Below are 72,089 nucleotides of genomic sequence, written 5' to 3'. Positions count from 1 at the left end.
TGACGATGCTGAAATGACGGTCGAGTGGAGGATGATTAAACTGTTCTATCAGGACACAAGTGACTGCCCTTTTCCACAACTATAGACATATTCGTAAGGTACAAAGAAATAAATACAACAGGACTGACACGTCAAAAAGAGTGAGAGGTAAACTATTTAGTGCTCGTTCCACAGGATCGAACGTGAAAAAGTGCTCATAGCTCATAAGGTATGCATTTTAGAACTTCATTTACTGGACCGTTTCTCCCTGATCGCCCTTTATAGAAGTGTCCATTCTTATTCTACTGAACTGGCTAATGCGCTATATTGCAGTATCAGTAGCTTCAGAGACATTTAAGCTTGCCTCTCCATTACTTAGTACTTACGTATTCCACTTTTTTGCGTATTGTTTCTTCCTGACTAATGTTTCAAACTTCAATCTACTCTTCACCACTATTAAATTGTGCTATAACTGCTCCTGGGTATGCGTTACAATCCAATACCTGATTTCGGAACCTCTGCCTGACTATAACGTAATGTAACTGGAATCCTCCTGTATCTCACGGCCAGCATGTTCTCCAGACATAAACCCTATCGAACATGGCTGGGATGGACTGAAAAGGGCTGCTTATGGATGACGTGACCCACCAACCACTCTGAGGGATCTACGCCGAATCGCAGTTGAGGAGTGGGACAATCTGGACCAACAGTGCCTTGATGAACTTGAGGATAGCATGCCACGTTGAATACAGGCATGCGTCATTGCAAGAGGACGTGCTACTGCGTATACCGTTGTGCACAGAAATCTAGACCACCACCTCTGATGGTCACGCTGTATGGTGGAACAATATGCAAAGTGTGGTTTTCATGACCAATATAAAGAGCGGAAATGATGTTTATCTTGATTCTATTCCAGTTTTCTGTACAGGTTCTGGATCTCTCGGAACCGAGGTGATGTAATACATTTTGATGTGTGTATCTACAGGCAGATCAGATTTGCAAACCTTTTTAGCATCAAATGCTAAGCATTGTCCTAACAGAAAGCCTGAAGGTAGTATTATTGGACCTCCATTTACAAAGTCAATACCGTCTTCGGTTGCTCATATATCAGTTTTAAGTATGTGGGTATTTGCAAGTAACTTGAACCCTTTATAAGCTGTTTTAAATGTGTGTTTATATCGTCGAAATTTGTTGACAGTGTACCGTAGTGGCTCTATTCACTCAATGAGTGAATATATTTACTGTATATATGATTGAGGGTTTGCGGAATATTATGACGTGTTTATCATATCTGTGAACATCTTGCATAATATTTGTTTTTCACTGGTGCTCTTACAATCAAAGACAAGTACACATTGTAAATAACTTTGTTTATTTACGTTTTGTACATGCAGCAAATAAAATAATAATTGTTGACACATTTCTTGTTATTCATTCTATCTTATATCCCTACATTATTCTTTAAATAACTGTTCTTTTTACGCTATAAATTCTGCTTCCATTGTGTTCAAACCAACAGGAGCAACGACGTATTTCCGTTCTCTGTCTGTAAACAAGGCTCTACAGTTTCAATATTTATAGGGCATAGGTGCTGCAAGCATACATATATTTACATATTGTTCTAAATCATCTTATATGCAACATTCAGTTACATAACATACAACATCGTTTAATAGCGTTTTCACATATAGTTGCCACCGTATTTGTCTGTTGCACTGCATAGAGCACTGCATAACCAATACAACTTCACGACACTTGATAGTTTTAAATAAACACACAGTGTAGAGTCCTCTGCTGACGATGAGAACTTTAATTAGGAGTTTTATACAGGTCGATGATGGTTACCTTATTGCTACAGATGTTCATGTCAACAGGAAGTTGAAATGGATCGTAGTGTGTTGTCATCAACCTCTCAGTGTGCTTCATCGGCCAACATTGCTCGTCCTAATTCATACCTGTAAATTGTGTTTTACATTACGACGGACATCCTCAGTTTCTACTATAACTTCACTCACAATCTCATGCTAATCCTACATTTACGTGTTTTGAACCATAAGCTAACATGTATGTACTGGCAAATAGTAGCATTCTGAAATGAACTGATAATATCATAGAGATGTATGGTTTATATACCTCTCTGCAGTATAGATGACCTCGAAATCCCAAGACTTAATGCAATAACTTGGAAAAATTATATAGCACGACGACAGGGCAGTTAACACACTTTCTAAGCAGTGAAGACATAGTGAAAATAACACTGTGCAACGACTCTCGTCGGTAAGTACTATTTCAGCATCCACAGTCCAGTTCACATCAGGATACAGAGACCAAGACAATGGGAGAAGCAGAACTGATAAATCATTTGTAATTATTTGATGAAATTATGACATACACCTCAGGATCTAGAAGACAGCCCCTGGGTAATTACATATCCTGATGATTAAGCATGCACATAATCGAATCAGCACGTGTGAGGATAAAGAGATCTCTGGAGTTATCATTAGATTTGATCCTCATGTGACGTCACAGCAGCGGGCAGGGCATGCAGCTGCCTCAGGCGTGTAGCAACATGTGACCCTGTTTCTGTTATGATAATACTGAGACCATTGAAACTGGAATATTTAGAAAGCGACATTGAATTGTCTGCTTAAGATAAACACATCAGCGTGCTCCACTGCTAATCCATTTCAATATCCTCTACTGATGTCTGGGGAGACGTGGGTCCTTGAGACGTGGGTCCTTGACTAGATGCTTATTGACTATTATGAGGGATCCCACTGAATTTTCCGTGAATGGTTGACAATCAAAGAGGACACAACAAGGATTTCTGCTGTGCATGATGAGGGTTTCCTTGATCTCAAGTGTTGATGTTCTGCCTGTGCAGCATCTCGATGACTGGATAGCTGAGGATTCTTCAGAATGTTTTTCCAGACCTTTAGGAGAGCTGGTCTTCTTAGAGCTGGGGGTGGGATGATGCTGAGAACAGGAAGTGTTAGGGTGATTGTACTCTGAATACATGTCGTAAGGCCTGATTCAGTTGGGCATCTATGTTGTTAGTATGAGCACTATTGATCCTGATCGAATAGTAATCTTCAGCGACAGAGCACCTATGATAGGGTTAGAGCTATGGATTTCAAAATACGAGCATTAGCTCTGCATAAGATAGCACCAAATTTTATGAGACTGTGGTTTCTCGTTTTGACTTTAGGTGCTACTTGTAAGTCAAGAGTTTTATCTAGCGCTGTTCCTAGATATTATGGAGTAATGCAGTACAACGAGACATGGTCTCTGAATCTGTCTTCTGGTGTGCACTCTGACTGTCTCTTGCATACACGTAATGTAGATACAATTATTTTCTGTGGATTTAGGTGGAGCCACTATTTCTTGATGTATACATCCAAGAGGTCCATGTCAGTGGATAAAGAGGTTTCAGCATCGGAAACGTTGAAGATATGAGCTACGAAGCAAATGTCATCCGCATAAATCAATTTTTTTGAAGAGGTTTTGGTAAGCTACCAAAGAGGTAGTGGACTCAGAACAGACATTTGAAGTAAACTATCATTTGTTTTAAGTACCCTGCATCTGTCATTGTCAGAATAGATATGAAATGATCTATTGCTTAGCATGTTGTTAAGTAAGTCCTTAAATTTACGACACAATCGTAAATTTCTAAAGAAGTGCTTCTCACCAAGCGGTGTCGTAAAGAGCTGATAGGGCCAAAAAGGCAGCTACACTTATTAATTTCAGTTCATACTCATTTTCGATATAAGTAACTATAGAGAGTGTCTCTTCCTTAAATTACTTTCGCTTCTTAAGCCTTTGTTTTTAACGAACGAGTGTGTTTTGATTGTTGCTATATGTTGTGAGTTGCACTCTGTAACTTCGTTGGTGTAACCAACAGTCTATAGAAAACATGGCTCATTAGTCAGAATGGTATGTTTTCATTGTTTCTATTTGCTTATTTCTTTAATATCTGAAAACAGTTCACTATTCACATTCACCTGATAGGTACTTTCCAATTACTTACACAGCTCCAGGAAATGCTATTAGATGATGGGGCTCAAGCCTACAGAATTCTTAGCCAGGTAGTATTTACCATGATTGGCAAATCATCACGCAATACTAAGTAACTTTATTAAATTTGGTTAAATCTAAGGCAATTCCCTGTTTCTTGTTTCTTTTACAAGCCTGACAATAGTTGATTGGCAACCAAAACGTGTAATGAATGGTAAAGAAATGTGTTTTTGCGATCAAGAAAATGAAAAGGGTTCATAATTTGGTTTTAATCTTTTAGTAATACATAAGATCACTTATCTCCAGCACCTGATAAGTCAGGTCTTAATAACATGTGATTAATGTCAAGATCATTCGTCGCCTGCTTCCGAGTGACTTTGTTAAAAAATGTCTGTGTCTGATTTTCTGATGCCAATTACAGTCACAGTTGACAGGAGAGGTAAAAATGAAAATGTTTAAGTTTAGTAGATGCAGTAATGTGGCTTACTAAACGTGTTACTCTTTGAACGGAAATGTGCTTAATGATGTGGTGACGGTGTTCATCTTTAATCTGAGGCTCTTATTTGGTTTTGACGCAGCGTGTAATCCTGGCGGATTGGAGGACGATGTTATTCTTACAGCTGAGTCCTGGCATTCGCCTTATGAGTGGGTTAAAACCTTCCTTTAAAAAAGCAGCACCTGCGTTTATTTGTCCATCGTTAAGGCATGTTGTGGATTGGCAGGAGCCAACCCACGGAGTTTGGAGGAAGCCGAAAGGCACGCGTTTAAGCTCACGCAGGCTGGCGTGAGGTCTGGAACAGGACAAGGATTTTAGACTTCAGAAAAAAGGTGGTACTTGGTGGAATACTTATCTTTAATCCATTAATGTTGAACGTAGCTCTTGTCTGTACATTATTTACAATATCAATAGTAACTGAATATTGGCGCCTTGCTAGGTCGTAGCAAATGACGTAACTGAAGGCTATGTTAACTATCGTCTCGGCAAATGAGAGGGTATTTTGTCAGTGAACCATCGCTAGCAAAGTCGGTTGTACAACTGGGGCGAGTGCTAGGAAATCTCTCTAGACCTGCCGTGTGGCGGCGCTCGGTCTGCAATCACTGATAGTGGCGACACGCGGGTCCGACGTATACTAACGGACCGCGGCTGATTTACAGGCTACCACCTAGCAAGTGTGGTGTCTGGCGGTGACACCACAAGGCATTTTGTTTCCTGTTACATTGTATTGGTAGTCTTTAAGACAAATGCTTAGGAACTAATCTCTAGTATGATACGAAGGGATTTGTAAGATAACTTTGTAAGTCGGAGGTAAGTGCTGTGTTATGTGGGAGAAAGTGCTGTCTGAATGGTGTAGTGATCTATGTCTTTGTATAGTCAATAGCATAGCTACATCATATTTATAATTTCTGCTGTCATGACATTACATAGGTTTTGTTTTCAGCAAATGTAGTTATGTCAGTTATATCTCACTGAAGGTAATATTACAGATATGGAAGTGGTCATGGATGTAAATGAGGTGGGAGATGTAACAGTGCGAGATCAAATTTGACAGTGTTCTGAACTATCTAAGTCGAAACGAGGCCCAGGGAGTAAACAGTCTTCTGGCAGGATTACAGGCAGTCTCGGGAGAGCCGGCCACGGCGGAGCTCTCCCACCTGTTGTGCCCGGCGTATGAGACAGGCGAAGTACCCACAGACCTTAAGAAGAATGTAATGTTATCAATTCCAAAGAAAGCAGTTGCTGATAGGTGTGAATATTACTGAACTATCGGTTTAATAACTGATCGTTCTAAAATACTAACACAAATTCTTTACAGAAGAATGAAAAACTGGTAGACGCTGACCTCAGGGAAGATAAGTTTGGATTTCGGAGAAACGTGGGAACATGCGAGGCGCTACTTGACCAAATGGAGGGGCGGTTGGTAGGACACGTTCCGAGACGTCGACAGGTAACCAATTTAGTTTTGAAGTGAAGTGTGGGTGAAAATCGTAGACCAGGTGGTGAATACAGTAAGGAGATTGGGATGGATGTGGGCTGCAGTATGTACTTGGAGATGAAGAGGCCTGCAAGTTGTACAGTAGAATGGAGAGCTATTTTTACAACCAGTCTTCACACTGAGGGGCGGAACAACATCTCTCTGTGTTATAACATCTTATTTTCCAGTTGGCGTATTTCTTCATTGTTTATAACTGACTGTCAGAGTAGTTCTGAAGATAACTTGAGGAATGCATATTTATTTAAAGTAGGGGTAGTTGAAAATCACAGGTTGGCGATGAAGGATAGATTTCGTGGACCCACTGTATTTTAATCTACTCGACTTGCTTAGCGATGATTCCTGCTTGTTTGTGAAGGGGCTGACCTGCTCGTTAATTCTGCCGCATGTCGGGCCCTGACTACAGTATGCAGTGTCGTCTGTGTACAGGGCTGTTGTTTCGATCCTCGACCTTCAGCGATGTCAGCCAAGTTGTTGGTGTGTAGCAATGGAGACGTGACTGTCCCACGTGACGTCGCTGCGGCTGGCTTAATACTTGTCCAATGGTGATCACCAAGCAGCGCTTGTACTTACCTGTTTCCAGCATCGTTTTTAGTAAGCTGCACACTTTGGCATGCGAAGTTCAAAAGTAACGTTTCAAAGAGCAGCCCAGCATGCCACAACCAATGGAAGGCGCCTTCGCCGTCCACGAGAAAGCGTGCTGGCGTTGCGCCTGCCGTGTTGCGTTCAGCCTGCGTCGCTCTGCTGCTCAGTCCTGGCACCGGGTCGCCTGTGCTGTGGTTGCCGCTGAACCCGGCTTGTTCTTGTGCCATTATGTTGCTCTATTCCTTGAATATTTTTAGTCTGTCTCGAAAGCTTTCCCTGTCACTGAGAGCACGGTAACCTATGATTTGGTGTTGTTTTTTGGTCTTTCGGGTTGGGAAATCATCTTGATTTTAGCTTGCTTCTATTTTAGAGAGACTATCTTCAGTTTCATGGCCGCGATGAATAAACGTCAGAAGTGTTTGAGGCAGGTGTCTTGTGAAAGGAGTGATTTATTTTGTTATCTTGCAGTGCCTCCAGTCTCTGACCTGCTTTCTTTCCATTTCATATTCGTCAATCTTATAAAGTAGTGGATGTTAAGCGGTTGCATTCGGATTTTCGAGTATTATTTCTTCGTCGGTTGCATCGAATTTTGGATACCATGGATGACCGTGAATGTTTTTGTAGCACTTTGAGGAACTTTCTTGAGGTCGTCAGTAATGAATGACATTCTCATCTGGTATTAAGGATGGCTGTTCGCAAATGGTGTGCTATGACCTGTTGGAACTTTTTTCCAAAAACTACTGCTATTGTGGGACCTAATTCTTGTGATTACCTCGCGCATCATTTGGTGGGTTTCTCTTCTTATTAGGTCATTGAAAACGTTCAAGCCAATCGTAGCATATCCATTTGGTTAGTGCCGTATGGTCTACAGAATTTCCCTACTGTTTATTTTTGTTTCTTATGTACGTCAGGACTCTTTCTCTTTGTTATTTTCTTCTTAGGGTAGTTTTAGGTATAGCAGGTTGTACTGCTTCCACTTGTGTTTGGTGATTACAATGTTATAAGGAGTGGTTTGAATAGTTGATTCGTTAGGTTTTGTGTTAAAACGTATCAATCCGAATTTTTCGACTATCCGATTTCGTGAGTTTATGATCGTTTTAAGTTTTTTCCTAGTTTTTGTGGTTCACAGCATAATAAATGTGAGGTATTCGTTTGCTATGCAGTCGCCAAATTCAGTATAGCTTCAGAATCTGGGTAGCTATGTTGTACGTAGTATATGTTCTAAGATAGAAGTGCCATAGTGATAGATAAAAGGCGGCGAGTCATTTCTGAGTCTTGCGTGATTCAAAATGGCTACAACAAGTTTAATATCTTTCTTGTTCAATTTTTCAGCAAATATCGCAGATATACACTCCTGGAAATTGAAATAAGAACACCGTGAATTCATTGTCCCAGGAAGGGGAAACTTTATTGACACATTCCTGGGGTCAGATACATCACATGATCACACTGACAGAACCACAGGCACATAGACACAGGCAACAGAGCATGCACAATGTCGGCACTAGTACAGTGTATATCCACCTTTCGCAGCAATGCAGGCTGCTATTCTCCCATGGAAACGATCGTAGAGATGCTGGATGTAGTCCTGTGGAACGGCTTGCCATGCCATTTCCACCTGGCGTCTCAGTTGGACCAGCGTTCGTGCTGGACGTGCAGACTGCGTGAGACGACGCTTCATCCAGTCCCAAACATGCTCAATGGGGGACAGATCCGGAGATCTTGCTGGCCAGGGTAGTTGACTTACACCTTCTAGAGCACGTTGGGTGGCACGGGATACATGCGGACGTGCATTGTCCTGTTGGAACGGCAAGTTCCCTTGCCGGTCTAGGAATGGTAGAACGATGGGTTCGATGACGGTTTGGATGTACCGCGCACTATTCAGTGTCCCCTCGACGATCACCAGTGGTGTACGGCCAGTGTAGGAGATCGCTCCCCACACCATGATGCCGGGTGTTGGCCCTGTGTGCCTCGGTCGTATGCAGTCCTGATTGTGGCGCTCACCTGCACGGCGCCAAACACGCATACGACCATCATTGGCACCAAGGCAGAAGCGACACTCATCGCTGAAGACGACACGTCTCCATTCGTCCCTCCATTCACGCCTGTCGCGACACCACTGGAGGCGGGCTGCACGATGTTGGGGCGTGAGCGGAAGACGGCCTAACGGTGTGCGGGACCGTAGCCCAGCTTCATGGAGACGGTTGCGAATGGTCCTCGCCGATACCCCAGGAGCAACAGTGTCCCTAATTTGCTGGGAAGTGGCGGTGCGGTCCCCTACGGCACTGCGTAGGATCCTACGGTCTTGGCGTGCATCCGTGCGTCGCTGTGGTCCGGTCCCAGGTCGACGGGCACGTGCACCTTCCGCCGACCACTGGCGACAACATCGATGTACTGTGGAGGCCTCACGCCCCACGTATTGAGCAATTCGGCGGTACGTCCACCCGGCCTCCCGCATGCCCACTATACGCCCTCGCTCAAAGTCCGTCAACTGCACATACGGTTCACGTCCACGCTGTCGCGGCATGCTACCAGTGTTAAAGACTGCGATGGAGCTCCGTATGCCACGGCAAACTGGCTGACACTGACGGCGGCGGTGCACAAATGCTGCGCAGCTAGCGCCATTCGACGGCCAACACCGCGGTTCCTGGTGTGTCCGCTGTGCCGTGCGTGTGATCATTGCTTGTACAGCCCTCTCGCAGTGTCCGGAGCAAGTATGGTGGGTCTGACACACCGGTGTCAATGTGTTCTTTTTTCCATTTCCAGGAGTGTAGCACTGAATCTCCTGTTCCTTTAGCTGGGCAAAATGAGAGTATATAATTCACGAGATCAATTGGCAGTTCCTCGGCAGGATACATCATTGTGGTGTTTTATATGAAAGACTCTGAAGCATCTATCTCAGATTCTACTACGGTCTGGTTTGAGTTAATCAGGTCGGTGACAGATACAGTTATCTAGATTGATTTCTCTACCTGCTCCTGAGGTATGTGCTGAGACTATAATACCAACTTCTTTCTCTCTTAATATGCCTTTAGGGAGTTTGTTTTTAGAGCAGAAACCCAGTGTGTTGACAATGCAGATAGTGGCAATATCTTTCTTAGGCTTGAATGTGAAGGTTAATTCTTGTTTCCTGGTGTCTCAGGCTAGGTTGGGCATAGGCCTCCTTGTCTATCAATATGGCGATATAGAGGTGGATCCGTGTTCGCCAAAGAACGTAGTAGGAGCTTTTCAGAAGCTGCTGTTATTATTTCCCCTCTTTCAAATATCATGTTGGGAGGGGCGATAGTGAAGACTCAGAGTATGTTTTCCGTTTGATTGTTTTCGTGTCATTCTTGGACGAAGACCGTGATAGTTTGATCAATGCGCTTAATGTTTTCGAGTTTTGTTTGCTGAGATAGGCTGTTTTGGTCTTTCTTTGCGACTCTCATCACTATTAACGTTATCAGTGTTGCAGCTCCTGCATTTTGGTGCTTCTTGTTTCGGGTCTATTTTGCAATTAAAAATTCGATGTGCTCGACTCCGTTCTTCACATTTCAATTTATATCGCAGCTTTTCGTGGCTTATTGGAAAGTGTTGCAGTATGGACGTTGCTGTTATTGAGGAGGTAGTGTTTAAATAGTCCAACCTTGTGAGGTACACAGTGCATTATGAAATGGTGAACAAGTAGCTTGTTAGTTGGTTCTTTGTGACTATAGATGACTGGAAGGAATAGCGGGGAATTTTGATTTAGTTTCCCGGTACCTTTAGGTCCCCTTCAGTTTTTTCGTTTGTTGTATCACGGTCAAAATTGATTATCACAAAGGCGAGCGTGAGTCTGTGTGGTTTCTGTTTTGCTTAGTGTTTGGCGTGTGGTGTGATTTCTGCTACTGTTGCTTCAGATCGGTAAGTAACTCAAACTGTTCTCTCGGGTTTCGATATCTGATGGGTGTGTTGTGATGCTGGCAAATTTTTTCAGATTTTTTTGTGAACGACTTGGTGGCCCAAGCAACTGTTTTAGTGCAGGTTACAACGATTTGGCGGTTTCTTTGCCACCTTATTAGTTTATAGTTTATTGTAGGGTTTGCTAATGTGCCATAAGTTGTGTTAGATGTGCTTTAATTCCATCTGCATCCAACCAGTTGTAAACCTTGTTCTTCGTGAGATGTATTTGGATGAGTGTAAACTTTTTGTAATTGGAGTATCGCGTTTGTGGCGGCTTTGGCTGTTTACTTCGGCTTTCTTGTCCGGGTTTTCGGCTAGTTCGCGTAGCGTTGCGTTTCTGGAGATCTGGTGGAGACAGAGTTCTCTACTTCAGTCTGGTGCGCTGAAAACTGTTGTTGCATATCGGAAACATAGTCCCCACGCCCTGCTTGAGAACGCTCGCAGTCAGCTTTGAGTTCTGTGCCTTTAGCCTCGGCAGATGCGAGTTGGTCGTCCCCGTCTCAAAGTGTGGCGGTTGTGCAGACTGCTGATCCCAAGTCTGAGTCGCTCTGACAATGCTGCATTTGACGGCAGCGGCGCGAGTTACGCATGATGCACTTTGCAGGGGACATCGTCTGAGTAACACGTGTGCTGTCGAACAACTACATACATGTAACAACAGTTCAAGCAGTTTCAGCTGCGAGAATCCTTGTCTCCAGATATATCAGAGGAAAGCCCTTAATAGGTATATCGGTTGCAGAGGTTAATGCTTGATACCCGGCGAGTGAAAGGCTTGTAACAGGTGATTCCCTGACCACCCATATCTGCTCGCTGGTTGGCCTTTTTGAAGACCAGAACGTGACAGCAGCGGCTGTAAGCAGCAGCAGGGAGTGGCCAGTGGTGGGGCTTCCAATCCTCTGCTGCTCCTGATTGGCTGAAAGGCCCACGTGTAGAAGGATTTCGTGGAGAGGCTCGGAGCTCGGGGAACCGAAAGCTGGCCGTCGGCGCCCGTGTGGCCGACGTGGCGGGTCGCGGGCTCTCTGGAGCGGAGTTCTGTGTCGCGACGCACAGTGTTCTCGAGTTTCCAAACGCGTTCTCGTTTGCGCGCATCCATTACCGCTTAAGAACTTTCCTGTCGTTATCTGCGAATGTTGCATAGTAATTAGTGTGGGCGTTTACGGCGAATTGTAGCTCAGGGAAAACTCGGTGATGTTAGCTAAGTGGCAGTGGTGCTCCGACTCAAATGACTGACTTGGCTGGGGGTAATTGGATAGCGATAATCTCAGTTTGTTATCCAAATCTGGGAGTAATGTTTTTTGAGTGACCGTCTTCCTGTTGAGTTTGAACTGTGTATTTCGTACAGCCAGTCGAAAGTAATTTCCTGGACTTGGCTGCGAATATTCCCAGTACTGCGGTCGGAACTCGGGATCTTGCCTGGGGGTAAGTAGGTAGCATGAGGGCCGTTAACTACTGGCTTTCGAGCGATGAGGTTCGATACTTTCCAGCGGGTCGAGGCTCGGCTGGCGACCACTGTGTCGGACTGACTTTACGCGTGTACCGGTGGTGCAGGACGCTTGTGTGGGTGGGACGCTAAGCGCCCCCAGTGCGCCCCGTGTCGGCTCTGGCCACCACCACCTAAAGAGAAGGCCGCGGCGCGCTCTTGTGACGTCACGCAAAGCGGGCCAGGGTTGGCTTGGCGCTGCGCTGACAGAATCGAGGCGCACGGCCTGCAAATCTTCGTCAAACGGTTTTACAGAATGTGTTGAGCTGCGGGCGCCCGCCTGCGGCCAGGCGGGCTGCACTCGGCACCTGCCTCCCTCGTGGCGCTGCGGCCTCTGGTTCCACTGCGTCCAGTACGAAAATCGCGGTTAACACTGCGGGTGCCTGGTAAATGCAAAATTCACGAAAATCACTCCACGTAGTACTATTTATCACAGGGTTTTCAGTTGGGCTGGATACTAAATTCACACAGACACTCCTTTACTTTGCTCACTCAGGTTTTATTTGAACAAATGGGAGATCGTCTATTGATTACGAATCACAACAATTTCGGCGTACTGTGTGCTTCCAGTGAAGCTACTATGGCACATGTTTTCCAAGACTCACAGTACTGGCACAAGTTTATCCTTCCACAGTACTGTGTCTGTAAATACGCCTTTAAGTAATGCTCTTCCTTGCTCAAGAGTGGCACATGGAACATTAACTTTTAACATCTGCCATAGTACCCTTACAAACCTCTAGCTTAACAAATCACCATCTTGTCTCACAAACCCAATAATGCTAATCTCATATAACTCTGCCATTCGACACTTTGCGTTCACTTCAAGCCACATTTCACTCAACAAGTCATGTGTTACTTTATTACTATACCTGTTTGAGCCACTCTGTGTAATCGAACCACTAATAAGCTCAACAAACCCATTTACACTTTCATGCACACACCACTTCAGTCATTGGCCCCTCTCTTTTGATTTAATAAGTATCTGAATGTCTCTTGTCATGATACTTGAATTACAAATCATGTAAAAGTACATCTTTCACACACATATGGAAAATTTCCTTGTTTCAGACATAATGTTATATACTAATATCATACATTATACATTAATAAAACCGACAAACTGCAAAGACAGATCCTCGAAGGAATACGGAGAAAAAACGTCCTACGAACATGTGTCCAGAAATGCACCATCGCCACGGTAGATGACACTGACGAACGGGAATTCCTCCGACAACGTGCTGCGTTTTCCTTGTATACAACAGACCGTGTGATTGACGCAGCCTATTGTATACACAAAGCATTTCCCAACAGTTTGAGTAAGTAGTCTCAGCGCAATAGAATACGTTGACAGAGGCTACCACTCACAAATAAGCACACAGTTATAAATGAAGGAGACGTTAGGAAGGAGAAGTACTGGCTGTACGATATCAGATTTAATGACATTTAATATTGTCATACCAGGTAGAGTCCATTTTTATTGCTGCGTTTAATGCAGTGTAGTGTGGAGACAGTTATTTGCGAAAAATACTGAAGGAGGCTACAGCGAGGATTCTGAAAAGGGAGACTGTTCATTCTTTCTCCTGGCCAGATTCCTCTCAGCTGCCGAACACAGCTCTAGACCTGCAGGGATGTTGGTTGGGTTCCACCAAAGAAGTATCCTGTTCTTCAGTACGGGGAGCGTCGTTCCATTGCAAACGAAACAGACGAAGAGCACTGGTCCTTGCACCATCGTAGCTAGATGTATATAGTACACAAACTGCGCTAAGCCCTGAGCCTGGTGGAACCCAATTCTAATTAGAATACCTATTCCGCTTAAAATAATGGCTTTAACTGACATAAAAAGGCATTGCTTCTTTGTGGCAAACTTCTTGTTATCAACAATTTCGAGTTGCCGCATGGAGCACCGATTACGTAGGTACATGTATCCAAGCAGTCCGAGACAAACCAAATTGAATGCCACAGACACTGAAATCCCTGTAAGGACTACTATGCGACTGTGGATCAGGTGATATTTACTCGTCTTTTCCAAAGCAACAGCTGCCACACATACTATACTCCACGGTATAAACACGTACAGCACCTCACGACAGAATAACTGGCTTAGTTCGGCAGGTAGTAGCTGGTCAGGAAGGCTGAGATGGCGAACACAAGCATACATGTGGTAGCAGAATGAGTTCAGCCAGATACAGCTGAGAAGTGTGAGGGCACTGTCTATCAGCACTGCTGTTGGTAAGTCAGGGACGCCTGCCATACGATACACGACCTCAGAACACAGGATCTGGACTATGCACGTGATCTGAAAGGACAAGAATATCTTTCCAGGAAAGTTACGTAACTGGGGAAGGTACATGTATACTCCGGCAGTCGAAAAACGGAAAATGATATTTACCAGTATAAATGAGATTTCTAAAGGCTTCAAGCTGTCTATTTTGAAATCCTTGTATCTCAAGGTGGCGTTGTTTAAACTATTTTTGTAGTTCAGTGTTTCTTCTGTTAGCTTTTGATACAGTACACTGCTGCTACTACGGAATAATCCAAATGCGAAACTAGTGAACGTACAATTATGGGAAGTCCTGATGGAGGAAAAGTTGCGACACTTTAGCAACAGAATAGCTCTGGAAACAGAGCAGATGGCGTCTGTAGCGTTCGACTGCAGACATGATTGATCATCAGGACTATCGAAATAGCAGCGAGCATCGTGCACGGACTGTGTCATACTAAACGGGACGTCCTGACAAATGCCGTACGAGTTGACCGCCATCCAGGCCAGCAGACAGAGGTTGACGTTTATCCTCTGCGTGTAGGCCAGGTAGCTGGTGACGGGTATGTGGGGCGACCTCTGCACCACGTCGTCCCACAGCTGCTCGCGGCACTGCTCGCGCAGCTTCACGGCTTCCAGTGGCAGGTCTTCCAGCGGACACGTGGGGTGGTCCAGGGCGTTCACCAACAGCTGCACGCAGTCAGTGTTCACGGAGAGCATATCGTGGCTTCTGTCCTCCAGCTGCCACTCCTCGTCTGCAAGAAAACGACAGCAAGTAGGTGGTGGCCGTACACTGCAGGCAGCTGAATCCAAAGTCTTCTCTAGAGCTATGTAAGGCGGCATGTCAACACAAAGTAAGAGTATTAACAAAGACAGGTATCATTGTTAATACGCACGTCTATTTCATCTACAGGGTGTCCAAGAAGTCCCTGTATCGCTCTTGACATAGTAAAAATGAGGAAGTAAATAGGTTTAATTGATAGTCCTGCACTGAAGATGGCAAAAAAACAATGTTATCAGAATTATATTTTTGTTCCAGCACTGCAGTCTTTGAGTTCCGAATCCATCTTGTAAAGGAGAGTTTAGTGGCCGATTTGTGGGTGCATGAACATTCGCAGATAGGAAAAACTATGTAACGCATGATGAGACCATTTGCCTCAGTCCCCCTCATAAAGTAGCCATGCCTGATTGAGATAAATGTCCTGTATTTTCGGGCTGTCTCAAAGACAGGCCACGTATTGGAAGAAATAAAAAGTGACAGGAAACGTGTGTCACCCACTCTTAATCAGATGAGCAGTCTCCAATGAAAATCATTTGCAAAAGAGCAGTTCGACTTCAAGCATCTTGTTCAACAATGCAAGACCATATTGAAAAACTATGATTACGAAAGGATTTAGGCCCATGTGTGTTACAGAATTATCTGACAGTAGTGTGGAGCAACGATTTGTAACCTACCATACTTTGTTGTGGCGACTTCTGCCATGTCTCGCTCAAGAGTGTTGTTTACGTATAAATGTGCCATATACCACTATTTGATCAGGAAAAATTTGTTTTCTTATCTAAGGAAAGTACCCATATTACCAAGAGTTGGAAAGGAACCTACCTCACCTTATGTGGGATATTGTGTGATCAGAATACCTGTTAGGACCACATTCTTTTGAAGCTTACATGAATGGGAACTTCCATTTCTCAGTACAACAGAAGTTTTCAGTACCTCAGCTCCATGACAAGGCAATCACGGATCTTGTGTGGTTATAGAAGGAAGGAGCTTGAGTCTCGTTTTGTTGTTCAGATGTGTGGATTTCTTAATGAACAACTTATTCTCGGATTGTATTTGGTTCTGCAGCATTTAAAGCCACATTAAAATGGTTACCACGAAATCCCAACATTACCACCTCAACAACCTTTTGAAATCGTCATGACAAACTTTTGATCTTACCACGCAAATAACTGAATATGAAGAATAATAAAGCCTCATGTGGCTCAACGTTGAAAGATTAATGGAAAATTGATAAGTGTTGAGGAAGTCTTTCTAAGCAGAATTACTAGGACGATCCGCAATAAAGCAAGGGGGACAGCGAGACACATAGATATCTGAGGAAGGTGTGATCGTCCATACACTGATCCGTTGGATACGTATTTTTTTATATCTAACTACGTCCATATAGAACATACTCTTTTGACATAACTTCATAGGCGTCCTGTACAAAGAAATAGGGTGCAGGCTGAATTCTCGTCTTTGTGATATTTCACTTTCCTCTGTGAACTTAGTGACCCCGTCACGCAGTGTAAAAAAGAGTGATGGAGCATATTTGCCACCAGTTTGTTTCATTAGCACGAGATTGTCGAGAAGAAGCACAACAAAATACAGTAACTGACGATTTTGGAAGTACCTTTGCCACAATGAACGATTTACTGTTAATACTCTGTTTGCATACATTCAAAAACCAGCAGAAAAATGTAATTAATTCGTCTCACTTGTACCTAGTGTAATGATAATAATGCAGCAATAAATGCAATTGGGACATATATGCCTCAGCTGCTGAGTGGATGAATGTGGGATTATAACTCGAGAGATTAGGGATTCAGGCATTGCTACCGAGATTCCTTCTGTCACTTATCTCTTCCTTCACCTCAGACATTGATTTATGGAAATCGAAAATGTTGGAACTGTAGAATTTTCGGAGATCAAATAATTAACTTTGTCCCACAATTATTAACTGGGTAAGTTAGTTCAAAAGTAGGAAGACGGCGAGTGACCACAACCTGCAGTAGGACAATGGCTCGCAAAGCACTGCGGTGACCAAACCAGGCTTCAGCTTGATGACGGCTTTACCTACTGCATTCTCAGAAGTCCTGATGGTCGTTTTCCTCGAGCACTATTCCTGTTCAGAGTACAAATCTAAGGAGAATGATACTGATGTGCTACACATCACCCAATGTATATAGTTCATTGGCGTGTTGAGCGCAAATGTATACCCAGTAAGCCGAATAAGTTCTGAAAGATTCTTATACATAGGCACATTCTGTGAAAGGCCAAATGCACGACTTTGTCGTAAACACTCCATTTTCTTTGTTATTCATTCCACTCCCATCACATTATCGTGTGATGTGCAAGCTTCGGACACTTTGCTGCTCTTCAGCCTATCGGGGTTAGGCCAGTATAGCTTTTATGGGAGAATGAATAAAATGATAGGTTTCAAAAAAATAAAAGCCATAGCGTCTCTACATAAACACATGTATATTGAAGCTGATGATGGTGCTATGATGAAGATAAGGCTCGTGCTTCTGGAAAGTCACTGGCAGTCAGTTCCCAATAACTACTACGAGGGTAATACAGTATGATGCAGGTGCTGGCCAGAAAGGGTGTATTTATTCAAGGTGTTGGAGTGGGCTGAGAAGTATGACAAGTTGATGTGGGTAGAGGGAGGTGTGAGGGAGGGACTACAGTGGTCAGGAGGCTGGAAGCGGGATCATCTACATATTGAAGAGGCATATACGCTAGGATTATAGCTGGTTGTGGGAGTAAGTGTCTACATACTATTCTGGAACAGGAAGAACCAGTCAGCTGAAGTTCCGCTCAAATTGGATACGGAAGGGTGGCAAGTGGAGGGTGGATATGACACGTTGGTATAGGCGCACCAGAAGCCTAGGTGTCCAGAGGATAGGCGGGAAAAATTGCTTTTGTTCTCCACGTTTATGGAACGTCTACAATTTGTGACAAAGTCTGAGGAACTTCGGAAGAGGTTGCGTCTGAGACGGCAAATATGATACAGAGTGCAAGGTGTTCTAAGACTGTAAGGAATGGTAAATTTTTGAGAGTGCTGAGATCCAAGCTATATTGGCGGAAGTAACACTGGGGCCGCTAAGGCTTTTGGAAAGACGAAGGAAGAAACAAAATCAGGGGTTAACGTCCTGTTGGTGAAACAGCTATTAGAGCATAACCCAGAATTGGGAAGAACGGGGAAGCAGGACAGCTGCGTCCATCCATAGGAACCGTCGTGTCATTCACCTTAAGCTGTGTAGGGACATCGCAGAGAAACTAAATATGGTCGAAAATAAAGTTTGGAGCCAACAGCGTACCACATCATCGCCTCGTTCAGTGGGTTTTACCCAAGTACAGAGGATGGCTGAATGATGGAATGCCCACATTGTCGAGTTTCCTGTCTTCTTAATTTGAGTTGTTGTAAGCTGGGGATGCGTGATTATTCCATGATATGAGAAAGTGAGAGTCCTCTGCCCATGTCAGCAGAGAGGAATGGAGCAGCAGGTCCACCGCCTTACTGTAAGCGCTTAGCTTCCTCCACGTAATTGGGCACTGTCCTTGCATTGTGAGAGAACTGTGACTCGGAGTTATCTGTTTGTAATGGATGCGTTAAGAGCTTAACATCCACATCTGACACACATGTTGTTGTGTCATGCTTTTAATAAATTTACAAGTAGATAAATGAAACAGTCAATGATCAGAACGAATTATTGTTTGGAAAGCAACACACGTATCTTTAGCTCCTCGTGGCTGTGGCTGCCTGAGCACGTGTGGTATTATTTGGGGTCCAAATACACAGGATCTGCTGAAAACACAGTGCAAGTCTGCAGATGATGAGCACTGAACGTTTACTACAACTGTGCCAAATATGTGTCTGTTGTTGGCCCTCGACTCTCTGTACGTGCATGCTTGGCCTAGGCTTGACTGAGTGACGTTACGCCGACACTGCACTCTGAAGGCAGAAATTCGTCGCTTCTCTGCAGTCGTCATGGAACTGTTGATACCTTCGTAGACAGAACAGAACTCAGGCTGGACTCTGGCAGAACTCGTACCAGGCACTGGCGGAGCTGGAAATACTTGTCGTGTGTGACGCCTCGAAGCTACAGGAGGAGTGGCTTACTACTTCTTTCTCATAGGCGGTGGCGATGCTGTTTACGTGTGCGGCATCTCTGCGGTGGTCGATTGACGATTTGCTGTAGACGATTATCGTCGACACCACATGTGTCACCTTCAACAGTGTCACAGGCATCAGTGTATCACGATACACTGAGGAGAGGTAATGTAATGTAGAACACTGACACGAGGTCTGGTGATGGGAAACTTTATGCTTCAATTCCCCCTCCCATTACTGGGGAAATACCAGCAATGCAAATTTCTTCCATCACCTGGATTCGAACCAGCTTACTTTTGAAGAGAGTACCACCACACAGTCATGTTTATGTGTGCCATGGTGGAAGTTAGGGAGAGAGAAATGATTGGTGGTATTTATTGTAATAATTCCTTGGGTTTTTAACATAAGTTATTTTGATGGAGCAGAGGTTACACCAAAAGGTGAAGTTATCGAGGCAGATGGAGATATGCTGTTGAGTAAGATTTACAGTAACAAAAGAAGCATGGTGTGCCAGACAAGGAGCTATACAGTAAACATAATTCATTGGGACACCTGGCACTTGCCAGTTACCTCCCAGAGATCCGAATGTGCGACCAGTGCGGAATATTTCGCCAATGGAGGAGTCATCATACCACTTTTCAATTATAGGCCACATGTCCTGCGGACAGACACCAGTGGTTCCCTTTACCTTCTGCATTCTCATGCCTTTGAGCACTGCTGACTCTTCAGGGTTTTAGGAGCAGGGGAAAAAAGTGCCTTGAAGCTCTATCCGCCCATCCATCATTACTGATGATTTTTCTTCTAAATTTAAGTAGTAGCAAGGTTCGAACCTGGGTTCCATGACGTTTTGATTAGTATACAAAAACACTACCTTTAAATCATAGGTGAGCCGTGGGATATAAACTTGCATACAGTATGATATCACACAACTTGACTAGAGCTAGTAGTAAATAAGAGTTTTTTTTTTTTTTTTTTTTTTTTAAGAAGGTCGAAAGTAATGGAGTCATGAGCAGCCTCTCATAAGAATTTCCTGAAATTGTAAGACGTCGTGGTCTCCTTCATTGCTTACATATTCCGCCCTCACAATCATATTCTGCACATCAAGATACTTCATTCGAGCCCAAACTCGATAAGATAAAGTCAGTATCGTATGAATTCATGTAAACGATATGCAAATAACTAATAAATCGCAAGAGCGCACCGTGGTTGAAATACTCGAGGCTGGCGTACACACATACATTCCAGACACGACGGTCACAGGAGCTTTTAGCTCGAGAGAGGCAACTGCACCCCAGGAGGCCAGTCCCGAGCTATCTACGTCGGCCAGTGACCGCCTGTAGAGCAGACAGCACTAGCCTGAGTGAAAGGACGACCCCATGTTCGGCTTAAAAGCAAATTCCGCTACATTGTGTGGGAGCGGTTAGCCTACGCATTCTTTACACATAGCATGCAGTTTCAGAGATTTTCACAGGGAGACAGCAAACGCCAAACAGCGATACTACAGATTTCCGCCGGCCGGATTGGCCGTGCGGTTCTAGGCGCTACAGTCCGGAGCCGAGCGACCGTTCCGGCCGCAGGTTCGAATCCCGCCTCGGGCATGGATGTGTGTGATGTCCTTAGGTTAGTTCGGTTTAATTAGTTCTAAGTTCTAGGCGACTGATGACCTCAGTAGTTAAGTCGCATAGTGCTCACAGACATTTGAACCATTTTACAGATTTCTGGATTGGTCGCCTTAAACAAAACGCTATTCTCCCGTTTTAGAAGAGCAATGTTGATTGGCAGACGATATTTCTGACGCCTTGAGCTGAAGGAGTAATGGAAGAGATCGAAAGATATACCCCTTCACGTCTGGCGTGCAGAGGGGCCGTTCCGTTGTCGCTCTTGGAGCGAGAACACGTAACGAGAGCGTGCGCGCTCGTACATGTACTCAAAGAGCGAGGAACAAGTCTCTCCTCAGTACTTCACTGGGAGAGCACCTCTGTCGAGAGCTAATCGAAGTGCAACTGTATATTGAGTCCTTGCGATTAAGCGTTGTTCACTGTGTTGGCCGCCACACTTATTATGCGGTGTGAACGGACTGAGTAATAATTAAACGCCTGCGAGCGAATGTTTGAGTGGCATCGCGGTGGACTGGTTACCTGACCAGTGTACCACGCCAATAGACTAAGGGCGAATAGGAGTCCTTGACTTCATCAAGGCATAGGGAAAGTTTGATTGGCGAAGGTCAATCCAGATAGAACGTGAGTTATCTTATTTGTCGGCAGTGAGCGGCGCAGACAGTAGTCATCACAGCTACAGCTCTTGCGACCCCCACATTTCCTCCACAACAGTACCCTTCACTGCATATCACACGTGACGGCCTCGACTGTACCTAGCAACATTCTAACCGATAATTATTCAAGTTGAGTAGGTGTGGCTCTCAGCCATTCTGCCAAGTCAATAACAATCTTAAACTTTGTATAGAAATTTCATTAGCGAATCCTATCCTTAAGAGGTAACTTCACATTCTGAAAAGAACCCGCAAATAACGTGTTCAATTCATAACTAAAAGTTACTTTCATGTTTTTCTTACACTAACTAGCACTACTCCAGTATCCCACTAGTTACGTAAGAAATTTTGTGAATTTTTGTGTCATTTCCTTACAGTGGACGACTCCAGAAGGTATTTATTGCTGAGAGTTTTTCAGGCATTTCTCTTTAGAACGTTAGGAGTGTCCGTCTGACTTCTGTAGTAGTGTGGGGGTGGAAATTGCATCTTGCAGGGGCCAAAGGGTAAAGGGTACATCTCAGAATAAACTGTTGCGCAGAATGACAGAATAGCACCAACCCACACGCTCACAAAATGTGTGGCTTTATAGTCTTGTGTTGTAAATGCTATATTTAATTCGTTTTGTGGCGTTATAGACAGGTATTTTAAACTGGGACCAAGAGATATGGTGGTCGAATTTGTGTGACATTGTATGTACCGAATTGTCGAGCAGTCATTAGATACAGTGAGTATATCTTTAAAATATGAAGCACTGAGTCTGACTTGTTGAGGTTGTTTGGTAACGTGTGGTTGTTATGGATGAGAGGAGAATGAATCCTTTTTCAATAGATTGTTCAGTTTATGGAAAATGTGGCAGTGTTTTCGTTCATGTGTATCACCAATCCCAGGGTTTCTGATCTGCAGAATGAGGTGCTGGTATCAGGATATCTCACAAGCACCCATTGGCAGTACCATCTGATTGTATGTTGTAGCAATTATCTGTGCTTTGTAGAGTGTAGAGTGACTGGGGCTGTGTTACGAGACTGTAACAATTTTCATTTAAGGATAGTTGTAGCATTGAGATATCATGTGAGTGATGAAGATCTCGTTGGAGCTGACGGAACAGACATACGGATTGAATGCCATGCTGCTGCTTTGTCTTGATGTTTTATGTGGCGAAACAAGGTTAGGTATAGGTTTTAAGCTGATGTTTTGGTGTGGCTGAAGATAAGGTTGGATTGCTTTTTGGAATAGGTGACTTGGATGTTAAAATGGAAGGTAATGGGGCTGTTATCGTCATCTGTTGGACGATATGTGGACGCTGAAAGAGAGTGAATGTTGAAGAAAACAGTGGTCCTAAACTGGATGTCTTTCATGTTAGGGACGCGACACAAGAAACTGTTGAGATGATGACAGTGAGCTCGACTGACGGTGTAGAAAACTGTGGATCTGAACTCAATATCTTCCATGGTGAGGATGCAATGCATGTAGTTGTTGGGGTGCGGAATGTAAGTTTAGTGTCGTGAATAATGTGTTTGCTTTATATTTATTAGATCATTCGAGTTGAGGCTGTGTAGATGATGCAATTGTGCAAGGATTGTACATTTGGCATAGTTAACATGGGTGGTTTTACGAACTTCCAGTATGCTGTAGTAGTTTGGGTCAGCAACTTCTGGTAATCAGTGAACGAAAAACCGTTCCAAGGTTTTGTTCATTGTAGGCCAGGTGGTTCTGCGATACTGGGTCAGATAGTCGTCACACAGGAAGTATTTTTGACATCTGTATTGCACTGTAAATGTTCATTGCACGTTTTTGACATCTTCGGAAATGCCATTTTCGACTAGGTGATTTGAAAATGGGTCTCGGTCCGAAACAAATCATCGAATGAATAAAAAACAAAAATTTGCAACTTGGACTGGTCTTGTTTGTAATTGGGATAGGCCAGGTGGCTCTGCGATACTGGGTCAGATAGTCGTCACACAGGAAGTATTTTTGACATCTGTAGCCTTGGATTTGCGATTTAGTTGATTTTACGCAATGGCAGCGACAGCAAATCAGGACTCAGTTCCTGATACGTTGGTCTGTTATGGGCAAGCATCTAGTTCTGCTGAACAGTGATGCGTAAAGAAGCCGGCAGAGAAGCGCCACGGTTTTAATAGTGGCGAGGGCAACTCTTTCAGACAGGGCCATTGTAGCAGCCAGCCTGGATGTCGCAAGCCATCTCCAACATCGCCACGTGCTTAGAAGAGAGAAGAGATTCGCACCCGTTTCTTCTTTCTCTCCCCCCCCCCCCCCCCCCTATCTCGACCGAACTGCCACGATCTCTCTGGATTATCATGACAACTTTCCCCTGAAGATATCTTCAATGTCGGGCTTAAAGTTAGCTTCCAGACAAACGGCTAGTTGTCCACAACTCTGTAAGGTCTTGTCGCTGCTCATTCTTTAATATCTTGTCGCTACTCGCGAGGAATAGAAACATGAACTTCAGCTCACACGTTTGTTCTCGGTGTCCATAACAGTTTCAGTCACACTTATAGACTTGCTGCTGAGTGCACCTGAGTCTAGAAACAGACGGGGTAAGAGTCTGCTTGTTTAGTAACTTGCTAACAATCCGTATTTCCGTTTATGTGCCACTATTATTCTTATGAGTGACTGCAGTAAATTATCGGCTGCAGCCGAAATTTTGTAAAGGCCGTTCTTCGCAGTATTACAGTCCCTCGTTCTAATATACGCATATTCTTACGATAACTGACTTCTTTAACTGTTGTAATCCTTTTCGACCACCTTAGTTTCTTAATTAGTCGGTTTACTACCAATTAAAACCCTGCAAGTTCGATTGCCTGAAGCGGTCAAGAGTGACAACGGCAGGCATAAATAATTTTTCCGCTGAGGGAGCACAAGCTCACTGTCCCCCTTCCTCTCATTTGAATGGAGTTACCCCTTACCGAACAAGAAGCTATCAGGCAGCTACAAAGAAAGAAGTGAACGATTACAACTCGCTTCATGTCTGGTGCACTATAGGTAGATGAACGAGTAAAAGTCCAGCAACGAGAATAAAATAATAAATTTAAAGAATATAGTGATTCGAACAAATAGAGTTGTTTAGCAGACAGGTGCGATAGCTGAAAATACAGTGTTTCCTCAGTCCTACTACAGTTCATAGTATTAACATTTCTAAGTATAATATTAACTGTGTATTTCGTACAATTAACTGTTCAGTTACAAATCGAAATATTATTCGTCAAAGAAAATTACTAAATACGAACAGTATCATGCCAGAATCATAGATGAGAAATGTAGAACACTACACCAGTTACAGTATTGACAAAACATTAGCTTGTCTGTAGCCGTTAAGTTGCAGAAACCATTCGCCATTTTTAAAACAAGCCTTAGACTAGGTCTGAAAAAAAACTACGTATACATAATTTTAGAGTGTTTATAGAAGATAAGAAGGAACACTTTTTTATATGAGGCACGTGTCGCACACGTATGAAGGTCTTATCTGCACTGGCGTTCAGAGACGGAGTTCATAGTGCTGTGGGATGGGCACTGTTTTAGAGGTGCTGCGGGCCTCCTACGGGAGGGAGACGAGTTGTTCAGTGTGCCAGACACTGGCAGACACCCCAGGTGAGGTGATTGCCTGTTAGGCTGAGGCTGCAAACATTATTTGTGAGACACCTACTTGTTTCGAGTGTGTTGCAGAATCATTAGCACCCAGCTGGCACTTGAGTAACGTCTCTAAGACATCACACCTGTGACATTTGTGTCACATAAAATTTGTTCTTTTTAATCTTCTCTAAACACTTCAAAATTTTGTGTACGTAGTCTTTTTTTAGTCCCTGCATAATGAAGAAGTCAATAATACATCGAAATGAAGTAGTTAGCTTGTCATAGATCCAGACGGAGAGTGGCCGAGGAATCTAAAAACTGACTTTGGAAAGAGCACCAGATATCATGCGTGGCGTGCAAAATCACGCAAGAGCTAAAACTACAAATTCAGAAGGATATTTGAATCTCATTCCTCGAACAACTGAACAGTTGTCAGCGCATAACCGTGAAGTGGCCGGGTCCCAGTATTAAACTTACCTACAATCTTGAAGTCATCTTCGTAGAATGAATCGATGTACTCAGCTCCAGTGTACCAGTAGACACGATGGAAGGCGTACAGATCGTCAGCCAGACTGAACATTTGCGACGCCTCTGGCTGCCGCTCCTTGCACAGCGCACTGAAGTCGTCGTCAAAGGAGAGGCCCCACGGCTGATAGCTCAGCAGGCGTTCACTCAACAGCGGCCGCCTGTAGCACACAAGCTGCCAGGTTAAAAGTTAAACAGCTAGCATGTATAGTTTATGCCAGAGCGTACAAGTATTCAGAACGGTTTTCCACTCAGCAGTGGATTAGAAACTTCCTGGCAGATGAGTACTGTGTGCCAGACTGGGACACAAACCTGGAACTTTTTCATTCTTTAAAGGATGCATAGTAACACAGCAAACAATCGCAAATCCATTGGTCTTTTTAGCATTTTAGCGCATCGAGATTTCATCTTTAGATTTCAGAGCACTTGAGTGAGACACCGATTATAACTATTTCTTGCAGGTCATCCACTCCGTTCTGCACTGCTATATCGTTTTAAGTGGTTTCAGACATATCAAACAGCAGAACTGCAGCGCTTGCCGCAGAATACCTCTTTTCTTTAAAGAAGAATTTGGTATGCATTGCAAGAGAGTGAACATGTGATATTTATGTTAAGGATATGAATGACCTGTTCAAATTTGTTATAGATGATTTTAGACGCTGACATGTAGACATGTCTGTCATGAGCTGAAGCAAAATCTTCCACATTACCACTTGAAAATGGCTCAAAAGGCCGAAACTGCAATTGTAAAAGAATTTGTATAGTCACTGGCGAATATGACGTCCTTATAAAAATAGACATCGAGCTAGGCAGGCAGGAACCGAGAGCCGCCGTCACAGCCTTACTTCCGCCAGTACCTCAGCCGCTGCCTTCCAGCCGTCACAGAAGCTCCCCTGCACGGCTGGCGGGACCAGCGCTCCCGGAAGGATGGGCACTGCAGTGACCAGAGGCCTCGAGAGTTGCTTCCTGGACGAATTCTCACTCTGCAGTGGAGAGTGCAGTCATTTGAAACGTCGGGGATCCGACACACGGCTCTGACCTGTCAGGGAGATTCGTATCTGCATTAGGTGATGTGACATCTGCGATAATTTTCCGTAAAGACTGTATGACAGCTGAAAGCAGAACTCCCACAGGAAGAAGAGCTCTATGGACAATCGTGAATGTACCGTCAAGCAGCTCCACTTATTCAGTCCCTTTCAGCTAATCCAACGGCTAAGGACAGCGTGATACGATGACTTAAACTATTTCAAATCCGTCTTTGCCAATACCAAACATGTGTTTTTATTTCACAATAGGTCTTTCGTTTTACTCATTATACCCTTATCAGTTGTGGCATTTTTATAATGTTTCTGCTTACATCCGGCAGTGTGCATCCCACCATCTCACACTGCTATGCTTGACGTGCAGAAGTACATGTCTCCTGACTAAAACTTGACAAAATGACGCTTCACTATTGCATAAAAATGTTTATTTACTTGGCTCTGAAGCATTCGCTCGGTCTCACTTCGTGATTGGTTGGCTCGGGTCTCTCGTTTGGCAGTGAAAATTATCATATAGAAATTGTTGGCTGTAAAACTTTGTCCTAAGGTCAGTGTTGCGTACATCGATTCGATGCATATGTGTCAGGTACATGTTGTGATGAGAATGGAGCCCTCAGTATCGGGTATGAGACAATTTTTTCCTGATTAATCTACGACTGCATTCCCTATAGCCGATTAACGATGGAAAGTTTCCATACTGCCAGATACAATGCAGAACAATCAGTACTCCTGTAAGTAGGCTGTTTATGTTTTCTTATTGGCAACTATGTAGCGCTCTGTGTGAGAATCACTGGCTGTGCTGTGTGCAGTCTGTGGCTAGTTTGCATTGTTGTCTGCCATTGTAGTGTTGGGCAGCGGCAGCTGGCTGTTAACAGCGCGTAGCGTTGCGCAGTTGGAGGTGAACTGCCGGCAGTGGTGGATGTGCGGAGAGAGATGGCGGAGTTTTGAAATTTGTAATACTGGATATCATGAAGTGCTATATATGTTATGACTATTAAGGTAAATACATTGTTTGTTCTCTATCAAAATCTTTCATTTGCTAACTATGCCTATAAGTAGTTAGTGCCTTCAGTAGTTTGAATTTTTTATTTAGCTGGCAGTAGTGGCGCTCGCTGTATTGCAGTAGTTCGAGTAACGAAGATTTTTGGTGAGGTAAGTGATTTGTGAAAGGTATAGGTTAATGTTAGTCAGGGCTATTCTTTTGTAGGGATTTTTGAAAGTCAGATTGCGTTGCGCTAAAATATTGTGTGTCAGTTTAAGCATAGTCTTGTATAATTGTTCAGAAAGGGGACGTTTTACTCCCTCTACTCCTTCTAGTATGGTCCTTGGTTATCACTGTTACTTGACAACGACTTTGTCAATTAAAGCATGAAGCTGCATCATAATGAGTTCCGTGTGATGTCTGGGTCCCCAGATTGACCGGAAAGCTGTCCCTCCCATAAGACATGTGGTGCCATGGTGCTAAGGCTCGCAAATCATTTCCACGCTACGTACACCAGCACACTGTTCTGCTTGGAGGTACAGTACAATCCGTGCCGTGATTGAAGTCATCATTTCTACGCCCCAGATGGAGGATGTACGTGCATACTTACAATGATCTGAATAAAAATTATATGGAGATTTGGTTGGGGAAGAATTTCGAGAAAGGGCTGTTTTTAACATATTGGAGCCGTTCATTCCATAAGGCAACGAAAGAACGGATTTAAATGCAGCAAGGAAGTGAACAAATAATATCCCCTGAAACAAGCTCTAAAGAAAATCTGGAAACTTTTGGACAGTTGCGAATGTACTACACAGCTATAATGATTCAACACTGACTGCCATATTCAGTTTAGGAGCAAGTGCGTTGCAACACAAAGTGGCAAATCAACAGAGGACGCAATAAATACTCGCCACATGGAGCTGGAGTGTCGACAAGCGGGGCAGATCGCTGCCACGGAAGGCAATCGTCGACAATTTGCGTGCAGACGCAGGGTCAGTGTCATATAGGCGGCTTCGGCCTGCAGTGCTGGAGCCATTGCTGAAGGTATCATGCGAGTCCAGTAATGAAGTGGATTGGCGGAATTTAGAAATGACCGACTGTAAATGGCGATACGTGAACTACAGAAGAGACACGAAATGGTGCGCTGCCTGGACTAGGAGGGCGGTACCTAAGCTGCACCACTGCCGCTGGAGCTCTGTGGCACCTCATGCGTCTTTGGTTATCGCCTTTGTACTGACATCCAACAGAAGGTAAACACGCTGGGTCGTATGAATAAACAAGACGACGTTCTCTGGAGAAGATTCTCCGAGCAAAACAACATTCTCTGAGAAAGCTCTTATCAGCAAAACATTCGAAGCCATTATCTCTGACGAGAGGGTTCCTTTTTCTCACTACCTCTGCTCCCTGCTGAGTTCTCTGTGTGTGTGGTCTGCCGTGTCCGGCACAGAAAGCACGCGAAGTGTCACGTTTCATTCAGCTCGCTCAAACGGGCGACATGTCTGGAACCGGCATCAGTGTGTTAAGGCAGAGTTGCACTACGTTTCATTTTGTTTATTTCATGTGCGGCAACAAATTATTAAGACAATTACGTACAGCTTACGAAAATGCATTTTCTTGAGATGTTACCGAATTTACAACATGCGGAAAACTTTTCAGTTATAGAAGTTAGGCGAACATTATGTGAACGAAATCTTAAGATTCCATGACTTTTTATCTACTCCAAGCCGGAACTCTGTCAGAGTTCTCTAACACGAGATAATTTTGGTTAAATATGGCGCAAAGTGTTCTGCTCGCTTATAAAGTACGAAAGCGGTCGCCCGCTCTGTTCGTTACGAGAAACAGATCGCTAGGTTTGTAAGAAACCAGTTATTAATTTTTGTGATCCGCCTACTTATTTATAATGTACCGAACTATAAGACTTATGCTGTCAAAAGACATCATGGTGAACATCTGGAACTGTCAGTGACACCGTTGTTTGGTGTAGGCCTACACAGAAGTTTTCTCGTACGTTAGTCTGAAAACTTAGGTCTACTAAAAAGTAGCAAAAATGTTTTAATTTTAACTTCTTTTGAAAGGTCGTCCCCTCTTCTTTGGTGATTTTCTGGAGGGAAGTTCACCAGGCAAGTAATGTTCTTATTGTGAAGCCCATATAAACTTCTACAGTGTCTCTGTTCAGCATTTTGTTGGGCTACATATATCTTTCACTGCCTTCGAAGCAGCGTGAATTCTGCCATTACTGTCAAAAAGCATGTAAAACTTAACCTGAACAGAACTTTCTCAGCTCAAAGAATGCTAAAGAGCTCGTTTCAGTGTTTTCCGATTGTGAGAAGCTCCTCTAGTTTTATTCATACGTAATCGGAGAACATTCTTTGTCTTAAGCAACATCCCTCACCTTTTTACTCACGTTGAGCACGTTCTCGGGTGCAGTATATTCGTTTTACTCATGTTAACCTCAAACTGTCCTCTCAAAATTTCCAGTACGATCCTCCGTTTTACTGACACGCCCCACTATACTTCGCCAGCACCTCAGCTCTCACCTGGACTCTCCCAGTGGTTCTTCGCCGATCATCTCCCACCCTTCGCCGTCGTCTTCATTGCTTCACCACTCACAGAGAGCCGTAGTCTGGCAGCCCCTTCGCCACTGCCTCCGTCAAATGCTCCACCACCGTCGCCGCCACCTGCGCCATCGTCGACTCCCTCTCCAGCAGCGTCGCTGGCTCTGTCGCCAACACCGTCGCCAGCCCCAAACCGCGGCCCGCCCCATCGCCCCCATCACTGCCGGTGCAGGAAATTCCAACCACATCCACCACCACTGTAGCTTCGTCACCGCCGTCATAAACTCCTGTCAATTTACGGACATGAAACCAATAATTCCTCTCAACTATCGTCCTTTGTATCTACATCTACATACATAATCCGCAAGCCACTAAGCGGTGCGTGGCGGAGGGTACCCTGCTCCACAACTAGTCGTTTCCTTTCCTGTTCCGCTCGCTGACAGAGCGAGGGACAGACGCCTGTCTATATGCCTCCTTAGGAGCCGTAATTCCTCATATCTTGTCTTCGTGGTCCCTACCAGAAATGTATGCTGGTGTCATTAGGATCGTTCTGCAGCCAGGTTTTCTACACTTTCTCAGTTGTTTTCTTCGAAAAGAGTGTCTTCTTCCCTGCTGAGCTCCAGAAGCATATACGTAACACTTGCATGCTGATTGAAACTCCGGTAAGAAATCTACCTGCTCCCCCTGAATTGTTTCGATGCCTTCTTTCAATCCGACCCAGTGCAGATCCCAAACACTCGAGCAATGCTGAACAAGAAGTCGCTCTGGTGTCCTATACGGGGTCTCCCTCACACAGGAACCACACTTTCACAAAACTTTCACAATAAACCGATGTCGATCGTTGGCCTTCCCTACCAGAATCCTCACATGCTTATTCCATTTCATCTCGCTTCGCAACATTACGCCCAGATATTTAAACGAAGCGACTGTGGTAAGCAGGACACTTGGAATGCCGTATCCGGATATTATGGGTTCGTTTTTGCTACTCATCCGCTTTCTTCTACAGCAAGAGCCACCTGCCATTCATCACACCAACTAGAAATTTTGTTGACGTCATCTTGTGTCAACCTGCAGTCACTCAACTTATTCCATATGCTCGTACTTCCGTTAGCACCCCGCAGTGGGACACCGTGTCAAATGCTTTCGAGAAATCTAGAAATATGGAATCTGCCTGTTGCCCTTCATCCATAGCTCTCAGTGCATCATGCGAGAAAAGGAAAAGGTGAGTTTCACAGAAGCGATGCTTACCTAAACCGTGTTGATTTGTGCACATAAGCTCATTAGTCTGAAGAAAGTTGATTATGTTCGAACTGAGAATATGTTCAAGGATTCTGCAGCAAACAGGTGTTAGGGATATTGGTCTGCAATTTTGTGGGTCCGTTCTTTCACCTTTCCTATACACTAGAGTCACTTGCACTTTTTTCCACTCGCTTGGTTCTTAGCGCTGATCACAAGATTCGCGGTAAATGCAAGCTAAGTAAGGTGCCAATGCCGTACACTACTCTTTGTAATACCAAACTGGCATTCCACCTAGGCATTGCCACTTATTTTTCAGCTGTTTCAGCTGTATCTCTACGCCAGGGGTACTCATTACTATGATTTCCATACGGGACTCTGTGTGATGGCCAAACGACGGCACGTTTGTACCATTCTCCTGAGTGAACGATTTCTTAAACGAGGAATTTTTAACTTCGGCCTTCCTTTTGGAATATTCTAACGCCAAAGCAGACTGGTCAACGTGTGACTGAATGGAAGCGTTAGATCCTCTTAACGATTTTGCGGAGGACCAAAACTTTTTCCGGTTCTCCGATGGTAGCTGTTGTATGCTTCGCGCACAGATCTTGTCACGGACGCACGAATCTCTACAAATCTTGCTGTCCTCATTTACGCGTTCTCTTTTGAACCGAGAATGTAACAGCCTTTCGTTCCTCAGCATTTTCCGAATTTTGTTATTAAAGCACGATGAGTCTTTTCCGTCCTTGATCCACTTAGTAGGCGCATACTTTTCCGGATCACGATTTACAATCTCTTTAAACTTTAGCCATAATTCATGGCCATAATTCTGGAATTGAATGATTGTATTTTATTGTCTAAGTGAGACGCTGACAACTGCATATCTACTCTCCTAGCGTTCTCGACTGATTTACTGCCTTTCGTAACCATGATAACATCATGATCACTAATCCCCATCTCTATGGTGACGCCATCGATAAGGTCCTGCCTGTTTTTGCTGGCTGCCGAACTAGCTGCTCAACACAGTTTTCGGAATATGTGTTCAAAAGTCCTTCACAAGGCTGTCTGTCTGCACGACCTGCAGTGAATCCATAGACGTCCCAGTCTATACTCGGTAGGTTAAGGTCACCGCCAGCTAGTGTCGTGTGATCTGGATATTTGTGCAATGCTATTTACCTTCTTTGAATGGCTCCACATCTGTCCCAGCGGAGTCGGGTGGGTGGTAAAAACATCCAACAACTGATGTGGTTTCACCTAGTCCTGTTATGTGCGACCACGTAACTTCACTATTGCACTCAAATTCAACCTCAGTGAAGAGAATATTTTTTTTGTCACCTGGAATGAACACTACCCCTCCTACGGCGTCGAATATGTCTTTCCGATAAACAATCCAAGACTCGCTAAATATCTCAGAGTTTTTTTACTTTGGGTCTTAGCCAGCTCTCAATTCAAGAATAATTTGGGGCTGAGAACGTTCATGGAGGAGAGTAAATTTGGGAACTATGTTACAAATTCTTCGACAGTTGACTGATAAAAGTTTGAGAGTCGAACTAACTTTACTCTGAAAGCTATGTGATTTCCCTAAATGTGTACCAACTGGCGAGTGTTCATGAGAGTACCTCAAACTACTGGCTAGCCTGAAACCCCACACGTGCACTCCACAAGTACTCTGCTATCCGATTAGCTGCTTCCTTTGTGTAGTGCACCCCTGTCTTGAAATCTACCCATCTCCGATTTTCTGTTCACCTTCCCAACCACTGTTACCTTCATTCCCACTGCCTGACACAATGTCGATGGTTTTATCCCGTCACACTATCTGCATGTGTCCGTACACAGTGAACCGGTAACCCACTCACAGTTCTGATGACAGATGTGGAGTAGCAAACCAAAAATCCCCACACAATAAACATTGTGGAGTAACAATACCGTTCCTCAAAAATAGCTCCAGGTGGCTACAAATCATGTTCAATCATCCTGCATAATACTTTGTCCTGAGTGTGTATTTTACCACCCTGGCCGTGATCTGTGCTACTGCCTGTATCTGTCCGAGCCATCCTATAGCACATAATTTCGTTCCTCACACTGACCACTGCCTCTCCACAGCTGTATACCCACATGAATTCCCATGATGAACTTAACTGTGGATGTCGGTTGATCACCTTAGTTTCAAAAGACCTAGTCCATTTCCCAGACACACTCATCCCAAAGTGGCTCCCCTATCGACATCTTCAGATATAACTGCAGAAGTATTTCATCTAATTGATAGCAATCACGCCTGAGTCTGTCTATCCTAATCCACGTCTTCCACCTCCATATCTACGCCACAATAAGCCACCTAAAAGAGTCCAACAACACCGCCACAAGACCTGAGATGCCTGCTGGGAGCTTACCCATTCCCAGATAGGAAGCCACCTGGTCACCCTCCATAGTGCCAACATATCTCCTACACTACTCCATTCCACGGCCCCATATGTCAACCACTCGAGAGACTATTCCGCTTTCCTCCCTCTCGCAACCTCCAGTATTTACTCTCTATGCTACAGACTCATTTAAACACGCCAACCACAGGACAAAATATAAGAACGATGGCTATCCGCTTCCTTCCCTCATCGCTTCTTAGATTTTTCCTCCATCTATTGAGATGAACATGACTAGTGGCCTCTTTTCCTCACCGACTGGATGCCAGTATCTGGACTAGAGTCGCTACTGCATGGTATTACCGTAATTTCTCCCGAAGTGTTTTTTTTTTTTTTGTCCCTAATAAGACGAGGACACGCTCACTTTTCGTGTCAGGTTCCACATCATTGTTTCCACAAATTATGAAAACTTCGGAAGTATCTGTAACCATCAACACTTTCTCTAGTAAATGCAGTAACATCGTATTTTGTGTCAGTTTTCTCCGCTGGTCTGTTACGTAATATGTGGCACATTTTAAGACACAATGCGAATCAAAAAACCGAAGGCTAAACGGAGTTAAAAACCTTTGTAAATCACGTAGTTTCTGTAACCAAGTCCTTCACTACTGTCTATTAATGCTAGTTCTTTACTCCATTTTGAATTAAATGATCCCTGTGTTTTCTATAACTTTAATGAATACTCCCATGGATAAAAGTGAGATAAACTCCAATAAACTATAGTGAGTACGACAGACATTTGAGTGTACACTGGTTTATACCTGATTATCAAGTGCCCTGGCCTGTCCTTGTCTTCTTCCACCTCGTAGTGCTCCACCTGTTTGCTGGCTAATTGCATGTCCTGTACCCATCCGGTTAATTTCGTGCGCAGCATGTCTTTCACACGTTCCATGTCCTTAATCCAACCGTGGAGTTGCTGATCACTTGTGTGGTTACCCTGAGACACACAGAAAATAGTTCAAATTACTTTCATAACATCCACAAGCAGCAGCCTGTCTTAATATACAGTTACATGTAGCACTATTACATGACACTGAAATTACTGCCAGCGCATGAGTGTAGTACATTCAGTTTTGTACAGGCATAAAAACATTAATGCACAGCAGATGCCTAGTGGGGTTTTATTAAATAAATACATTTCTCAAACTGTGACATCAGATAAGGGAGGTGCAGATATTTCTTGGTAGTTGACATTACAGACGTCTGAATGTACGAATGTATACTCCCGTGACGATGTATCCAACTGAAATGTTCTGGAGCTGCCAGCAGCGTCGAGTTCCTACTGTAAAGCCACATGGCGTGGCTGGAACTCTGAGGAGATTCTATTCAAACTTTTGAACGATTTTCGAAAATAGAATTCCCAGACTGTTGACAAATCCGTCAAATTCCTACTCGTTACCAACGCTCTGAAAAACCTGAACACATGTTAAGACCTTCTACAAACGCAATGATAGACATCAGCCGCTCCATATCTGAAACATTATCTTAGGTAGTTGTGCACACGGGAAATGTCAGTTTGACTCAAAATTTTGTAGCGTTTGTCTGTTGCCTGGCTGATCGCTTTTGCCGAAAATTTGAGTTTGTTGCTCGTCATCTAACACGATGTCGTCTGTATCTGAACACGTCTCGAATATTGCCGATTTGAAGGAATGTATTGACTGTCCGAGTGTTAAGATAATTTTTTCTGGACCATTTTTCGGGTACGAAGTTCACATTTATGTCACTTATTAAGGTCTATGCTCCTTTGGCGTTGTAAAAATTGTAAGCTTCTAAGCCAATGCAATAATGATATGGCCACTTAATTACACATTTTCATACTTGAAAAATCACTCACAAAAATCTATAAGGTGCTCCCTGTTGATTTAGAATCATGACATTTTGGAAGAAGCCAGATTTCACAGTGCAAATAAAGGAAAAAATCTTAAAATCCGTAATTGGTAGCTATATAACTCTAGAAAATACTTTTCGTATTATTTTTTATCAGTCTGTCTACTTTTCTGTCCTTCTGTTGGGAATCTTTTTCTCTGGATCAGTTATGACTATCATGTTCAAATTATATCACATACTAAGCTATATGGACCCTTGGCGGCGTAAAAACTGTAAGCTTGTAACTCACTCCAGTTAACAGATACGGCCGTTTATGCCTCGTGTTTTGATAATCGAAAACTCAGTCATCGAAACCTATAGGGTGCTCTCCATTGACTTGGAATCGTGAGATTTGGCAACAACTGAGTTTTCCGGTACAAGTAAAGCAAAAAATCTGAAACTTGTTAACTTTTAATATCACATAAAAATGTCGTTTTCGATTTGGACATACATTGTATTCATGACCTGTTGAAAGTATAACATACGAACATTACTGCATCCAAACATAAAATGTATGTTGTATTCATGATTTAGTACATAAACGGAAATGTGTTATTAAATCTTCTCTCCCTACATACATAAACTAAAGTCTTCTGCTTGCTTGTTCTTGTTTGTTTGGGCTGGGCTGAGGAAATAACGTAGAATTTCTGAATCGATCTTGGTATTTCTGGGACCAGTATCTTGCCAGTAAAGCTACAAAGTGTCGATAAGAGGCAAAAATTATTGGGAATCTCGATTCCCAGGATGGGAACCCTTAGTGCGTGAGTTCCGCTCGCACTTTCCCATTCTGTTTTCGTTTTTTCTATCTACTCTAGCATCACCCAGTATGTTGTTCTGGAAGGTGACTGCTCACCACAGACATGGGTGCCGTCGGGAGAGTCTGAGAGAAGTGGGACAGAACTGCTCTTGTTCTGTGTACGTGGAGTCCCCAATCCTTTTGGGTCACACTGAAACGGGTGACAGTGGTTCCACAATAGATTATATTGAGATAGGGAACCAATACTCGAAAGAGCATATTTATTGTGTTAAGGACATACACAGCATACACCACCTAACAACAATGTAGTTCATAGTAATTCTTCAAAGCAACGACTGTCAGTCTGAATGTCTGCAGTTCTTCACATTTGCAAAGATCTCGGGTGTACGTTGTGCTCTCGAACAGTAGCAGCTGATAAACACTGTACAAAACTGACCACCAAACGGACCTACTGTACACAATTAGGCTCGTAGCCCTCAAGCATCGCAGTGGCGCATTAACCTGTGCCGCAAGCACACCACTGACCCTGCTGTCAGCTGTCCATTGCATCAGATAGCTTGTGTCGTGTTCATGGTGAGGTGTGTTGCTGTGTACAGTGCACAATGAGTAATCAAAGATGAAATGTGCAAGCACTGGGACAAACGGATTTTGAGCCCTATGTCTGCTTGCGTCAATCCAGTATCGTTCACTGCGCTGTAGTGTCCATACAGTTTGTATTGTTTGTGGATGAGGCCTCATTCATCCGTGATGTTTTCAAAAGCCAAACAGGCAGATCTAGAATGAGGAGAACACCCACGCCACCCATATCGGAGGCCAACAGCAAAGATTCTCAGTCAAGGTATTTTAGGGCATTATCCAAGATCAATCCACTTTGATGTTAATGTTTGCAAACACCTGAATAATACTCACACTCATTGTAGGACTGGAAAGGCGGGGTCCTCTCTGATGGCCATTGCGATCGCTGGATCTTACAACCCTCGACTTCATTCTCTGAGGTTATGCCAAGATGTAGGTGTACGAAACACCTGTAGATACAGCTGAAGACCTGCTTGCTAGGGTCCAAGCTGCCTGTCTCCTGGTGCAACATTGTTGCTCACGGGCAAGGCCTCCACGAAGAGTGCGGCCGCTTCATGTTTAAAGATGATTAAAGATGTAGCTTTTGTCACACACATCGACTCAGTCTGTGTTTCGACAAGCTTCTACACGGTTGTCACTTCTGCCCAGCTGTTCAGAACAATGAAGTGTGACATGTCTTGGAAGACAGTAGCGTGATTGACTCGATTCCACTATCGCAGTAGCTGCCACGATACAGGAATGACCTGTGAGGATATGCTGACATCACTCCGAAACTGTGATCACAGAGAGAGCGTCATGCAGTCAAAGGACGTGAGGTGGTGGTATGAATGTGGGATATTTTCAAGAACACTGCCATCCTTAATTTGGAATCATTCAACTGTATGTAAGTCAGACACCTTAGGCAAGTGTACGGTGGTGGATAGAAAAACGGATTTCATTCTGTTGCAGATATGTGCAAATATTATTTTCTTAATAAAATTTTTGTACTTATTTAGATACTCCGAGCTCATTTTTTACAGTTCTTTTGTCAGCTATGTTTATTTACCAGGTGACATCTACACTCTTTTTAGAGAACTGTCGAGATGATTTCCCAAGTTTCTGCAATGTGTCACTCAAAACGTAACCGATCAGCAGCTACTTGCAGCCAGTATATTCCATTTCGTGCATTTCTGTAACAGCACAATCCCACTCGTTTTATATGTGGAAGTTCTTCTTCTTACGAGAAATAAACCCGTTTGTGCTGCCTTGCGTCCACGCTTGCTAAGTAATGAGAGTAGTAGCAAGTTGAGAGAGGCATGTTCAAATGTGTACCAACACGCTGGGCACTGTCGCAGTGCGCTATGTGTAAGTAATGTTAGTGGGGAGAGAAGAAGCGTGATGGATTGCGACTTGAATTGCTGACGGCGCACGCTGCGTGGCTGAAGGGGTTTGTAAACTGCCCTGCGGAGGGCGACCCGAGTCTTTCTCTCTCTCCGACTGCCAGCCAGCCCTGATATCGGAGTCAAGCGCTCGTGCGGTATCCGTGACGACGATAGTGACTGCAGTCATGGCCACGCACGTTGGATAACAATGATGACGCCGCACTGTTGTCACTGTTTACCGACGACGGTGTGATGTAATTCATCATGGTCACCTTGGCTGAGGAAGAAAGCAAGTATACATATTTTCTATAGTGTTTTGTTTATACACTACTGGCCATTAGAATTGCTACACCACGAAGATGACGTGCTACAGACGCGAAATTTAACCGACAGGAAGAAGATGCTGTGATATGCAAATGATTAGCTTTTCAGAGCATTCACAGAATGTTGGCGCCGGTGGCGACACCTACAACGTGCTGACATGAGGAAGGTCTCCAACCGATTTCTGATACACAAACAGGAGTTGACCGGCGTTGTCTGGTGAAACGTTGTTATGATGCCTCGTGTAAGGAGGAGAAATGCGCACCATCACGTTTCCGACTTTGATAACGGTCCGATTGTAGCCTATCGCGATTGCGGTTTATCATATCGCGACATTGCTGCTCGCGTTGGTCGATATCCAAGGACTGTTAGCAGAATATGGAATCGGTGGGTTCAGGAAGGTAATACGGAACGCCGTGCTGCATCCCAACGGCCTCGTATCACTAGCAGTCGAAATGACAGGCATCTTATCCGCATGGCTGTAATGGATCGTGCAGCCATGTCCAGATGGGGACGTTTGCAAAACAACAATCATCTGCACGAACAGTTCGATGACGTTTGCAGCAGCATGGACTATCAGCTCGGACACCGTGGCTGCGGTTACCCTTGACGCTGCATCACAGACAGGAGCGCCTGCTATCTACATCCATCTACATCCATACTCCGCAAGCCACCTGACGGTGTGTGGCGGAGGGTACCCTGAGTACCTCTATCGGTTCTCTCTTCTATTCCAGTCTCTTATTGTTCGTGGAAAGAAGGATTGTCGATATGCTTCTGTGTGGGCTCGAATCTCTCTGATCTTATCCTCATGGTCTCCTCGCGAGATATACGTAGGAGAGAGCAATATACTGCTTGACTCTTCGGTGAAGGTATGTTCTCGAAACTTTAACAAAAGCCCGTACCGAGCTACTGAGCGTCTCTCCTGCAGAGTCTTCCACTGGAGTTTATCTATCATCTCCGTAACGCTTTCGCGATTACTAAATGATCCTGTAACGAAGCGCACTGTTCTCCGTTGGATCTTCTCCATCTCTTCAATCAACTCTATCTGGTACGGATCCCACACTACTGAGCAGTATTCAAGCAGTGGGCGAACAAGCGTACTGTAACCTACTTCCTTGGTGTAGTCAACGACGAACGTGGGTGCACGAATGACAAAACGTCATTTTTTCGGAAGAATCCAGGCTCTGTTTACAGCATTGCGATGGTCGCATCCGTGTTTGGCGACATCGCGGTGAACGCACATTGGAAGCGTGTATTCGTCATCGCCATACTGGCGTATCACCCGGCGTGATGGTATGGGGTGCCATCGGTTACACGTCTCGGTCACCTCTTGTTCACAATGACGGCACTTTGAACAGTGGACGTTACATTGCAGATGTCTTACGACCCGTGGCTCTACCTTCATTCGATCCCTGCGAAATCCTACATTTCAGCAGGACAATTCCTGACCGCATGTTGCAGGTCCTGTACGGGCCTTTCTGGATACAGAAAATGTTCGACTGCTGCCCTTGCCAGCACATTCTCTAGATCTCTCACCAATTGAAAACGTCTGGTCAATGGTGGCCGAGCAACTGGCTCGTCACAATAAGCCAGTCACTACTCTTGATGAACTGTGGTATCGTGTTGAGGCTGCATGGGCAGCTGTACCTGTACACGCCATCAAAGCTCTGTTTGACTCAATGCTCAGACGTATCAAGGCCGTTATTACGGCCAGAGGTGGTTGTTCTGGGTACTGATTTCTCAGGATCTACGCAACGAAATTCCATGAAAATGTAATCACTGTCAGTTCTAGAGTATTATATTTGTCCAATGAATACCCGTTTATCATCTGCATTTCTTCTTGGTGTAGCAATTTTAATGGCTAGTAGTGTAAGTGATTCTTACGGGTTCTACTTCTTCTTTTCTAGGTGTGAGCAGGCGTTACTCGCTGTGGGATCTGAACCCAGCAGCTGATAATGATAATGACGATGATGATTATCTCTGGGGAACGACTTCTATTGTTCAGAGGCAGATATCGCTTATTCTACAGTATTAAACTTTTTGTTTGTTATTTTTGAAATGCTCTAGTTTGTAGATGTTCTCAAGGCGAATATCGGTGTTTAGACACGACCACCAGCTACTAGTTCTTTTGCATCTGTGTTTTCGTTTGGGTTTGTCCATATTCTTTCAGACACATTCCCCTGCCGACGTCATACACCTCCTCTAGTACCCATGCTGGATATGTCCTTAAAGACAAACATGCCCACTGATGATGAGTTGCTGGAAGTGTATTCCAGTAATGAACACAACAACAGTTTTACTTGTAAGTACTCAGAATTTATTATTATTATTATACGAATACGGATTTTTATTTCTCCTTCCTTAGATATCAACTGCGTCTCTTTCTCCTTCTCGTGTGCAGAGGTATTAGGGGTTCGAGGTGTTGTTGAGGGGAAGAGCATTGTCCAAGTTAGGGGGAGAGCTGTCGTGACATCATGGGGTGACTCGATACCAGAGTGGTCATACTGAGTCACTTTTCTGAGATGCAGGAAAGGGAGTCCTGTAAGACACTCAGCTGTATGCTCTGCCTTGATTTATGTTCATAAGATTTTGATCAACTTATTGTGGGGTCCAATTACATCTCTCTTCAAAAGTATTTACTGCTAACAAAAAGCATGTCCTAATGCCCAGAATCTTGATGAGAGGAATTTAAATTGATTTCCATGGTTGCTTCTCACTAGTGATAGAAATTAACCAAAAAATACAGGGCATACAGATACACAACAAACACCAGATGTCCACTGACGTTCTAATTTCTCGTTTATGGCCGAATGTAGGAAAGCCATAAGAAGAAGACAAACATTAACACGCTGTGTGGCACATCGACAAAGAAGTCGAGCGTAAATTAGGTGGTCCCCCCTTCTTGTCCATATTAGCCGAGAAACATCCAAAAAGTGTAGACGTGCTGCTAATCTCTGAAGACGATAAGCAACACAACGTATGGATAAAATGCATGTCCCACCTACGTTCCTCTGAAATGAAAACAAAAAAGGTGCAAGATATTTTTGCTGTAGATGTCTCAAGTCGTTTACCAAGAGCATGTATCTTGAAAGACACCTGATTGACTGCTAGAGCCAGGAAACAATAGGTGTGGAAATGCTTATCAAGGATAAACGGTTCTCGAAGTTTAAGAATGCCTCTCACCAACACTTCTGTCCCTTTGTCGTTTACGTCGATTTAGAGCGCCTCCTAGCTACTGTGGTACAGTGTGGACGTGGTGCCTCTGCCTCCCATATCACAGTCACAAAATGATGCATACGATATGTGGCTACCCATCAAGTTGTGTGCACTAAAATTAAAATTTTATGTCAAGGGAATCGTGCGAGATGGCTGCTCACTGAGCTTGAAAGTCTTGTACGGGATGTTTATAACATTTATAGTGAAAACGTCCTCATGACCAACGTGAAGGAGAATGATGCACTGTACAAGCAGGCAGCTGATCGTTATATCTGGGGACTGTGACTGGACAGAGGTGAGGAAGCTCCCTGTAGAGACTGTTGCCACGTAACGCGGAAGTCCCAGAGTGCAGCTGACAACCCATGTAACTTTAAGTACTAACTGCCACAGCACACAGCCATCTTTTCCACAATTTAAGTGAGCATGATGCCCTCTTTCTAGTTCAGCACTTTGACGAGTCTGGGTTATAGGATGATAAGATCAGTGTCATTGCTGACACCGTTGACAAATGCATGCCGCTTCAAAGAGGATCACACCACTTCCTGGATTCACAACGCTTCATGCTCACGTCTCTTTAGAAATTTGCTGAACCAACGCGTCCTGGAGATATTCTTAGCAAAGGGAGCCACTTATCTCGATGATGTAGAGTTTCAAGAGTTTCAACTTGTGACGGAGAAGGGGTCTTTCCATACGAATATCTGTCCGCAGCTCGTGGTCATGCGGTAGCGTTCTCGCTTCCCGCGCCCGGGTTCCCGGGTTCGATTCCCGGCGGGGTCAGGGATTTTCTCTGCCTCGTGATGACTGGGAGTGTGTGATGTCCTTAGGTTAGTTAGGCTTAAGTAGATCTAAGTTCTAGGAGACTAATGACCATAGATGTTAAGTCCCATAGTGCTCAGAGCCATTTGAACCATACGAATATCTGGATTCTCTAGTAAACTAAGAAGCATTTCCATAATGAATGGAAAGAACGGGCAATTGGTGAATGAACAGCAGGACTTCGGCATCTCTGATTTATCAGAACATGTAAAATGATGAACACGAATGTACATCTGACCGGCAACATCTTCGAGAAGTTTTGTAGCATATGGCTGAGATTTCGTGGGATGCCATGTTGAGAAAGACACAAGCCAGCAACGAATTCTTGACCAACGTTGAGATGCATGTATTCCTGGAACATGCGGTCCACGAGTGACTTTGCCAATGTGTGCGCAGGTATGCCAAGCCAAATAACTTGCAAATAATCGAGGGGGAGTACAGGTTGTCTGACGATTTCAGTTTCATCCTTTACCTGGATGTAAACTGTCTCTAAAGGCAAACCATGCAACAAAGTCTCCCTTTTCAAGGGCTCTCAGGGATGTCCAAAGGGGTAATCACCAGACTGAGGAAAGAGATCAAATATGTGGCTGCTGATGCTGTTGAGGCATATGTCCTAGAGGTAGAGCTGGACTATCCCACAAGTCTGCATGACAGACACGGTGATTTGCACAGCCTGAAAGACTTTCACGTTCAGGGACTTCAACAGGCGCCTCCTCTAGGGCATTGGCGCTGCACCACAAATGCTTATCAGGAGACCTTTCGATTGAGGTTATATACTGAGGTATATACTGCAATTCCAGCTGGAAGCAGGGGTGTCCTATCACGATCACAAGTGGTTCATCGGGGGGCATAGGTGTAGAAATCTGCTGCACCCAGACTATTTACTGATGTGTCTGGGTGGGTTTATTTGTTAGTAAAAAGGTAAAATGGTGTTCCACTTGACTGGGTGTGTGTGGAATAGTTTGATGAGCTGTTTGTCACAGTTCTGACTGCATGTTTGAGATTATGAATGTTTCATTGCACACTGCGTGCGTCCATATTTTGTGCGCGTGGGTATGTGTGTGTGTGTGTGTGTGTGTGTGTGTGTGTGTGTGTGTGTGTGTGTGAGAGAGAGAGAGAGAGAGAGAGAGAGAGAGAGAGAGAGAGTATATATTTCGTGTGGAACATGTACAATATGCATCCGTGTAAAGAAAGTATTTTATATGTTTATGATGTGTGTGTGTGTATTGTTTTTGAGCTGCCATTGCTGTTCTAAGTATGTACACACTGAAACCTTCTCTCTCTCTCTCTCTGAGTTACTAATAAGTGTTTAATAGACATTGGAAATTAAAAAATTACCTTATCCACAAAAGAATGTGTATATTGTAATGAATCAATTACGAAATAACAAAACTGTTACGTATATCACAAATACGAGAAAAAATGGAAATTAAAAAGCTTTCAGTTGTTTTCACAATACAGTTGTTCTTCTTTTTCATATTTTTTGAATGAAATACCTCCTTTATCAGTATTATATTGATGGCAGGTGCCAGAGAAAAAAGAAATCCTTTTCGAATACAATATTTTTTAAATTTACATACATACATACATACATGGCCAACCGGTTCTAGGCGGGATCGCTATTTATCGCCTCCAATTCGTATTTGCGTAAATAGAGCTTTGCGGATGTGCGCCAGGAATACTGCACGCGTTTACTTGTGTGTGTGTGTGTGGGACGTGCGTCACGTCCTCGCAGTGACAGCATGCGGTTAGCGATCAGCGGGCAGCTAACATCCCGTTTGTGGTCTGAGCCGCTTCGCGCAGCCCGGCTGCGGGCGTCACAACACAGGGCGAGGGAGGCCAGCGAGCGACACGGGCCGAGTCCACACAGTAGGGGACCCGGCGAACGGACCGACCCAGAATCACTGTAGTGGTGACACGTGGCTGCAGTCGACTCTTACTCGTACGTCGATAAGCAGTATAGAAAACGAAAAATAAAATTCAGAATTTCCCACGTTGTGCAGGAGCAGTGAATTGGAAGGTGCTGCACACTTTTGAATCGGCACCTTCCAAAACGTTGAAACCGTCGTCCTTGCGATGGCGCCACTGCGCTTTCTGCCATCTGGACCTAATCTATGCCGGCCGGTGTTCTAAGTGCTTCAGTCTGGAACCGCGAGACTGCTACGGTCGCAGGTTCGAATCCTGCCTCTGGCATGGATGTGTGTGATGTCCTTAAGTTAGTTAGGTTTAAGTAGTTCTAAGTTCTAGGGGACTGATGACCTGATAAGTTAAGTCCCATAGTGCTCAGAGCCATTTGAACTATTCTGAACATACATACATACATATTTGTACACAGTATTATGTGAGAGCCCAGTTACCAGGGGCACAGGGTCAAAATCGTAAGCTGCGTCGTTACCTGGGCCACAGCACGCTTTGCCATGCAACTCTGCAGGGCTGTAGTGAAGAACCACGAGAGGAATTATCTCGAATACGAATACCTCAAGACTGCTGCAGCTGTCTGAAGACTTAAGTTTCATTCAGAATGCAAAGTGTGTCTTTAAATCGAAACTATCTGTACAACATTGGTTTCACGGAATAACTTTTCGCAATTACACTTTTCCTAAGCAGGTGCAGTGTATGATCAACGAAGCGTAGCTGCACCGCAAATGTGATAAAGAAGTCGTTCTTTAAACATTCTCGGAAGCTGTGAGGTACTAACTCTACAAAATATTGGATACGTATCAGGTAAATTGCCTTTGCTGCAGTGAAATGCATGGATGATGGTATCGAAAACAAGATGCAATGACAGGACATGATACGATGTCGGCAGAAACCATTCTTAAATATGGAACCCGCAACTATCAATCTTTGAAATTACCATCCAGCAAACATCCATAATATTAATAGGAAAAAGATTTAATGTACCCAGAGCCTTTTCAGTTCACTAAAACAGGTATCGACTAATTCTCTTCTCAAAGGATCCAAAATGAGGCTCACACGAAACTTTAGGGACTGGCACGTTGCTACATACGCCAAGAAAAGTTACACAAAGACACAGATCATACTGCGTCCTTTTGCTTTCCATGTATACTACTGGCACAATCCAAACAGTCATAATGCACAGTGGCCATTCTATGTGTTAAGGTTGGGTGGTTTGGGGAAGGAGACCAGACAGCGAGGTCATCGGTCTCATCGGATTAGGGAAGGATGGGGAAGGAAATCACCCGTGCCCTAAATCAGAATGGCCGGACACGGGATTGAACCGTCGTCCTCCCGAATGCGAGTCCAGTGTATGTGTTAAGACCACATAGCTTTTATTCTCGGTAGTGGGAAAATCACTGGTGGTAGTGTTCATAAATCATAGACAGAGTTAGGCCACGAGACACGTGCAGAAAGGCTAACGACTGAGATGAATGCTCTCAGAAAGCAGCATCCGGTTTCAGGTTAGTCTGACAGAGGTTTTCATTGGCCTTGACATATTCATAAAATGTTCTGGTTGTGACTGTAGTATCGCAGTGCCTTTGACAAAGCCACTCGCAGACGCAACACACGCTAACTGGTGGACCTCAACTGCAGGTTTTCGTTATTGACGCGCGTCCTCTGTGGCTGCGGCGGCTGGGGCATTGCCGTGTCACACGGACAGTGCTGGCTGGCAGTGGTGAGCACAGGGGGCCACCAATGGCGCCGAGCCACAGGTGTCAGCTGCGCTATCGTCTTGTCATGGAGTCCTGGGATATGGTCACGTGAATGTTAAGGTGGGAAGATTTTGAGCAGTTGTGTCAAAATGTATGAATTATGTGGTATGTATACAGGTTAATAAGGAGATTTGAAGTTGACGAACCTCCATGTTGAGCAGAAGTAATTTTATAGGCCTTCCATATGGAGTAGAGATTCATAGGAAGAGAAGATGCTGATGGAGACTGGAAATGCCACACTGAGACTCCAGACCACTCTCCACTAAACATGAAGCTAACATGCTTCAGCTTGTAAAGCAGGACTGTATACAAAGTTATCTGAATCTGTTAAAGAAGTAGCTAGTAAATACGAGAAAAGAAAGATACAGACGATTTTCTTCGATCTCTAACCATTCCGAGCTTAGCCTCCCTGTATCATAGCCCCAGAAGTAGAGGTTGGTACAGAATTTTTCCAGATGGTTAGTATTAGAATTGGAGAGCCAAAGATAGCTACAGTGTGAAGAAGGTAAACTGGGAAACACTCTCCAAGAACTGACCAGGTGGTGTGTGTCATTTTCTCACCCCCTGTACGTCTAATACAGTTTGTAAGATGAGGAAAAAACTCCACTTACCATACGTTCGAATGCGAGGGGAACCAACAGCTGCGAGGCGTGCGTCGCACTGAGTGAGAGCAGCTGCGCCAAGTCCCGCCAGTAGCTGGAGTGGCGTTCCCGGAAAACGGTCGCCTGGGCCTGCAGTTCTGCACAAGAGGGGAGACGACGGACTGGTGAACAAGCCAGTGGATCAGATTTCTGTAGAAGCACAGCTTTCACTTTCTGCCCCCACAAAGTGTATGCAGGTAGCATTTACCTTTTGAAACTAGATCAATATACAATGTCAGTAATCGTATGAGTTACAGCACGGACATCTTGACCGGACGTTACAAAGCTCATATTCCAGCGACAAATTTAAAAAGCACATCTGGCAAAGAGAGAGGAGTACCATCACCTAACGTAAATCCAGTCATAAAAATTCTTGATACATTGCCTAAGGGTAGAAGTATCAAAATATCTGAAGAAGAGGAAATGTACAACTATTTTAAAAATCACCCACGCGACTTGCCCAGCAATAAGACAGATTTAAGAAATAAGGGATCTCGAGATAAATTCCAGTAAGTTTTATGTGCTAATTATAGAAAGTGACAGATGTTAGGATGTATAGTTTGGCTATTTCACCCTGACTTACTGACAAGCATAGGACATAACGATTTGCACAGAATCGTGTCTATGCTGGTTTTATAATATGAGTATGGCATTAAAGGTCTAAAAATTTCGGGAAAGTTACAGTACCTTCCTGCATTGTCACTTTTATCGCAACGACAATGAACGGGAGTCTTAAAACGTCACGTGTCAGAGATCTGTGCTGAAGTTTAGTGAGCAGGCAGTCTGGATCGCATCACATTGCATAGTGATTTTTTAATCCGGACCTGTGCGCTACCTTCGTGCTGAGTATCCTGGGGACTAGAGATGGGGGATCCGGTCCTCAACTGTTTTATAGAGTTGAATCTTTCAAAGGAGTGAACAATCAGTGATTCAGAAAAAAAGAACGGTAGGTCCAAACGTTTCACACAGCAGAGAGAGAGAGAGAGAGAGTCAGAGCAGGTCAGCGGGGCCTCTGCTGGTCAGAGCACACTGCACGCCACACAACACAGCCGGCGCCGGCCTCTGCCCTGCTTCTGCCTTGGCTGCCTGCATTGTGCAGTGCCCCATTGGATTTTGTGTTTCACATATGCCGTGCCGTCTCTGTGCTTCCTCTGCCGCGTGCAGTGTCTGGCGCACCTTAACTTAGCATCGCACTCCGTCGGCGATCGTTTCAGTCGCACGTCCTGCCTTCTGGGCAGTTGATGCAAGCAACAGGACAGAGAGCCTCCTAGCGGAGAACATAAGAACTATTTGCAACAACCTGCTCGCAAGAGAACGGACGATTTGTCTCGGAGCGGGTGAGTGGTGGCCGTTCACCGCTCCCCCCACCCTCGGAACTCGCCCGCTCAACGCTCACCCCACCGTTCTCGACTCTAGCCAGAGCGTTGAGCAAAGCAACTCAGGTGTCACTCTGGTCTCTGTGGTCTTAGCTCACGCAGCAATACAACTCGCGGCTCGACCAGCTTGACTCGGCGCCTCTGCATCGGAGTTCGTCTATTCTGGATATTGTTCTTCGTAGTAATACCGATATGTATATTACATAATTATGTTATGTATACATCATTTGTTTTTATTTTATTTTTATTTGTTTCAACTGATCAGATGAGGTTCATGACGACTCCTCTTACTATAGGATTTTTTATTATGGACACTCGAATTTACACTTTAATTATGAGCGAACCAATAGACGTATCGCAAAATGTGATACACCAATATTTTCCTTGTTTTATTCTGCATAAGGCTATATGCAGCACTTTGGTCTTACAGTCAAATTTATATTTTTTTTCTAATTGTAGTACGGATTTTGCGATTTTGGGCGTCTTCGGAAGGAAATGTTCACTTTAAAAATATATGGCTTGGGATGTATTTGTACGAGGTTAATGAAATTTTAATACATTATAGCGAAATACATTGTTAATGTAAATCTCAAGTTACAACATTTTCTGATCACCCAAAAAACCACGATAGTGCAAAATAAATCGATAATCAAAAACTTTGTCATATCGTGGAAATTTCAATAAACAATACAAAATTCTTACTCATTATCTGTGTTACTTCAAAATAGGATCAAATAAGATAAAATACAGGTATAGTACAGGAATAAACCAAGTTTAAAGGGCAATGTGCCTTCCATTTATTTTCTATTGTGAATGAGTGGTGAGTCATGAAAAAGACCTAGTTCATTTCAGGGAGTGAACAGTTCGGATCCGATCTCTGAAAAGAACAGTTTTGCCCATCTGTACTGGGGACACTCCCAAGACAGCAGCCGTGTTCACAGACCGCGTGGACACGCTCCTGGCTGGACGACCACTCAGCCATCCTGCCGCATCCCGACATGCCCGCTAAGCCATCCGGTCTCAGCCTCACAGGAAATGTCTGGCTCCAGTGTGTGGACAGCGGCGGTCTCAACGTCCCTGCGATCTGGCGGCTCTACGGGACCTGTTGACTGACGTCAGCTGAACACAACACAACTGGAGAGACTCGTGGACTCTCCTTGTCGGCGAACTCAGGCCCTTGTCAGGGCTAGAGGTGGTGTGCTCTACTCCTGTGTCAGCATGATCTCTCCTTATCTGACGTCGAATGAAATCTGTCCCCAACCTTCATGTTTATTACTTGTAACCTTCCACATAAACATAGCTAACTCGACCTTGTTTTGTAAGGAGAAAAACGTACACTTGCAAGATCTCAACCCTAGATACCAAACACCTGCCCTCTCTTAAGGTAAATGGCCATACTTATGATAATACTCATTTCAGACGTCTTGAATGCAGAGTTTTTAAAGTTCTGTAGGTGCAGGTTGCCTGCCACTGGCTCCGCCCCACTGCAGCTGCCTGATGCACGAGTGCAGAGTACTGTGCAGTGGGGTGACGTCCAGAGCCCTCAGACCCGCTTCATGTCGCAAGTGTGGGAAGACGTGTGTGGAGCCAGTCACGTCTGCCCCATGTGTTTCGAAACTTTGTTCTTTAAGTAGAACATATGCTATTTAACATGAAAAACGGGTAAGGAATATGAGCAGATAGTATTTCAGTGCCATGCGCATATATGGTCAACACTGTTTAGCAGTATTTTAGGACATATTCTGCAGCAGTTTTTTATGAAACACACACACACACACACACACACACACACACAAACACACACACACACACACACACACACAGAGTGAGAGAGAGAGAGATCTCTGTTACGGACAGAGGCAAGGTAAAATCTGACAATATTACCTCTTCAAAGCAAGCTTCCTAAACAGTCAGTTCGTGATTTTACGTCTCTGTCGCATTATGCCAATGAAGTTGTTCGACGAAAATGATCGTGGTGAAAGGATATCGTCATCATTGTCACCACCATCCTCTCATAAAGAATAGTCTAACGTCAATCAACTATTCTTCTCTCCATTTAACGGGTCTTCTCTATGACTGCCGCAACTAAATCGCAAGGTACAAATAGTAGCACAAAGAAACGCTCATAGAGTTTCTTTTGCCTCGTGTAAGAGTTAGTCGAATAGCCACATATAACGACGCTTATCGGTCACAAATGCCGCGAGCTTTGACGTTTAAACGTGGCAATTTGACCGTCACTGTATACTGCTCCTGGAGGTGCCACACTGTCGCTTGTCGGTTGACCGGCACTATAAACGCGAACCTCTTACTCACCGTACCGTACAGTAGTTCGAGCTCCGACAATGGGCGAACGCAGCGGAGCGTGCCAGAAACAAGTGGTACACGGGCGTTAAAAAGCTATGTGTTCAGAAGGTCTTAACTGCGTACACTCATAATCGTGGCGCAAATCTCAGAGCGAGATAGACAGCTGGGGCTCACACCTTGCAAGTGTGCGTTTGGTATATGAGACTAGGTTGGTGATCTTCTCTTGTTAGATGAAATCGGTTGTGATTAGATAACTGTTTCTTTTCTCCAGTGTGATTATTATTTACTTCTGATGTTTTTATTTCTATGCACTGTTATTAGGACTGAATTATCAAATGTGGTGCAACTCCATCGTCATGTGTTCATAAGGCTCGACTAGAGTTTTTATAGAGTACCTAAATGAGCACATTACACTTCGTTTTTATAGAATACCTAAATGAGCACATTACACTTTACTTAACAATAACGAACTTCCAAATAATATACTCACCAGGTTTATCCCTCCACTCAAACTGAACATGATGCCACCTCTCACAATTCACCCTGCCGGCCATGGCTCTTGCGACGCGCCGAACAGCATGCACTGACTGGGACAGGATATGATGCCTCATATCATCCGTTTGCAGCGTTGTCATGTTCCATTCCATGTTGTTCAACCTTTCAAAATAAAATGGAGTCAGCTTATGTGACAGATGATACTCTGAAACTTGACTGTATTTTGTAGAATAGGATAGTGAAACCTAAACTCAACTTGCCTTTCTCCAGCTTTTACTTTTCCCATTGATAGAGGTCGCCAGCCCATTAGAGACGAATCCAGGTGGTGTAAATTACGGCTGGTATGCGAGTCTGCTAACATTCTGGTGAACTGATCGTTTCTGATGAAATACAAGAATTCACATACAAACATGCAGGCAGAACTCTGATTGGACAAGCAGGGCAGACTGCCTTCAAAGGCATGGAGTGGGCACTCCCTCACAACATGGCTCACCGTCTGCTCCTTGGCGCCATAATCACGAGCAGCACTTCCACTATAATACCACGTTTTCAAGACGTTGCCATGTCTCTCTTGTGCCGTTTGGATGAGGTTGAATCTTCATCTTTCTTGACAAGAAAGACCATACTATGCTACCTTACTCAGTTGGACTGAATTCTTATAGCACTCTGTCTTAGGAATTAGCACCTTGGCATCCTTGATTGTGAGATTAGCAGGGACAAAATTGGACAGAACATGCAACCACTAAGTGGGAGCTGTTGTAGCAATGTCATTAATAGTCAACATGGCTCCTTAACGCTTTAGCACAATATGCAACAGCTCAATAACCAAGGCAAATTGCAGCGTTGTCTTTTTGTCTGCATTTGCTCCCCAGTTTTTTGCAGGAATGTAGTGCAGTTGATTTAGAATAGAACCCAACCACTTTCACAGGTCCGCGCAGTGCTGCATAAATGACAGTGATAGGAAGAAGGAGGCACCAAGGTAATTAAGGAAGTAGCTGCAGGAAATTTTGGTCCTATCCAGGGGCACATATGACTGCCTGTGTGCCTCTGTATCATGGAGGTAGAACTCTGTGGGCTCAGTTCCGCTTGTGTTTTGCAGGAGTCTCTATTTTTAAAAGTACTTCCTCTGTTTGGTGTCAACTTGGATGCTTGTCGACACAGTCAGTAAGTAGCCAGTTCCACTAGATGAATGTGGTCACTAGGCGACCACTACGAACAACAATAGAAAACTACCTAGTACCTTGGAGTGCGAAGAAATTGGCTAAGGGGATACGTGAAACGGAATCTGGATCAGTGGAGTGGGCTTGTGTTCACCGGCGAGCACAGGTTTCGAACGTCGACTGGGGATCGTCGTACAAGGCTGTGTAGGTGACCAGGCACCGCTGCAGGTCTCTATCCATGGGTGCTGCTGTGGGGCGGGACTGTCGTATTTTGGGCATCTATTATGGTAATATCAACAGTAGCAGGAAACAGTATAATGGGAGTAGGATTCTTTAGGAAGGTAGAGCAGAGAGTGTGTTACAGTGAACAGTTCAGTGATACAGTTACGCTTATCACAATCGACAGCAAACCAACACCATGTAGTTCAGATACTACATGCCGACGTCGGAAGCTTAAGATGAAGAGACAGAAAAAAGTATATGAAGGTATTGAAAGGGTAAAACAGGACGTAAAGGGAGATGAAACTCCATTACTCATGGGAGACTGGAATGCAGTTGTATGGGAAAACGTGGAAGAAATGGTTACTGGAGAATATGGGGTTGGGGTAGGGAATGAGAGAGAAGAAAGATTCAGTCCTGTAATAAATTTCGGCTAGTAATAGCGAATACTCTTAATCGCAAGAGGAGGATGTATAATTGGAAAAGGCTGGGTGATATGGGGAACTACAGTTAGATTACGTCTTGGTCCGACAGAGATTCCAAAAAGATATAGTGGATTGTAAGGCGTACGCAGGAGCAGATATAGACTCATATCACAATGTAGTAATGATAAACAATACGTTGAAGTTTAAAAGATAAGTCAGAAAGAATCGATACGCAAATGTGTCAGTTACAGAAGTACTAAGGAATGACGAGATACTCTTGAAGATCTGCAAGGCTATGGATATCCCAGTAGGCAGTCCACTTGAAGAGGAATGGATATCTCTGAAAAGGACAATAATAAAAGTTGGAAAGAAAAACATAGGTACAAAGAAAGTAACTGCGAAAAAACCATGGGAAATAAAAAAAATAACTGAAGTATTTCTTTTATTACCCATGATGAAAGAAGGAAGTTCAAAAATATTCAGGGAAATTCAGGAATACAGAAATGCAAGTCCTGAGGGATGAAATAGACAGGATGTGTAGGAAAGCTAAGACGAAATGGCTGCCTGAAAAATGTGAAGAAATCGAAAAAGAAATGATTGTTGGAAGGACTGAGTCGGCGCATAAGAAAGTCAAAGCAACCTTGAGTGAAATTGTTAGCAAAGGGTGGTAACATTAAGAGTGCAGTGGGAATTTCACCGTCAAAAAAGGAGGAGGAAGTGGATATATGGAAAGAGTACATTGAAGGCCTCCACGAGGAGGGAAGATTTGTCTGATGTGATAGAAGAAGAAAGAAGAGTCGATTTAGAAGAGATAGGAGATCCAGTAATAGAATCAGAATTTAAAAGAGCTTTGGAGGACAAGATCAAACAAGGCAGAAGGGATAGATAAATTTCCGTCAGGATGTCTAAAATCATTGGGGGCAACTGGCGACAAAGCGACTATTCACGTTGGTGTGTAAAATGTATGAGTCCGCCGACGTACCATCTAGTTTTCGGAAAAATATCATCCACACAATTCCTAAAGACTGCAAGAGCTGACAGGTGCGACAATTATCCAACAGTCTGCTTAACAGCTCATGCATCCAAATTGCTGACAAGAATAATATATTGGAGAATGGAAAAGAAAATTGAGGATGAGTTAGATGACTATCAATTTGGCCTTAGGAAAGGTAAATGCAACAGAGAGGCAATTCCGACGTTGCTGTCGCTGATAGAAGCAAGACTAAAGGACGATAAAATTTCGTTTATAGGATTTGTCGACCTGGAAAAGGCGTTGAGCAATGTAAAATGGCGCAACGTGTTAGAATTTCTGAGACAAACGGGGGTAAGCTGTAGGGAGAGAAGGGTAATACACAATATGTACAAAAGCCAAGAGGGAATAATAAGAGTGGATGACCAAGAATGAAGTGCTCGGATTAAAAAGGATGTGGGCAGGGATGTAGTGTTTCGCCCGTATTTTCAGTATGTACATCGATGAAGCAATGGAAATACAAGAAAGGTTCAGGAGTGGGATTAAAATTCAAGGTGAAAGGGTATGAATGATACGATTCGCTGATGACATTGCTATTCTGAAAGTGAAAGTGAAGAAGAATTACATGATGGGCTGAATGGAATGGACAGTCTAATGAGTAGAAAATATGGGTTGAGAATAAATCGAAGAAAGACGGAAGTAGCAGAAATGAGAACATAGATAAACATAACATCAGGATTAACTGTCACGAAGTATATCAAATTAAGGAATTCTACTACCTAGGCAGTAAAATAACCTATGACAGATGGAGCTAGGAGAACATCGAAAGCAGATTTGCACCGGCGAAAAAGGCATTCCTGACCAAGAGAAGTCTATTAGAATCAAACATAGCCCTTAATTTGAGGAAGAATTTTCTGAGAATGTACATTTGGAGCAGAGCCTTGAATGGTACTGAAACATGGACTGTTGGACAACCGGAACAGGGGAGAATCAAAGCATTTGAGATGATGTACTACAGACGAATGCTGAAAATTAGGTCAACCTACAAAGTAAGGAATGAGGTGGTTCTGCGCAGAATGGAAGAGGAAAGGAATATGTGGAAGGGACACGATGATAAGACATCTGCTAAGACATCAGGGAATGACTTCCATGGTACGAAATTGGAGAATACATCCAGCAAATAATTGAGGACGTAGGTCGCAAGTGCTGCTCTGAGGTGAAGAGGTTGGCATAGGAGAGGAATTTGTAGTGGACCACATCAAACGAATGAGAAGACAGATGACTCAAAAAAAAATGGAAAGGTCTCTAACGTTTCGTCTCCAAATGCTGCAGACATCTTCAGAGGCTATAAAGGCTCAGGCAGCAGTTGGAAACTTCTGTTAACTCTACAAGCTGAACTGTTTGTTCGGATCCCTGCCACAGTCGGACTGTGACGTCATCAGACAGCTGCATAAGAGCGCAGAGTCACGAGTGCGTGTGTTGTCGAGCTTCTGCTGGGGAACACTTGGCGCTGTTTTCTGTATTCAGCACTGAGGTCAGCAACTAGTTCTAATTTCTCTCATTCTTCTTTCCGTTAAAGTTGCTTTCGTGCTTTGGAATTTGAATGCCCTCTCTGTAAATTCAAGCACAGTAATATTGGTTCTGTATTGCCGATTTATTGCTATTTCGCAGATGACAACTGCTCTTCTGTTCCTTAAGCCAGAAATGAGTACTTCTGTTAGTAATACACATGTGTGCTTGACTGTGTGTGCAAGACAATTTGTATATTCCTCCTGTGGCAAGTGCTGGCAGTACATTCTTTACAGTGTTCAAAACATTCACGCTCCTTCGTAATTGGTATAAACACTGCATCAATACTATGTATTCCTCGTACTCTGATCGTGTGAACCCAGACTGCTTTTACGAATGGGAGTAAATCTTTGTTTCTTCTTCACGAGAAGCTCCATACCTTTATGGACTTATTGCCCTATTTATCTCTTTCTCAGATTAATGATTTCTTCTGAATGTAGTGTTTAAATGGTCAGAGCGTTCCTCCAACTACTCTCGTGACACATTATTTAAGCCAAGCCCACCAATGTTCTCATTACTGCTCTTTTCATTTTGGGACAATGACTGGAATTTTTATGAATGCATCCACATGTGTGAGTGAGGTTTTTGCAGACCTTCTGTGCCTAACATCTGTGGATTTTCTAAGTAGCCCCACATTTTAAAATACTTCAACTTCTTTCTCTTTTTCTATACGGGATTTTATATTATAACTAATATCATTCGGAAAGTTCAGAAATTCTGTGTTATTTTTGTCCATGAGGCTATATAACGAAGTATGAGTGTCATCAATATAACAAAACCAACAATAGTTATTTTTCTTGCTGGGCTGATGAGCTGTTCCTTCCAGTTTTACATATAAAACTCCGTTGCAACTGTGGTGAGTGTGTTTCCTGTAATGTTGTAATGAATACAGTTCAGAAAACTGGATGATTTACTCGAGAGCCCCACAAAATGAGCGAAGTCAGTAACGCTTTGGTCCGCCACAGTTATTCGGCTTCGCATTTATTGGCAGAGCTGTTGAATGTCCTCCTGAGGGACATCGTTCGAAATCATGTCCAGCTGGCAGGTTAAGTCATGAAAACCCTGAGATGGTTGGAGGGCCCTGCCCAGTATGCCCCAAACGTTGTCAGTTGGGGAGAGGTTTGGCGCCCTTCCTAGTCAAGGTATGTTTGGCGAGCAATAGAAACACTCGTTGTGAGTGTGGGCGGGCATTACCTTGCTGATATGTAAGGCCAGTATGGCTTGCCATGACGGGCAACAAAACTGGACGTGGACATATCGCTCTGCTCTGCAGGTGACTACTAAAGTGGTCCTGCTATGAAAGTGAACGGCACCCCAGACCATCACGCCCGGTTGTTGGGACTTATGGTGGGCGACAGTCAGGTTGATACCCCCCAGTCTCCAAGGCATCTCCAGACACATCTTTGCTGGACATTGGGGCTGAATTAGAAGTGAGGCTCATCATAGAAGACTGTTACAGTCAATGAGATTCCTGGCCGAAGTCGCGTCTAGAGATGCCCCTGATGGTCGTAGGATACCAATCTTACTGTCGTCCGCTATATGGTCTGACCACCTGGATTGATGCTCAGGGGCGTCATTTGTTTTCACAGCAGGACCTGTTTGGTTGTTATCTGTGGCACCCTTACAGCACACCAGTTCGTCTATGGTGTTCTACACCCTATTTTGCTGCCCTTCTAGGTTAGCCATCACTGCCTAATTTTTTTCCAAGATAACGCCCACTCACACATAGAGAGAGTTTCTACTATTTGTCTTTGCACTTGCCAAACCCTACCTTGGCCAATAACTTTGCCAGACCTCTTCCCAATTGAGAATAATTGGAGCAAATAGGCAGGGACCTCAAACCAGGTCGAGATTCTGAGGATCTAACGCACCATTTGGACAAAATATGCCATGATATTCCTCAGGGAGACATCCAACAACTCTGTCAATCAATGCAAAGCTGAAAAATTGCTTACATCAGGATGCATTGCTTACATAAGGACGCATTATTGACTTGCTTAATCTGTGAAGCTTCTGTCTCAAATAAGTCATCCACTTGTTTGTCTGTTCATGTACGAAACATCTATTAGTTTCTGGACCTTTCAGATAGTTCCTTTTTTTTGCCTAAGATTGTAATTTCTATATGTGACATCGTGCTACCTCTACGATATTTACCCTCCTCGCTGCCCTCCAATACTAAACTGGTGATCCCTTGATGCCTCAGAATATGTCCTGCCAACCGATCCCTTCTTCTAGTAAGCAGTGATAGAATGTCTAAATAGGCAAATATGTGATGGGCTCAGCAGGAAGGAGTCTATTTTTTCCATAAATGAACTAAACCATTTATATGAATTTTTTTGCTACAGAGGACTGTAGAAGACTTGCTAAGTGCTTGGCAGCCATGCTTGTCGAACAGTCCATAGCGCTAACAGCTGGTCTTAATGGAATTATAGGTTTGTGAATTTTTGGTACACCACACAATCTTGGTGGGAGCAGATCTGATTTAAAAAGACATTTGTAGTCTGTGGGAGAAATCAAGGAGGCTTTCACTAGCTCATGCATTTCCCAAAGTATTGCTGTTGGAGGATTGCTTTTGAACTCCCTGTACCATCCTGGTTGTTATACAACGCCAGTTATACTGCAGTAGGTTCGTTATTTCATTAGCATTGTAGCGTTGCCCTTATCTGCTGGAAGCTCTAGAATACATAAAAATTGAAATCTCGGACAGGTTTCTTTTCACGTTTCGTTAAGGTACTGATGTCTCAGTGCTTATTGCCTCTGGTAGTGTCTCTGGTGGTGCCTCCAGATTTAGGGGACGAAGTCTTAGGCACAGAACTACGCTATGGAACGTGGCCTAATACCCATTAATGAAAATTAACCAGTAGGTTGTATTTTAATTATTTATCAGTACGAGTACATGTGTTAGTGTTTGTAGGAATCACGAAAGAAATGAGGAGTGTACAAATGGGAGAAATCCTTAGAGAAGGGTTGGCCAAGACATCAGCTCACGGGCCATGCCCAGGCACAAGTGCATTTGGCTCATTATATACAATTAACATTTCTTAAATTTTCTCTGAAGTGCTCAATAAACACTGGGTTGAGCAACCGTACAGTTTTATTTCATGGTTTCTGAACTGTACACCTTGCTGTGTCTTCTAATTTAATCAATTGTACATCATGGACTGATAATCCATTTATCAATGGGAAAGCATATGTTAGTTTTACACCCTCTTGCTGTACAAATACATAATGTATTAGAGCGCTACTGTCTTGAGCTATATGTGTAGGGAAATTGATAGCTGATTCTATATGTAATTAATAACACTTACAGTTTTCCCATCTGAACTAGGTAGAATGTTTACATAGAAATCATCACAGATTAATAACTTCCTGTTTTTGTCTGATAGACAGCGTAATAGGTAGTCAAACTTTTTTATGAGTAGCTCCCAATCACCTAATTGGGACCTGTACACTGTTGCTAGCATCAACACTACATTATCTAGCTGTAGTTTATATGCACAAACTTCAAAGTGCTGATCAATGCAGAATTTGCTTACTTCTCCATATTTGTATTTATATTCCTGTTTTTGTAAACGGCAACCACTCCTTTATCCATGCTATATCTGGAAGTGTAAGAGGCTAAATTATACTAATTTATACTGACACTATCCATCACCACAGTTACATGGTGTTCAGACAAAGTATATCAATCTCATTGTTATTTGTGAGGTCATCTACACATACTAACAAATCATCTACTTTATTTTTTATTCCACTGATATTCTGATGAAGTAAGTTGATACTACCCTTAGCTTCATCCCTATTTACTGTACATGAAGCTTCTGTTATTCTATTTTTCTTGAGTGTTGCCTGTTGGGACTTTGACCTTGACATAAGAAACCTGTCTACCTGGTGCCATTAACCACAGGGGTCAGCCTCGTGTGACTGAGGCTCCCCCTTACAGTGTCTGCTAATAGAGGAGCTGACTTATCTTTCCCCTTCCTATTTAGGTGCAGGCCATGCGTAGTGTATCCTCACCTACCAGTAGTGTCAACAGGAACATCGCATATGTGTGGTTTTGGGGGTATCTGGAACATCCCGTTCCTCCACTACATCAGATAGCAAGCCAGAGTGTTAACACGCCTCACAGCAGTGTTTACGCAGGACCGAACATGGCGCTGAAAGACCTCCACAAACACCACATTTGTGTGGCCAGTTCATGTTCCTATTTCATCCAAGTCTCTCGCAATAGTACAGCTTGGATTCATACCGCAGGCTGTTTCCTGCTGCCCCAACTGTAATCACCTGGTCTCCCTAGCATTTGTATTCACAAAACTTGTGAGCTGGTACGCTGCACCTAATTCGTCCTGAAGCTCCTGGCCCTGACTGTTAACTAGAAGCAATAATTTTCTTATCCTATTCTGATTTGGTTCCTACGTGTCTTTTTTTCTTGAAGCTAGTATTCTGCTTCAAAATATATTCAACTACATCTGGAGGAGGCCGTTCCTCCACTACTTCTGATAGCAAGCCAAACTGATTTACTAACTGAATTTCGAAGTTTTTTCAACAGTTTCCCTTTTTGCTTCTACCTTTCCCCAGCACCCCGTCCCTGTTTCTTCCCTTGGCCTACATAATTCCAAGTCCGCATTTTCTAATTCAGCCTTAAGGGCACAAATTTTTGCCTCATGTTCAGCAACTTTTCTGTCCTTTCTACATAACATACGTTGCCATGGAGGAGCGTCTTTATCTACCCAGTTTCCTCGCCGCTACATTCGCCCCAATAAACCATAACCTACACAGTCTTCACACCCCCGCCTTCAGATTTCCACGGCAAACATCACATTTGCTAGACATGTTTTGACAGAAAAATTTATACAAAGGGAGAGGATAACTTGGCGCAAGAACACTGATGTTACGTAACCTGTATTAATACGCAATGGCACGACTGCTACGGTCGCAGGTACGAATCCTGCTTCGGACATGGATATGTGTGATGTCCTTAGGTTAGTTAGGTTTAAGTAGTTCTAAGTTCTAGGGGACTGATGACCTTAGAAGTTAAGTCCCATAGTGCTCAGAGCCGTTTGAACCATTTGAATACGCAATGAAGCGCTAATGTAAACAAACTTTTAAAAATCTCAAAAACTTTATAAAGCTACGCTTGTAATTCTTTCTAGACCACAACGTATTCTTCAAACTCCGTATTTCCTTTAACACCAGTGATCTTAGGGAACTCGACTGTCTTTGTCAGTATGTGTCCGTTCCAGAAACGCGATTTTCTTTTTAAATGCATCACATGAGGAAAAAGTTAGCTTGCAGTGCATTACTGTGGGCAGTGTGCAGTCAAGTCCAGTTAAAATGTGAAATCTGCTCTAGATTGTACATGTTTTAATTTTCGTTCCCGCATTCCTTTTTCCGTCAAAAAATTAAACGCTTGCTCCAGATATCTCTCTCGATATAACCTACAAACTTTGCAGTACGATGTGAAGTCTCCATAGGAATCGTTCAGTTTCACTGAAAACCGTTGCAGCTGAAAACGGAAGATGCGTGTGACTTCAGCAATTATACTATGCTTTCTTCCAATTTCGCCATGTGCCAAAGGCCTGCAAATTTAGCACAAAGTGCTTTTTTATGTACAAAACAAGGAATCTCGTCTGTCGACATTCGTGATTTTATCCTGTTTCATTGTCAATCAAATCTTTAAACTCTTTCTGCGTATTCCAGAATCCGAATCAAGAGCAGTTCTCCACATGAGTAAGCTAGAGGCAGATATCCTCCGATTTGTGAGGCAAATTAAATCACTTAATAACAGAAAGTCTTCCGATCCGTACTGTATACCAATTACGTTTCCTTCAGAGTGTGCTGATGCAACAGCTCCATACATAACAACCTTATACAACCGTCCGCTGGACGAAAGATCCGCATGAAAAGATTGGAAAGCTGCACAGGTTACACCAATATTCAAGAACGGTGGAAGGAGTAATCCAGGAAATTACAGGTCCATATTATTAACGTAGATATCCAGTAGGATTTTGGAACGTATATTGCGTGTGAGGACTATGAATTACCTCGAAGAAAACGGTCTATTGACACACAGTAAAGACGGGTTCAGAAAACATCATTCTTGTGATGCGCGAAGTGTTGAGTGCTATCGACAAGGATTTCGAAAAGGCCTTTGACACTGTACCAGACAAGCGGCTTGTACAGAAATTGGGTGCTTATGGAATTTCATCTAAGTTAGCTAACTGGGTTCGTGGTATACTGTCAGAGAGGTCACAGTTCCTTATAACTGACAGTCATCGAGTGAAACAGAAGTGATTTCTGGCGTTTCCCAACGTAGTGTTATAGGCCCACTGCTGTTCCTTATTTATATAAATGATTTCGTAACAATCTGAGGAACAATCTGAGATCAAAAAATGTAAAACTATTTGGAAAATATGTCTGTATATTTTGGAAAGTGGCAATTGATCCTAGATAATGAAGTCCTCCATATGAGTGCTAAAAGGGGTCTGTTAAACTTTGGTTACACGATAAATCACTAAATCTAAAGCCCGCAGATTCAGCTAAAACCATAGGAATTATAATTACGAGCCACTTAGATTGGGGGTTGGGGTTGGGTTGGGTTGTTTGGGGGAAAGAGACCAAACAGCGAGGTCATCAGTATCATTGGATTAGGGAAGGGTGGGGCAGGAAGTCGGCCGTGCCCTTTCAAAGGAACCATCCCAGCATTTGCCTGAAGCGATTTAGGGAAATCACGGAAAACCTAAATCAGAATGGCAGACGCGACTTAAATTGGGAAGAACACATAATGTTGAGGGGGAGGCAACCCAAAGACTGCGATTCATTAACAGAATATTTAGAAAATGTAAGATCTACTAAAGAGATGCTTGTATGCCCTCTTTTGGAGTACCGCTGCACAGTGTGGGATCCTCTCCAGATAGGCTTAACGGAGTACATTGAGAAAGTTCAAAGAAGAGCTGCACGTTCTGTATTACCCCGAAATAGGGGAAACAGTGTTACTGACATGATACAGAATTTGGGGTGGACATCAAAAAGGCGTTTTTCATTGCGGCAGAATCATCTCACGAAATTTCAGTCACCAACTTTCTCCTTCGAATGCGAAAATATTTTGCTAACGGAGACATACTTAGGGAGAAACGATCGTCGTGATAAAATAAAGGAAACGGGAGCTATCAGGGAAAGGTATAGACATTCGTTTTTTCCTCGCACTGTTCGATATTGGAGTAATCGAGAATTGTTGTGAAGGTCATTCGATGAACCCTCCGCCAGGCACTTAAGTGTGATCTGCAGAGCATCCATGTACATGTACATCTAATGTCGTTTCACAGTGGATATGCACTACCTGTAACGTATATGAATTGGGAAACCTCTTCGCTCTCTTCTGTCACTGCCACTCATTTTAAAGAATCGCGACGGTAGATCGCCCGACTGCCTGCTTCGTGCAAACAGCCACTGGCCCAGTGAACCTCCATCATACCGAGATCACACAGCGAAGGGTAAACAGCGCTGACAGCGCGAGTCTGCCGAACTCGAGAGACTTGTGCCGGCCGGAAGACGCCGCACCGCGACGCCGGATGAAGCGCCGCGCTCTTGCGGGCGCCTCCGAGAAGGACCGAGCGGAGCCGAGCGTATCCGAGCGGCAGGCAGGCTGGGCCCGTGCCGCCCGTGGCCCAGACACGCTGCACGCGTGACTTGTGGCACGGCGCGGCTGGCCGTGATTATGAGCCTCTACCCAGCTGCGGCGAAGTCATTCAGTCAACTCCTGAGGCGTCACCGGTGGCCACAGGTTGGATGTAAGATGTAATACTTCACGTATCTTCGTTTCATATTTTCCAGGAAAAAGATGTCCATTTTTAAAAGTGACAAACAGAAAGCGTGTAAAACACAATGCGTCAGAATAACACATATTAAAAGCATAATATTTCCAAGGAATACAGCAGTGTCAAGAGTCATCAACTAGAGATAATTACAGAGAACACTGCAATATATTGAGAAATGTCATTAGACCAGCTGATAGTATCAGCTGTGAGAGTAATATGTACAAATCTGAGAACAACATCAAATTACGCTGGTATATAACGAGGACAATGCCATGTGAGCAGCGGAAATCTTCGGTTATCTGTTTACTGAATGTCGTAGTGTGAAGACGTTATAACGTTAACGGGATTTGCAAAAGTGTAAACAATAAAGTCTTGTACGTCGAAGAAAGTTCAAACTCCTGCGTCTCACTCACTCAAATTGCTTGTAACACTATTTTTAATGTTGGCAACTAAAGGTAAAGCTGAAGGATGCAAACTGTAAGGAAATGGAAGCAGTAATTACACAATAAATAAGGGTGCATGTGCTTGAGATCATATATTATTTGGGACAGTATATTTTTCTATATCATGCACTACCGGTTTTGCGTCAGTCACCTAGCTCGTGAAATTTATTTTTTGCTGTAATGTGTTGGTAATATCTAAATCAACTTCCACTTCCATACTCTACAAACCCCTGCGAAGTGCGTGGTAGAGGGTTTTTCCTGCAGTAGCACATACTGGACCGTCTCCCCGGCCACTTCGCTCCTGTGCGCCCTGTAATTAGTGTGACCTCGTCTTTGCCGGCCCTACGAGAGCGACAGCCAGGCGTCCGTCTTGTATTCTCAGATTCTTCGCTTCACACAGCTTCTTGGAATGTTGTGAGTAGGTATTCATCTTGAGGTGATTTCTCGACGTGAAATCTCACTTTTTTTTTATCTCGTCTTTGATTTAATAACAAAAATTTGAACAGATTCAACCTTGAACAAACACGGTTTCTTCTCTTTTTACCGATACGTATTTCAGCCATATTTCATTATCACCAGCGGGTTTCCTTTATTCTTCTGCAGAGTAAAGAGTAAACTGTCGCATTGGGATACGCATATTTTTGGGAATGTGTTATTTTTGCTCAGAACGTTATAACAGACATGTAAACCATAGTAGCACATGCCGTTGTTCATATCGCTCCACGTCATCTGCAATACCGGGATACCAGCCAAACTGGAAATAGCAGACACGGACATCAGCAACAGCATGTGCCATTAACGCATACATACTTCTTAGAACGTTTTGAATGCAAATGTAGAATTCTAAAACTATACGTTTCCCATTGTAACAATATATTCTTTCTAGAATGAAATTTTCTCTCTACAGCGGAGTGAGCGCTGGTATGAAACTTCCTGGCAGATTAAAACTGTGTGCCGGACCGAGACTCGAACTCAAGACTTTTTCCTTTTGTGGGCAAGTGCTCTACCAACTTTCTTTATTTTCTTTTTTTATGAAGAGAAAAAGAATTTTTCGCATCCACCCACGCGCGAACCCATGACCTTCCGTATCCTCTTCCCGCGCGCTAACTACATTTTTTTTTTTTTTTGAAGGAAGGTCACAGGGCGTGGTACACGCCGCACTAGCAGTGGGGTCTCTTCACGGCACTGCCGGTGCGTCGAGGCCCAAACCCCTCCCACCCCTTTCTTTATGTTCCCTGTTGGGTCATAGCACTAAGTGTGCAGAAATCTTAACACTAAATTCCCATTCTCCGATGTCAGAAAAACAAAGAAACCTCTTCTCTGAGTAGGAACTGAACACTTATAAAAACTTAACAATTCTTCTTGAATCACACAAATACTTTGGAAGTCGAACACGAGTAATTCTGAACAAAATGTTTTGAAAATACTCTTCGTGTAACATAGAAGTTTCGGAAGCAAGGTAATAGTAAATAACAATAAGAACACAACTGACTTTTCATTTTCTTCTGTTCGTTCTCGTTCAAGGCGTTGTAGTGGTGCCACATATTTAACTGACACCCATTCTTTCAAAAATGATCTCCAGCATGTTGCCGTAGTGCTTCTTGTGGTTGCGATACGTGCTGATTTTTGCGTATTCACACTTCATGTAAACGCGGAATTCTATCTCGTTGTCTGACCCAAGTTCGTTGATGACATAACTAACATATTTTCCCAGTAACCAGCTAATGGCGTTGGTTTTTAATTTCGGAATGTATGTCATGTCTGGTCTCAGGAGGAGCGATTGCGTTGTATATTCTGCCGGGGATCTGGCGAGAAAGGCGATTTGTTGCCTGATCCAATTCCAGTTATTCACACTGCCGCCACAGGTGAATCTGTGGATGAGTGTATCCACCAGATTGCGTTTTCCACAAAGATGTGTCTGGTTTAAACCGATCGCATACAGTCTCTCGTTGGTGCTGATGACATTGTTAACTGTTTTGTACCATGCGTAAATAGCGTCTGCAGATAGCCCGGCATAGTTGATGTTCCGCCACACAGCTTTCTAGTCACTATTAGGGAATTTCTTTTCAGTTTTGTTTCTGCCCTCATTTAACTTCCTTTCAGGTATGATGTCGCGCGTTGTGATACATGTGTTGCTTCTGATTTCGTCACTAAGGTAACTTACTTCGAGGAAAAAGGTCCTCACATACTGCAGACGGGCATTAATCCTTCGCACATCAATCGGTGCTTGCAGGTTATGGGGTGTCACAGCCTCAAAGAGCTTTGCGGTTATACATTGTGGAAGTTCTCTGAGTATATGGAAAGTCGATTTGAAGAACAGAGCAGACACTTTATTTCGAATGTCCACCAAAACGAGGCCCCCGTTTCTGACATCCAGTATAACGGTAGTCGCACCAACCCTGAATATGTCTCCTCGCCGTAAATAATTGGTAACAGTGGACATGATCCCTTTCGCTACTAGTTTGGGGATTGGAAATACCTGTGCAGTGAAATACGCTTTAGACAAAATGCAGGAGTTCATGAATCTGACTTTTTGCACCTGGTCCACAGTTCGATGGATGTTCTCCATTACAGCACCATGAACGTTCCCCCTAGCTTCCGTCCAGTTAAAAGCAGCCACCCTCATCAGACATGCCATTAAGGTTATTCCCAAAGTTTTATGTTTGTTGTCTTGTTTTGCCCATGCCAGTCGGAGGTGATCTAGGCCCCGCAGATTCAATATTTTACTTTTATTTTCATTGGTTGTCGCTCCCGACGCTAGACAATACTTTTGGATTTGTCTTTCCTGTGTAACTGTCTCCTCCTTATTCCTTATTACAACACCCACGTCATCAGCATAAGCTCGTATGACGGTTTTCTCACCATTCAATGTTATGCCTGTTAATCTCGCGTGGACAGTGCGGAGAAAGGGCTCTAAAGATACGGAAAATGAAAACACAGATAAGGGACTGCCCTGTGGAACCCCTCGCCTTATCTGTATGGGTTTACAGGTTTGGCCATTGATTGCTATTTTCGCATTTATACCTGTTGCAATATTTCTTAGCATGTTGACAATCTGACGGTGGAAAGCCATTCTTGACAGCGTCGCAAAGAGGTATCTATGACTAACGCTGTCAAAAGCTTTGTTGAAATCTATAAAGATTAAAGCATATTTTATACTTGCCACTGACGTAATTGCAATGACGTCTCTGTATGCAGATAGACTTTCGAATATCGTTCTGGTTGGAGAACAAGATTAATGATGACTCAATGTTTTGTTGGAAAAGGCACGGAGTCTTTTGTTGATAATCCGCGAAATTATTTTGCAATCAGAATTTAGTAGCGAAAGAGGCCGATAATTTTTTAAGTTGTTTTTGCCTTTACTCTTAGGAATCAGTACTATTTTACTTTCCTTAAACTCTGCAGGGACCGCTTTTCCGGTCAGGACCTCATTCGCCATGGAAGTGATCTTGTCCCCAATTATAGACCAGTAGCGGGCATAAAAATCCACAGGGAGGCCACGAAGCCCCGGAGATTTGTTGAGAGGTGAGTTACGCACTGCCTCATGCACTTCATCTTTAGTAATAGGTGACAGGATGTCAGCGTTTTCTGTTCCCGACAACTGTGGACCTAAAATAGTGAGAAAGTCCTCGAGAGCTGCATCGTCCACTGTGGTAGGGGCATACAAGTTGTCATAGTACCTGTGGACTTGGCCCAGTATTTCTTTCTGGCATGTGAGCCTTGTACCAGTGTGCGTCTGGACTTCAGCAATAAAAGCTTGACGTCTGTTTTTAGCATGCCGCACCAAGTGATACAGAGAAGCAGTTTCATCAGGTACTACTGATATGGCTTTCGATTTAATTTTTAGTCCCTCCATCTGTTGCTGTTTATTGCTTAATAACTTGGCTTTTATTTTTTGATATCATTCAGACGAATTACGTCATCATGTGCCTCTTGATATAAGTCTTTTAAAACTTTATAATAAAACCCCATTGTATTCCTCAACTCCCTGCGCCTCGCTACGCTATACTGCATGACAAGTTTCAGCAGCCTTGGTTTAGCCCTCCTAGTCAATGACTGTTGGGTGCTTGTCTGCTGTGCGGAGGCACATAGTCCACGCCATTCTTATTTCCTGTTCCAGTTCTTCGCCAGTTAAAACAGATATATTCAAATTCCATTGCCCTCTGAATCGACGGGTTGGCTGTACACTTAAATTAAAGCAAGTTAAAAGTGTACTGTGATCGCTGAAATACACGGGAACTGTTTCAACGTTTAATAAAAAAATTTCCAAATTTAGTGGCACGTAAATTCTATCTAGTCTGCTGCGGGAGTGGCTGGTTATATACGTGAACTCGACTGATGTCGGGTGCTGAAGTTCCTATACATCTTTGAATTGTAGATCACTTACTCACTTTTTAACTGTGGCGAGTAGTTGAAATTGGGTTGTTGATCTTTCTGGTTTAAAACACAGTTAATATGTCCACCTAATAGAAGAGAACACGGATTTTTCCTCAATAAATAAATAAGTTCATCTTGAAAAAACATTGCACCATCCAATTTATGGAAATTTCCTGATGGGGCGTAAAGGTTAAGCACGGTCATATCGAAAAATTTTAAGCCTACGGCTCTTCCTGATTCTAGTCGTTCGATTTCAGTCACCGGAATGCCTTCCCTTATAAGAATGGCCGTACCGATATGGCTTCCGTAGAAACACTAACAATTTCAAAGAAGCCTGGGATCCGAAATACCGTCATCGCAACTTCTTGTAGCAACGCGATATCTGTCCCACACTGGTACAAGAATTCTTCTGATTCTGCCAATCTGAAGGGTGACTGTATTTTATTAATGTTAATAGTAGTAGTGCTATAAACTTGCATCACAGACATACCAGAAGAAGCTATTTGGGATGAGGATCGGTATGATTATAGCAGCAACGTGCTTCTCTACAAGTCACGATCTTTACAAGCTATGTGCCCATTACATGCACTAACTTCATAGAAAAATTTTTACTGCTTTTAAACAAAGTGCTTGAAAAGAAAATTATCCTGAAATCCTGACAATGCATTGCTATAAGTCACTGTGGTCTTTCTCTTTCTCCTCGTCACTGTTGGCCCTGATGACTTCATATTTAATATTCTTTTTCTTGACGTCTTTCTTCTCTGGTGTGGCTTTCGCGTGATGACGCGTAACAGCAAGACCTGGTTTCGGTTGCAGCCTCCGACGGTGGCCGTCTTGCGCAACGGCGGTGGCTTGCGAATCGTCAATATTTGGCTCCGGGGTGTTGTCGGTTGCGTTGTCTTGCTGGCGAGGCGGTGATGCTTGTTTATTTCCTCCTTCGGCGCGGTGTTGCGCTTCGGAGCCAGCAGGTTGTTTACTTGGTACTTCCTCGTACTGTTCGCACTGTATGGGCTGTGCACTCGATGCGGTTTTTGCAGCTGTGACCTCAGGCTCAGGGTCACATTCCTGTGAAAAGTCACTACGAGCTGCGTCACTATCTGTTCGTGGCGGTATAATTCCTTGTGCGGAAGTGGGAGCCACATCGACCTGCATTTCATCTCCTTTTACCACTTCCAACAGGACTTGGCTTCGGCTTCCTGGCAACGGGTGTTTCACAGGAAGAGTCCTCATCAACATTTTTTTCAGTGTCCTCTAGAGGACGCTTTTTAGTGGGAGTCTCGCTGTCACGGGACGGAATTTCAGCAGTTAATGCAGATTTTGAAGGCGGAAGGTCATTAACATTAAGTGCAACATTTTCAGAGGTAGTAACAGGATCCACGACAGCCGCCGCCTCTGTTGTATTACTGGCTGGCAACAAGTCGTTGAGTATTAATTTCCGGCGTTGCGTAAGGTTATTTGTTAGCACAAAATCACGGCGAGGGCAGTCCTGACGGAAGTGACCAGATTCGTTACATACATGACATGTAGGGGTTTGCCCTGAGTAAATAACATGCGCCTTGTGCCCGTCAACAACGATGTGGGAGGGAATGTTTGCCTTCACTTCCATCTCCACGGAGCGAATGCTGTTAAAGCACTGCAGCTTGAAATGCGAAGCCCACCTTTCGTTGACTATTTGCCTGACAACCCCACACTTTGAAAGGACATCTTTAATTTTCGAGTTGTCTACTTCAAAACCCTAACATTTCTAATTACAGACTCGGAATTTCTGAGTTTTACAGTACTTTTAGTACCATCACGGTGTATAAATTCCCTTTCATAACCAAATTTTTCCAGAAAGCGGTTCTACACTCACGGAATCGTTAAACGTTACAAAAATGCAGTATTCATCAGAGTCTAGCTGCATGGTACGAACAGATTCAGGATGAAGCCTAAATACCTCGGTAATCCAGTCGTGTATTTCAAGTGCAGAGGGCTGTACTGGACGGGTGTACTTGTCGAAGGTGAAAATCACGGTGTTTTTTCTCACGGAGTTGGCCATGGTGTTCTGCAGCGAAGAAATTTCGGACAATGCCGAAATCCCAACGGCACTAAGTAGATAGACGACATGAACGAAGACCAATAGCTCAATTTATAACACTTAATTCACGTGCAAAAAGCCAATAAACAGTCACGAAACACGAAAACACTGGCGTAAACACTGGACGTTCACGGAGCAAACTTGAGGAGCGTGCGACCGCGGCGACAGCTAAAGCCAGACTGCTGGCCACGCGAACTGAGCTACCCAAGCACGACTCACGCCCCGTTCTCACACCTCGTCTCCTACCTTCCAAACTTCACAGAAGCTCTCCTGCGAACCTTGCAGAAACTAGCACTCCTGGAAGAAAGGATATTGCGGAGACATGGCTTAGCCACAGCCTGGGGGATGTTTCTACAACGAAATTTTCACTTTACAGCGGAGTGTGTGCTGATATGAAACTTCCTGGCAGATTAAAACTGTGTGCCGGACCAAGACTCGAACTTGTGACCTTCGCCTTTCGCGAGCAAGCGCTCTACCAACTGAGCTACCCAAACACGACTCAACGAGGTACTGGGGGAATTAAAGCTGGGAGGACGGTGCGTGAGTCGTGCTTGGGTAGCTCAGTTGGTAGAGCGCTTGCCCGCGAAAGGCGAAGGTCCCGAGTTCGAGTCTCGGTCCGTCACACAGTTTTAATCTGCCAGGAAGTTTCATATCAGCGCACGCTCCACTATAAAGTGAAAATTTCGTTCTAGAAACATCCCCCAGGTTGTGGCTCAGCCATGTCTCCGCAATATCCTTTCTTCCAGGAGTGCTAGTTTCTGCAAGGTTCGCAGGAGAGCTTCTGTGAAGTTTGGAAGGTGGGAGACGAGGTACTTGCGGAATTAAAGCTGTGAGGACGGGGCGTGAGTCGTGCTTGGGTAGCTGAGTTTATAGAGCGCTTGCCCGCGAAAGACGATGAGCCCGAGTTCGAGTCTCGGTCCGTCACACATTTTTAATCTGCCAAGAAGTTTGAATATATTCTTTGTTCGACAGAAAAATGAAGGGAACCTCTCATGACGGTAAAGCTTCGCCGAAACATGTATGGGTGGAAAAGAAGAAACTGTGTTTTGATGAAGGCAGGACGTTTTCAAATAACTTTTATTTACAGGTAGACTTTAAGGGAATATTTGCGACTGCCAGTACAGGTTTCCGTGTTTCGCGCATCTACGTGTTTCTGTAAACCGACTGATTCCAAATATTACTCACTGGTATGGCAGGTGTAGGATAACTATTATCTGCCTATTTTTTAAGTGCACAGTTTTACGTTTACAAACAAGTAAAGGAAGTTTTCGATCTTCACTGCAGTTTAACTCTCGATTGAGCGCGACTATGCATAAAATGCGCCACCCGCAAATGGCATTGTCTTGTCCAATTCTCTGCATAATAAATAAAAAAAATGCATTGATGTTATAAAATTGCCAGCCGTACCTATACCTTCATTATAGCTTCAGCTAGCTCAGTGGTAAGTTGTGTTGTCATACGTACAAGTGAGCAGCAGAAACGTAAAATAAACATCGCGTGTGCCGTCTTAGAATACAAGGTACACAACGCGCCCTGTCGTGTAAGTGGCGTTCCTTTCACTCTCATCTCGTTACCTTTTGTCCACAAGCGGGCCCTGCCACCCTGTACAGGCCACAACAAAGCTGGCCGACCACGAGGAGGCAGCGTGGCCACTCGACGAGGATACTGGGTTCGACACCGAATCAGGCAAGGAAATTGGCGATGAGGCTGAGGAAGAAGAGGAACAGTTTGCCACACGACGTGACCGAGGTTCGGATCCCGAACGGGAACACAATTCAGACGATGACCGCGAACAGTCGCTCTCCACTGTTTATATTTTTATTAGGAAAGAGAAAAATGAAAATGGAATCAATTATGCGCTAATGTAGTCATAAAAACAAAAAGGTAGAATATTGTAAAAATATTTCCTGGGTCAG

At 43.8% G+C, this 72,089-nt stretch overlaps 1 protein-coding gene across 1 annotated transcript; it reads right to left on the bottom strand.

Moving 5' to 3' along the window:
- Positions 1-12,467: 12,467 nt before the first annotated feature.
- Positions 12,468-51,274, bottom strand: LOC126191204 (uncharacterized). Its single transcript, XM_049931998.1, has 5 exons — positions 51,112-51,274; positions 46,912-47,039; positions 34,475-34,650; positions 25,442-25,650; positions 12,468-14,985 (listed from the first exon to the last, which is right to left on the bottom strand). Exons 1-5 carry the CDS (start codon positions 51,266-51,268, stop codon positions 13,508-13,510), a joined length of 2,148 nt encoding a protein of 715 aa, XP_049787955.1. The 5' UTR covers positions 51,269-51,274; the 3' UTR covers positions 12,468-13,507.
- Positions 51,275-72,089: the final 20,815 nt, after the last annotated feature.

The sequence above is a fragment of the Schistocerca cancellata genome, chromosome 6 (assembly GCF_023864275.1).
Source record: "Schistocerca cancellata isolate TAMUIC-IGC-003103 chromosome 6, iqSchCanc2.1, whole genome shotgun sequence".
Lineage (NCBI taxonomy): Eukaryota > Metazoa > Arthropoda > Insecta > Orthoptera > Acrididae > Schistocerca > Schistocerca cancellata.
Note: the sequence above shows the minus strand (reverse complement) of the source record. Positions and strands in the feature narration are given on the sequence as shown.

Bases quoted from the DNA above. Each gene is read 5' to 3' on its own strand.
- LOC126191204 (XM_049931998.1), bottom strand. From the start codon at position 51,268: ATGGAATGGAACATGACAACGCTGCAAACGGATGATATGAGGCATCAT. The intron at 34,651-46,911 runs GTAAGTGGAGTT...TGTGTGTCTCAG, and splicing joins CCCTCGCATTCGAACGTATG to GGTAACCACACAAGTGATCA. The intron at 25,651-34,474 runs GTATAAACCAGT...TGTGTGCTACAG, and splicing joins CCAGGGCACTTGATAATCAG to GCGGCCGCTGTTGAGTGAAC.